This window comes from Phaseolus vulgaris, chromosome 2 (genome assembly GCF_000499845.2).
Source record: "Phaseolus vulgaris cultivar G19833 chromosome 2, P. vulgaris v2.0, whole genome shotgun sequence".
Lineage (NCBI taxonomy): Eukaryota > Viridiplantae > Streptophyta > Magnoliopsida > Fabales > Fabaceae > Phaseolus > Phaseolus vulgaris.
Genome location: NC_023758.2, coordinates 22981422 through 23053510, shown reverse-complemented (window position 1 = coordinate 23053510; position 72089 = coordinate 22981422). Strand labels below are relative to the sequence as shown.

At 35.1% G+C, this 72089-nt stretch overlaps 4 protein-coding genes across 8 annotated transcripts in view; all 4 read left to right on the top strand.

Annotated features, from left to right (window-relative positions):
- The first annotated feature begins 26616 nt into the window (after nt 1-26616).
- Nucleotides 26617-28521, top strand: LOC137810956 (thaumatin-like protein 1). The gene is made up of 3 exons (XM_068612475.1): nt 26617-27277; nt 27372-28032; nt 28159-28521. The coding sequence occupies exons 1-3, from the start codon at nt 27205-27207 to the stop codon at nt 28409-28411; spliced, it is 987 nt and encodes a 328-aa protein (XP_068468576.1). The 5' UTR covers nt 26617-27204; the 3' UTR covers nt 28412-28521.
- A 20810-nt stretch (nt 28522-49331) lies between these two features.
- Nucleotides 49332-50770, top strand: LOC137810955 (rhodanese-like domain-containing protein 17). 2 transcript variants are annotated; one of them, XM_068612473.1, is made up of 5 exons: nt 49332-49726; nt 49860-49939; nt 50072-50142; nt 50273-50326; nt 50498-50770. In XM_068612473.1, exons 1-5 carry the CDS (start codon nt 49578-49580, stop codon nt 50591-50593), a joined length of 450 nt encoding a protein of 149 aa, XP_068468574.1. In that variant the 5' UTR covers nt 49332-49577; the 3' UTR covers nt 50594-50770. The 2 variants fall into 2 exon arrangements, with proteins under 2 accessions (XP_068468574.1, XP_068468573.1); XM_068612472.1 differs by having other exon boundaries at nt 49344-49726; nt 50063-50142.
- A 685-nt stretch (nt 50771-51455) lies between these two features.
- LOC137810953 (MLO-like protein 4) lies at nt 51456-56050 on the top strand. 4 transcript variants are annotated; one of them, XM_068612469.1, is made up of 15 exons: nt 51456-51530; nt 51624-51763; nt 51844-51901; nt 52003-52220; nt 52311-52427; nt 52511-52571; nt 52692-52795; nt 53290-53364; nt 53731-53816; nt 54028-54077; nt 54616-54656; nt 54753-55037; nt 55257-55324; nt 55427-55487; nt 55645-56050. In XM_068612469.1, the coding sequence occupies exons 2-15, from the start codon at nt 51638-51640 to the stop codon at nt 55975-55977; spliced, it is 1683 nt and encodes a 560-aa protein (XP_068468570.1). In that variant the 5' UTR covers nt 51456-51530; nt 51624-51637; the 3' UTR covers nt 55978-56050. The 4 variants fall into 4 exon arrangements, with proteins under 4 accessions (XP_068468570.1, XP_068468571.1, XP_068468569.1 ...); XM_068612470.1 differs by lacking the exon at nt 51456-51530 and having other exon boundaries at nt 51533-51763; nt 54753-54923; nt 55002-55037; XM_068612468.1 differs by lacking the exon at nt 51456-51530 and having other exon boundaries at nt 51533-51763.
- A 10784-nt stretch (nt 56051-66834) lies between these two features.
- The window catches only part of LOC137810951 (26S proteasome non-ATPase regulatory subunit 4 homolog), a 6711-nt gene continuing 1456 nt past the window's right edge, over nt 66835-72089 (top strand). The window contains exons 1-7 of the mRNA XM_068612466.1: nt 66835-67048; nt 67160-67273; nt 67548-67653; nt 68382-68496; nt 68576-68785; nt 68885-69197; nt 71559-71682. Coding sequence (XP_068468567.1) covers nt 67037-67048; nt 67160-67273; nt 67548-67653; nt 68382-68496; nt 68576-68785; nt 68885-69197; nt 71559-71682 — 994 coding nt within the window. The 5' untranslated portion in view covers nt 66835-67036. The remainder of the gene's footprint in view (nt 67049-67159; nt 67274-67547; nt 67654-68381; nt 68497-68575; nt 68786-68884; nt 69198-71558; nt 71683-72089) is intronic.

The following is a 72089-nucleotide window of genomic DNA, read 5'->3' as shown; positions in this document are numbered from 1 at the left end:
CAAAATAATTAGTTGCAATAGTAACTAAATTAGAGACCATTTTAGAAACTAAAACAAAAATTGGTTTCTAAATTAGTTTCTATTATTTTCTATTATTGTTAAATAGTTTCTAAATTGGTATCTAATTAGCAACCAATGTTTTATCTACCAATTATTTAGTTTCTAAATTTAGTCTCTAAAACCTTGGTTGCTAATTAGAGACTAATTTAGAAACTATTTAACAATAATAGAAAATAATAGAAACTAATTTAAAAACCAATTTTTGTTTTAGTTTTCAAAATGGTCTCTAATTTAGTTACTATTGCAACTAATTATTTTGGTCTCTAAAAATTGGTTTCTATTTCATCATTTTCTTGTAGTGTATGTTTCCAAGGATAATTGATTACCATTTTATTATAATCGATTATGAACTCTTTTTCAAAGATAATATTTTGCTATAATGGATTATGAACTATTTTTTTAAAGATAATTCACTCTCTAATCTAAACAAAGTATTAATGTAGAAGGAATTTAAGGTTTATGTGATAACAAAATTTAGATATCAATCCATTTTTTTATGAAAATGTGTTTGGTTTTAAGATTTTTTCCCCTTCAATCAAAATCAACGTAGTGTAAAAAAAATTTAGATATTCTATTTTTCAAGAGAAATCCCATGAAATGATTTTGTTTTCATTATGAAAATGATTTTATTCGTTTTACTATATATGTTCTGTTTTGTTATTCATGAAGGATGGGCAAATTTTGTAATACGTGATGCTTATATTGGATTAATTTAGCATAACTCTGAACATATTTGATCGCTTAATGATTGAAACGACTTAACTCAATAATAAGATATTTTTTTATGATAAAAACATTTTTTATGATACACAATCTCTCCTCCGAAACATAATAATGTAAAAGTGTTTGAGAAATAAAAAAAAATAGTATTCAGTCATTCATTTGTCATAGGAAATGTCTGGAATTGATTGAATTAGTGAAAAGAACAATGAAATCCAATAATGAATGGCGGTTAAGATATTGGCTCCCCAATTTGCGCGTTACCTATAATTTCATAATCAAGCTATTTTTAAATTATTACTATATGATATGATATAATGAATATCTTTATGGGATCTGCATAACAAAGCGTTCCTTCAGTGTCAGCATCTATGTCTACTTTTCGCTCCCTTATGCTCACTTCAGTTTAACCATCGTTTTTTCAACTTTCAACACCACACATATGTATGATATCATGTACTGTTCTTTTCACTCTTTTCTTACTTTCATCTTTTTAGGAAACCACAATATGTCCAATCTTTTAACATCTTATGGAAAAGGCAAGACTAATTAAGGTTTTCAATAACAACTAAAAATATTCCAAATTTTGTTTAAAACTTACTTTAAAATAATTCTCAAATCAAACAAATTTATAATTCATACTGCAAATTTTAAAATTAGAATTTGTAGCATACGGTTATGAGAGAGTACTCCTCGGACATAGCCTCCACAAACATTTTTTAACAAAATGATTAACGTAATTATTATATAAAAATTCACTTTAAAGTGATCCAATATTATGACTATATAAATAGACACACTAATTAAAATAAATATACTTAATAAATAATATTTATTATATTTAACTATCTTGTAGTGAATACCGACTTAGGTATTAAAGTATATTTTACAATTACACCACCTACATCTACACCCACAAAAAATTGCACGACATCTTCAACTAAAATCAATAGCAGTTTAAACCTTTTTAACACTTTTGTAAATACATTGTAAGTTTTAAATATTAGAAACAAATAATTACATACTAGTTTTTCTGTTAAGAATTGCAGGAAACACAACAATACAAAATTTGCCTTGTGGCAACACATTTAACCAATCTGTAAGAACTTTACCATCTTCACTGTCAATGTCTTGTTGAAGTTATTAACGCTTGTGACGTTGGGGGAAGGTTCTTGTTCTATCTTGGTGTTTCTTTGGTCCGAGAAAGGCCCAACCAAACATTTTCAAACAGACCCTTTCCACGTTTGACTTATCCTTACAGTGCAGTTCCAAGAGGTGTAATCAAAATTTGACAGTGGTTATAAATGGATAAGATCATTAGCCAAATCATCAACTTTCCAAAAGCTCCTATGCTTTCAGTGTATGGGCTTTTTGCATTTAATTATGGGCTCAATGAAAAAAGTTGTTTTGCCACATCGACTTGGTCTCCGAAACAAGTTCTGAAACAAACAAGCAAGCCCACAATATGAGTAGTATATATCAACCCCACCACACATCCTCATTTTTATCCTAAGTAGTTGACAATGTTCTGTTCCAATTCCAACTACTCAGGGTTATCCCCATTCCCCAACTTGTTTCCTATGCATTTCATTTTCATATAAAAAAAAACTTACAAAAACAGCTTATTGCTGTACCTACGCCACTGCCTGAAATCTGTTTTCTTTCTCTCATGTTACACTGTTTTACCAACTCACATAGAATAATGTGCTACTTGCTATTATTAGTTGAGTCCGAAGTTTCTCACGACCACAATCTGTCAATATCTTATCACGATATACATCATCTTTCATGAATTATGCATCTCATATGCTAAGATTAATTGCACGTACCCCCAAGTAAAAAGCGTTCACAATGTTAATCTCAAACTCCTTTTTCTCTATAATAAGCTTTTGTCGTTCCCTTGCTTTATTGCAGGATTTTGCATATAAATGGAATTACTGTTGTTAAAGTTTATAATGCATGCACATTGATCTGTATTTATACCAGCAAAGCGTGCATCTACGTTTGATTCTTATGAAAACTTTGACTGATTCACTTTTTCATCAAATATAATCTGTTTGCCATATTTTAACTGGAAGAAATCATTTTATGTATGATTAATTTTTCTATACAAATGTGGCGTTAGTTGATAACTCAAAGGGGTGCTGGATTTTGCCATGCAGAAAATAAAAACGAAATCTGACTCCTAAAATATTATTTAAAATAAAAATTTATAATAAATTTTTAAAAAATGAGATACAAAAGAAACTTTTAAAGAATTGGTGATATCATGCATATTTTCCAAGGTTATAAAAGCAATTCGATGGATGCTACTTTTTCTATGTCTGATTGCTTTTTCATCCTTTATTTCCTTTGTTGGTTCTGCTTTTGTATATTGTTTGTTTTAATTTCTTTTTGCATAAATTAAAATATTTTCTAGTATACCTTTTTCTTACAGTTCCATTACATATATTCCTCTGGGTTTAGTCTGCATCCATCTTCAATGTTGGAGTTCTCTCTTCTCATAAATAAAAATATAGATATAAAGTAGAATCATTGTATTTTTCTTTTATGTAATTAATACTCTATTATTATACTTAATCACTTTCCCAACAAACATGCTGATCAGATGCTGATTCAAATCTTTATCACAGAATGAAGGGTGCATGCAAAGGGAAAAAGTTGAAAAGTAGAAAGAAATCTTATCCACACTTTACACCGCATGTAAGCGAATAAAAAACCAAATTGTTGATAACAGTTTCACCTTTAAAATATATTCAACTACAGAAAACCCAAGAAAAAGCACCTAAGTCATCTTATACTTATTTTCTTGATAAGCTTTATCAAGTTATCATGTTTATATTAGATTTTTTTTATTATTGATTATCATCTTTTAAAATAAAGCATCAACAGCGGAAAATAAAATACAAAAACTTCATTTGTTCACACGGGATATTATTAACTATTCCTCTTTCAGATGACTTTTAACTCAATCAATGTGGACCGCATTATGGCTAATAGTTTGATGGAAACCATTGTGTTTCCATTGTAGAGCTTATGAAGTAATGGACAACCACGAAGAACAGAAAAACAAGAACATGGTTTTATGTATGTTGACATGGGACAGTCACAATTATGCTTTAGATGGTAGCAGAAGAAGTTTGAATCCGGTGGATAAGCACTTTAACAATGTTGGTGGAGTATTTTAGTTATAGTTATAGTTACAAATCATGATCTAGCTAGGTCATGATTTCATTATATAGTGTTAGGTTACTCCTGTCTCAGTCATTATCCACGCGTTTTTCAAATTAACCACGTCAGTTTTGGCATTTTGCACACATCAACCCACTGAATTTCACGTGTTTATTGACTACTTTTATTTATTCTATGGTGCCGACTGCAGGTAAAATTTGGTGTTAGTGTTCTTAATTTGTCAAAGTTTGCTTTTTGTCGTTGAAAATCATACAAGGTTATTGCATAAGTGAAGTGGGTGTTTGAAAAATCAAAATTTAGAACCAAGCATTTTGTTTCAAGTGCATAACATGGCACTTTCACCAGCTAAGCTTCACGTGGCAGACCCATGAAGATGAGAAAACCAAAAGAATTGAATTGAAGATTTTGAGTTGGTGAAAGTGGTTAAGTTTGATGCACAAAGAAAACCTCAGCCAAACATATAATAAGGATATTGAAGTAAAGGTTTGGCAATGATAGAGTATGGACATGAGAAGACGTGAATGAAGCATCAAGCATGTGACATTGTTGCCCTTTAAACACAAATCCCATTCACTCACTTGTCTTGTCCACGTATGATATGTTTCATACAGAAAGGGACTCTCACATTTTCAAGTTCAGGTCACATGTCAAGTAGATAGACGAATTGGCCTCACCTCATCTGCAAACACCTTGCTTTTCTAATGCTTCTTACATTGCTTATTGCAAATCTCCCATATCTCTTTATGCATTTTTTACTTGCAAAATAAAATTAACTTGTTGGAGATCTTCAAACTAATTAAAGAAAATAACAGAAGGCAAAAAGTTGTAGAAACTGATTGAATGTAATTGCACGAAATTGCAAAACTTTTGAACTGATACATTCATTTTGATTTACTTCAATAATATATATAATAAAATTACAATTACTAGAAGTTATAAAATAGGAATACTAACAACCCTTTAAACTTACCACTAATGCAATGCTAATGGTAAATAATTTAAGACTAATAAAATTTGAATTAATAACCAACATCTTCCCTTAATTCTGATTTGGAACAACCTTCATGCCCAACAGATCTCTCTCTTAACTGGATGAAAGCATCGATCTTCAATGGCTTAGTGAAAATATATGCAATCTGATCTACAGTATTCCAATTTGATCATGCTCTTCCCAACTTGGTCTCGCAGGAAGTGATATCGAATATCAATGTGTTTATTTCTTTGATGAAAACCCGGATTCTTTGCAAGATTAATTGCAGAGACATTCTCAACATAGATCTTGATTGGAACATCTAGATTAAAACCAATTTGAGTCATGATATTTCTGAGCCAAACTTACTGTTGTTGCTATATACTCAACTTTACAAGTAGATAATGCAACAATTGACTGTTTCTTTGTTGACCACAAGCAAACCGTCTTTCCGATCATAAAACAATGACCATTTGTGCTCTTCCTCTCGTCTGAATCTCCACCCCAATTACTATCTGAGTATCCGACGATCTCAATCTTCTTAGATGAAGAGTAAAATAAACCAAAAGTTGTAGTACCTTTGATGTAGCACATAGTTCTCTTTACATCTTGTAAATAAACTTGTCGAGGTGACTCCATCTATCGACTGACCAATCCCACAACATAACATATGTCGGGTCTAGTACACGTGAGATATCTAAGGCTCCCAACAATCTGCTTAAAGTATGTTGCATCTACAGTTCGTCTATCACCTTCCTTCGTAAGCTTAATTCCAGTTTCAATTAGAGTCTTAACTAAGTTTGAATCCTCCATCTTAAACTTCTTTAAAAACTCAACAACAAATTTCCTCTAATGAATGAAGATTCTATCGTCTTCTTGGATGACTTCAATGCTAAAAAAGTAGGACATAAGACCGAGATCAGTCATCTCAAATTCCTTCATCATGATATGCTTGAAGTCACCAATCATTTTGAGATTACTTCGTGTAAAAATCACATCATCAACATAAAGACATAAAATTAACAAATCTCCATAATCATTAGTCTTTACATAAAGACCATTATCTGATGCACACTTTTTTGAATCCAGTGGCATGAAGAAATGAATCAATCCTTTTGTTCCAAGCTCTTGGTGCCTGTTTAAGACCATATAAAGCCTTAGTTAGTTTGTACACCTTCTTCTCTTTTCCAGATTGTATGAAACCCGACGACTGCTTTATATAAACATCTTCATCAAGTGGGTCGTTTAGAAACGCAAACTTAACGTCCATCTGGTGAATTTTCCATTGCCTTTGTGCAGCTAAAGTAATGATTAATGTCACTGTTTCCATTCGAGCTACAAGAGAAAATATTTCTTCATAATCATAGCCTTTTATTTGCTTGAATCCCTTTGCCACCAACCTTGCCTTGTATCTATCAATCTCAGCATTTGCTTTCATTTTAATCTTGTACACCCACTTCACATCAATTGCTTTGTGTCCTTTTGGAAGATCAGTGAGCTGCCATATTCTTCATTCATAGCCTCTTACCATTTGGGGTGTTGAATGACATCTGCAAGTCTCACGAGTTCTGAACCTGTAAGAAAAGCAAAGTGAACCAATTCTCCATTGTCATCAACTTCATCATCAAAATTTACTTCGTAATCTTGAAGGTGTACAAGTTGTCGTTGTTGCCTTCTTGGTCGCTTCATCATAGTTGCATTTGGAGCTGCAACTTCAGGTTGAATTATAGCTTCAAGTTGAACTTCAGGTGCTTCAAGAGTGACTCCATCTTCCACATCATCGTTCAAAATGTAAATATATTGTTTTTCGAATCCATTTCAACTGCTGCATTCCATTGTCATTCCTCATCTTCAGCAAATGTAACATCATGACTAACAATCACCTTCTTTGTCATTGGATTGTACAGTTTGTATCTCCCATGCTTATATCCAATGAAAATGGTCTTCATTACCTTATCATCCAACTTCGATCTTGTTGCCTTGGGGACATAAGCATAAGTAATTGACCCAAATACCTTCAAGTGTTGCACATTGGGTTTGAATCCGCTCCATGCCTCAATCAGAGTTGTGTTAGGAACACTCCGAGTGGCTAATTTGTTTATCAAATATAGCGCACATATTACGGCCTCAGCCCAAAAATAATTTGGTATACCTTTCGCTTTAAGCATGCTCCTCGTCATATCCATGATTGTTCTATTCTTTCTCTCGGCAACTCCATTGTGTTGAGGTGCGTAGGGACAAGTTATGTTATGCTGTAACCCAAGTTATTGACAGTGCCTCTTGAACTCATTAGACTTGTACTCACCCCCTCCATCACTACGCACCATCTTAATTAGTTTGTCACTCTGTCTTTCAACAAATGCTTTAAATATTTTAAAGCAGTGGAATACCTCATCCTTGCTTTTCAATAGTTAAATCAAGGTTTTCCTTGAAAAATCACCAATAAAGGTTAAAAAATACTTATTACCTTCAATTGATGATATGCTCATCGGGCCACAAATATCTGTATGAACAAGCTCCAAAGGAAATTTTGCACGCCAAGGCTCCTTAACAAATGGTATCCTGTGATTCTTTCCAAATATGCAAGCCTCACACAATTGATCAGGGTGATAATCCTTTTCGGCCAGCTGTCACATACTCAACAGATTACTTTTCATATCAGGTACATAGAAAACATCATAGATGTACCTGTGATAATCATTTTTCAATGTGATAAGAATTCGTCATTTTCCAGTCATCAGAACGAACTTGCCATCACCGAATTTCACTATTGTGTGAAATGAGTCATCCAAATCTGCAAACAACTCCTTCTGACCACACATATGATTCGTGCAACCTGTATCCAAATACCAAGTCTGATTGTTTGGAGTTTCATTTGATGTGGCTACCATTAGTACTGCATGATCCTCTTCATCTTGTTCGTGATTACTATCATCTTGAGCACAATTGGCAGCATGATTATCACCTTTTGATCTGCACTCATTTCCATAATGACTGCATTTATGGCAGTTATAACACTCCACATTTGATTTATTATACATGCCTCCTCGTCCTCCGCGACCACGTTCTCCGGTACCGCGACCTCCACGCCAAGAGTTATTTGAACTTGGATTGTGATTGGAACCAATGCTATTTTGCTCAGCGCCTCCATGATTCTGGCCACCACAACCTTTGCGGGAATAGCTACAACCACGTCCCCGTCCTCTGCCTCGTGAACTACCATTTTTATGATAGGAGCTACCAATTGAGGCTTGCGCTTGTAAATCCTGATCAATTGGTTTTTCAATCTTATTGTCATTCATTCGCTGCTCATGCGCTCGTAGGGAACTGGACAATAACCTTACTGTCATTGTTGAAATGTCATTGGCCTCTTCAATTGCGAAAACAACATGTTCAAATTTGGGAGTTAAAGACCTCAAAATTTTCTCCACCTTTGCCTGCTTCAAATGTATTTCACCATTGGTCTTCATCTGATTTGTCAAGGAAAGAACTATATTTATATAGACATCAATATTCTCTGTAGTTTCCATCTGCAGCAGTTCATATTGGCGTCTTAGGGTAGGGTAGAAGTCAACTCGGCCATGGACCTAGAGTCAAGGTAGTGGTGTTGGGCCTAATTTTCTAATGATGTGCTATGATTTAAATTCAAGTTGTATGTGCTTAATGATAAAATATAAAGAGATATTTTATAAAGATATAAGATAAAATATAAAGAGATATTTTATTTGTTTGCTGCACGTAAAATACCTGTTGATAGATGTTGTTAACCCTAAAAAGATAGGGAGGTGTATGTATAACAAAATGTGGCTTGCAGTTTAGCACCTAAAGGTCATTGGTGCATGTGGCTGGTGGTTTTCTGTTAGAGATATAAGATAATGTGCTTATTTTCAGTTAATATTTGTTTATCTCAAGTGCAATTGTTGCATGTGCAGTTATAAAAAAGGGGATGAAACCCTAGGTGAAGGTACGTTGTTTTTAGACGCTATTTTTACACACTACACTGAGAATTATTGTTGTTTTTGTGAGCCCTTACTGACTTGAGCGTCGGAGTGCAAACGACCGTAAGGGCGCCTTCTGTCTCTACAGGTAAAAGCATTCAACAACCAAGAGAAGTGCAGATTCCAGAGGAGACAGGCAGAGCTTGAACCAGTCGCCAGAGTCAACCGGCAGCCAAGTCACTGGCAAGAACATTTGGCGCCCACTGTGGGGCCCGATAAAACTAGGTCCCACCCACAATCGTGATCAGAGCTATCAGGCGATATGAGGAATACGAGACAAGAGACACGTGGACAACAAGCAACTAACAACGTTACCATGCAACAAATCATGGAGACCATAAGAGTCCTCTAATCGGTAAACGAAGAAGCCAAGGGTGACCGGTTGAGGCCATTCCTCGAGCGTGGAATGTGGCAAACCTCGAGTTGTACTTCAGCTAAGATATTCTTGCTTAATACTTTCTTTTTTAACAATGTGTGATAAATTTGTTCTTGGAAGATGATGCATTTAGCTTTGTTGATTTATTTGAATTGGCACATGATAAGTCGACCTAGCTCGGTATAAGTACGAGCATAGGCGCTCTGTGGGATTGATTAGTTTGTTGATTTGCGTAAGCACAACACAAGTAAGTCAACCTAGCTCGGTGTCAGTACGACCACTCGAGTATAGGCGCCCCGTGAGTAAATGATTACCTAGTGGCAGGTAAGACAGGGGGCATGTGTACCATGTATGAGAGCTTGTCATCTCGAACCAAGTGTTTGGGGGAGGTCATCTCGGTGTTTGGGCACAAGAGGTAAGTCTTGAGCTCGACTCAGATGTTGGTCAGCTCAGAAAAGGTAACAAAGATAAAATGAATTTTTATCTGTTGTGATATTATTCTGGAGATAAAACATAGAATATTTTATCTGTTGTGATATTATTCTGGAGATAAAAGATAAAGAAATATTTTATCTGTTGCGATATTATTCTGGAGATAAAAGATAAAGGAATATTTTATCTATTGCGATATTATTCTGGAGATAAAAGATAAAGGGATATTTTATCTGTTGTGATATTATTCTAAAGATAAAAAAGATATTTTATATGTTGTGATATTATATCTTATTTGTTGCGATATTATATTTTATCTATTGTGATATTATATTTTATTCGTTGTGATATTATTTTGGAGATAAAAGATAAAGGAATATTTTATCTGTTGCGATATTATTCTGGAGATAAAAGATAAAGAAATATTTTATCTGTTGTCATGTTATTCTGAAGAGGACGTGAATGATTAATTATCAGTTAAATATGTTGTGATATTGTTATCATGATCATGATCTCTCACAGTGGAGAAGTTGTTTTTGTCACTGGATATAGAGCGTAGTGGTGAAAAGGTACATGTTTAGGAAAGTTTTGGCAAGGAGAGACTTGGTATTTAAGCGCGTCCATTGGTGACCCACCTCTCTTTCCTGGGAACTTACCCGGTGTACTAGTTCACGATCTACAATGTGCAGAACTCAGGTGTCGAGAATGACAAATGATTATGTCCTACCGTAGCTCGACGGCAAAAGGAAGTACAACATCAAATTTTTATACTATGCAGGTTCATAGAAGTGTTGGGCGACGAAGCTCATCGACTGAAAATCCCAAAGAGGAAGAAGTAGACACGATTTTACAGGTCAGTACGTCAGAGAACTGGATCACCCCATACCAGTTGGAGAGCAAGTTATCCCCCAAGTGGACAGGACCGTACCGAGTAGTTGAAGTGTTGGGGAATGGTGCATACAGTGCAGTGCTATAAGGTGGCGCTCTTTTTCCCTTAAAGATGGTTTTTTAATGAGGCCATCTAACAAATGTTGCTTAATGTTGTTGTTGCTTATTGTTGTTTTACATATTGTTTAATTTGTGAGCAAGTGCATAAAAGAGCTATCTAGAGACGTAGGTAAGTCGCCTAAGCCGGTGTCACTCGGGTTGTAGGTGCTCTATAGGATGAGCCAGTGCATAAACGAGCTATCCAGAGACGTAGGTAAGTCGCCTAAACCGGTGTCACTTGAGTTGTAGGTGATCTACAAGATGAGCCAGTGCATCAACGAGCTATCCAGAGACGTAGGTAAGTCGCCTAAGCCGGTGTCACCCGGGCTGTAGGCGATGAACAAGTTACATAAAAGTGTTATCCAAAGACATAGGTAAGTCGCCTAAGCCGGTGTCACCCGGGCTGTAGGTGCTCTGCAGGATGAGCAAGTTGCGTAGATAAGCTATCCCGAGACGTAGGTAAGTCGCCTAAGTCGGTATCACCCGAGCTTTAGGTGTTTTGCAGGATAAGCAAGTGCATAAATTTGGCTAAGTGCAGGATATGTCGAGCTAACAATATGGTCGATGCCATGTGAGAACTAGACACTATGAGGGATGAGCAAGTTGTGCAGGTGCCCGTGATCACCCGAGTTAGGCGCTATGTGAGATGATTTCGAGTTGCATAGTTTAATTGTTCAGTGGTACGTTGGCAAGTGTCTTGCAAAAGTTGATGATGATGAGGGCACGTGATCAACCAGAAAGCTGAGTTAGTATATTGAAAGAATCACCATGCCCAGAAGGGCACAATTATCCGAACATGGGCCACATAGAGCAATACTTGGCGAGATCAAGGTAGGATGCCTCTAGATGCGCCACATTCGAGCATTAGCTTGTAGTGGCTATGGAAAACGGTTCAGTAAAGGCCAAAGCACTTGAAAGCCTCTTCGCTTAGCCAAGCTCAGCTCGAGCCTAGGGGGCTTGTGTACTGGGCAGGAGCTTGGTCCTCGGTCTTGGACTAGCTACTACTCGATTCTCGGGTAGGGTAGAGGTCAGCTCAGCCATGGACCTGGAGTCAAGGTAGCGGTGTTGGGCCTGTTTGGTTAATGGGCCTAATTTTCTAATGATGTGCTATGATTTAAATTCAAGTTGTATGTGCTTAAAGATAAATTATAAAGATATATTTTATAAAGATATAAGATAAAATATAAAGAGATATTTTATCTGTTTGTTGCACGGAAAATACCTGTTGATAGATGTTGTTAACCCTAAAAAGATAGGGAGGTGTATGTATAACAAAATATGGCTTGCACTTTAGCACCTAAAGGTCATTGGTGCATGTGGCAGGTGGTTTTCTGTTAGAGATATAAGATAATGTGTTTATTTCCAGTTAATATTTGCTTCTCGAGTGCAATTGTTGCATGTGCGGTTATAAAAAGGGGTTGGAACCCTAGGTGAGGGTACACTGTATTTAGACGCTGTTTTTACATATTACACTGAGAATTATTGTTGTTTTTGTGAGCCCTTACTGACTTGAGCGTCGGAGTGCAAACAGCCGTAAGGGCGCCCTCTGTCTCTACAGGTAAAAGCATTCAACAACCAAGAGTAGTGCAGATTCCAGAGGAGATAGGCGGAGCTTGAACCAGTCGCCAGAGTCAACCGACAGCCAAGTCACCGATAAGAACATAATATAAATGGAAAGAGATAATTTGACATCCATCAATTTTTCTACGCCCACTTAACAATTAATAATAGCATTATGTTAATAATTTTCTGATGGAAGCACAAGCCCAAGTGCGAGCCCAACAAATAAAAGATAAGGGCCAACTACTAGAGTTATGGCAAAGATTCAAGAGGACTAGGATACAACTACTGATGGCAGAGAAACCTTCTTATACGATGGAAGAGGCCGAAGCACAAGCCCACATGCAAGCCCACCAAAGGGTAGATTTGGGCCAACCACTAGAGTTATGGCCAAAAGGATCCAAGAAGGCATTCTTATACATGTTCAAAATGCCATAAACTCTAGTGTAGAGTAGACTTTAAATTCTTGTCAAAATTAGCATAGGAACTTTATTTGTAATTTTCTTGGAATTAAATGTGGGCACCTAAAACACCAACCTAGGTAAACTTAGAGTTTCTAAAAACCTTTAAATTTACCAAAGCCGGTCTAGAAAGCCCATGGGGGGGGGGTGAGCTTACAAACTAGACACACCCCTCCCCATGTGCTCATTTAGGCGCCACTTTTGGGAGGGAATTCATTTGAATTTCTCTCCACTTTCTTTTGAATTTTCAGCGAGGGTTTGGCTCATGTATTTGCAAGATTAATATACTTAGTGAATTGCTGCCAAATTGTGCCAATTTCACTTCTTGCCCAAAAGCTCTTAGGTTAGGCTATTGATCTTCAAATTTCCCCCTTACCAAGGAGAGTTGGCCTCACCACTCTCAATCCCTACCTAACATGCACCTTCAAGGTCACCATAGCTCCTAGGAGGACCTTGTTTCGCTTACACTCCATAAAGCTTCCACCAATCACCAACAATTCTACAAATCATGAAGGCACTTCTCCATCACTATATATGTTCAAAGATGCCATAAATCTAGTGTACAGTAGAATTTATTTTCTTGTCAAAATAGAATATAAATTTTACTTGTATTTTTCTTTAATTGTAATTAGGGATGGATTAGGCATATAAAAGACCAACCAAGGTTAAAATAGGGTTTCTAGAAAACTCCTAATTAACCTAGGCCGACCCATTAGACCTAAAAATGAGCACATGTTACCCCCCATGTCACACCTTCCATGTGAGCTCATTTTAGGCGCCAAATTCAAACCAATTTCATTTGAATTTTCCCACCATTTCTACTTATTCAAATCCGCCCTCTCATGCTATATAAAGAGGTGCTTGGTTCATGTATTTTCAAGATTAATGCATGAGTGAAATTGTTGCCAAAATATTGAGCCAATTCTCACTCTTGTCTTGCCTCTTTAGGATAGACACTTTAATCTTCAACTCCCCACCTAGCTCAAGTGATTAGGCCTTACCTATCACTCTCCATACTTAGCATGCACCTCCAGGGAAACCGCAAGCTCCATGTGAGCCTCCTTGCACGCCTCCTCCATTAAAGCTTCCGCCAATTATCTCCAAAATTCCATCAAAGAATTCGATCATGAAGACACAATCCATCATTTTCTATATCATTTAATTACAAAAATTACTTTTTTATAATATAATTTTTATCCAAAACTATCAAATCAAGAGTTTATACAACTATTACAAAAGTCAAAGTATATTTTTTCTTTTTTTTTTAAATGTAGATCACACGTGAAAAAATAAAAAAATTTCAGTTGTAACAGGATGTCTTTTCACTTTGCAGTTATCAAATTAACATTTTTCTAAATTTATTTTTTATATAACACTACTTTATAAAGCACTAAAATGTTCAAAATAAAAGTTTTAACATTAGCTACTAATTATTATTTTAAGATTTGATTTAAGGTGAGTGTCCTAGTCTAGGATTCTGTTTATGGTCCAAGACCACAACCATCCCGAACTGGGCCGTTGCACATGGGCTCCGTAGGTTTATCTCTTTACCAATTGTTATTAATTAGTTATTTGAAATTAATTTTAATTTATTAATTTAATTATATAATACTTGATTAAAATGTAAATCACTCCATATGTCTATGAACTATTTGATTCTTGGATTAGTTTGCTTTCAATTGATTATTTACCAGAATTTATTTTTTACTTGGATCCTTGCGTCCGAATTAAGTAGAAACACTAAACTTAAAATAAGTATAAATTTAAGGATTTAATTAGAAATATTCAGACAATCTAATTAAAAATGGTTAAGTTCGGACAATTAATTTAACGTTCATTAAATAATACATATTTTTTTTATTGCATTTTGATGTTCTAGATATAGATTATGTAACCCAAATGATGTTAAATAAGATACCTCAAATTTAAACTGGTTATTAAAGTTGTTGTCTAGTTAATTGATCAAGCAATCAATGAAAATGGGTTTCAAGGAAATGATGGTAAGATAAAGAGTGTTGTCTTTGTTAGTTTATCTTTTCTCTATAATATTTATAGAGATAAGAAAGAAAAAAAAACAGTTCCTTTCTAAACTAAAATAAATTTAAAGAACAGTTAAAAATATAATGATAATTTTTACAAATTCACTTATACACGAGTTAATTGTAATTAACGATAAATTAATTTCATTTTTCTTTCTTATTTTTATCTATTAGAGTTTAAATAAGAAGTTTTTCAGACATACTCATATAGTATAAGATATTTCTTAATTAAATTATGTATTGAAAACATGTTAGATCATATATGACGGTGAGGGAAAATTAAAATTTATATTTTACACTTTAGCAATCTATCCAGATAAATGCCTTCGTCCAATAAATCATAGATATGGACATAGTATATATGAACAATGAACAATGTGACTTGTGACTTGACAAAAAGAAGTATTATTTCGTATTTTTTATATTCAAAATATAATTTTTTATGATAAAATCCTTATAGATATAGAATTTTTCTTACAAGATGTTCAACACTGTTGTTGGAGATCCCACATCGACTAGAGATTAGAGCCTTTCATTGTATATAAGTGGGTGCAAACCTCAACCCTATGAGCCGGTTTTATGGGGTTGAGTTAGGCTTAAAGTCCACTTCGTAATATGGTATCAGAGCCATTTCGAGCCTATCCTAGCGAGTGTTTGTGTTGGGCCTATCGTGCCACCCGCTATCGGGCCGCTATCGGACCACCCATAATATATAGTCCCACGCATGAGGGGGTGTGTTGGAGATCCCACATCGACTAGAGATTAGAGCTTAAAGTTCACTTCTTAATATGTGTTGATTAATTGTTGTGAAATTGAACCTTACCATGAGTAAGTACCTCAGAAATATTGTTTTTATTATTGTACATAACCTTGCATTAACCTCTTAAATTATGTTTTATTTAACATAGAGTGATGATATATGTGATATATTTGGCAGTTCATTCTTGCAATCATAGGAAATAAGTAAAGTAAATTATTTTGTTTGTATATAGATACCGTTAAATAAAACATCATTTTTCATTTATGTTACATGTTCATTACAATACAAGCCTTTAAATGAGAGAAACCGTTACTTGAAGAAATTAACTAATGAGTCCATTAAATGTGTTAAAAAATGGGTAGAAGTTCCAAACTCATTAAATAACAAGATTTATGTGAGGGACTTATAAAAAGAGGTAAGATAATTTATATAAAATTATTTAATAGTGCATATGACAACTTAGTATAATACTAAGTATTCTTAAAACAACCGATGATATTTTTTTATCAGTAAGAAAAAATAAATAAATATGAACCATTTCAGGTGATTTAACCCTTTTACATATTAAAAAAGAAATTATTAACACCTCTCTAAAGAGAGACCTTGAAAGCTTACCAAAAGTTGCATACTCAACCAACAAATAGCAAACCAACAGGTGACGGCTAAAGACACCTTAGAAACAAAATAACACCACAAAGCCAACCTACTAAAACTAAATGCATGTAGACTCAAAGTCTCTTGATAAAAAACATACAAGTCAATGGATCAAGACACCAATTGGAAAAAGAAAAACATGCAGAAGTAACTTTAGTTGTAAATCAAGACCAAACTTTTAGTTGAACCAAAATTTTTTTTTCAGAATGATCAGTCACTCTACATTTAAAGATGTGCTTATTCTTATGCCTTTGAATCTCACCAATAACTTCAATTAAAACACTTCCCCAAATAACGTTTATATAGGCAGGGACATTGAACAATTTAAAATAAGAAATGTGAAACATAATCGTGATGATCTACCGACACCACCCCAAGCCAAGCATAACACTGGTTCCAAACTAACCAAGCAATTTTATAGTAAAAAAAACAAATGTCTTGTTGTCTCCTCTTCCTCTCCACAAAGACAATAAGATACTATCAACTACAACCCCTCATCTTTCCAAATTGTTCTTAGAAGCAATTGTATTAGTCAACACCCTCCAAGTTGTAAAGTGAGCTGAAGGCAAAACTTTAATCTTCCAACAAAGACGAACTTTCCCCTTCAAAAGAGCCCCTTAAAATACTGTAGGCCGAACTTACCGAGTATCCAATGGTCGTATCGTCCTTCCAAACCCAGCAATCTTCCTTACCGAAGACTAGACACGAGTCATGTACCACCTGTAGAAGCTGAAGTTCTTGAATCTTTTCCCAATCAAACAAGTCCTTTCTCCAAAATAGATCCCTCTTCCAATAACCATTAAGCCACTCCCCAAAAGAACCCAATTTGGCATCTTTGTTATTACTCAAAGAGAACAATCTCAGGAATTTGCTCTTCAGATCTTCATTACCCACCCAAACATCATCCCAGGACAAGATTTTCTTCCTGTTTTCGACTGCCCACTCAAAGCATTCCTCAAAATCCCCTTTAGATCTCTCCACCAGAGAGAATCCTTGTTGTAATTCCTATTCTCTTTCAGGCTTCTCCAACCTCCATATTTATATTCAAGAACCTATTTCCATAAACTGCCCTTGTCTGAGCTCAAGCGCCAAATCCAGTTCCCCAGGATAGCCACATTGAATAACAATAGACCCATAGTACCAAGAACACCAGCTTCCCATGGCTCACAAACATTTTTCCAAGAAATCCAAGCAATCTTCCTCCCTTTTGAAACCCCAACCCCAAAGAAAATTTCTTTGTAATTTCACGATTTCCTTCAACACCAAAGATGACATCTTATACAAAGAAACATAGAACAACAGTATATACGAAAGAACAAACTTAATCAAACAAATCCTCACCACCATCGAAATAAATTTACCTTTCCACCTATCTAGTTTGCTTTTAATTCTTTCTATCACTCCAATCCATAACACACCTCTTTTTTGACATCCTCGCACAAGCATCCCCAAATACTTAAAAGTAGTATTCATTGCACTACAGTTGATAATTGCAGGAAAACGTTGAATCACTGATTGATCAACTTCCACACCACCAATTCTACTCTTCAGGAAATTAACCTTAAGGTCAGAGGATAACTCAAAGCAATTCAAAATTACCTTAATGTTAAACACGCTTTTAGTGTTGGCATTGATTAATCCATAAACAAATAGATATTTTAATAATATAAGGCACCTGTATTATATTCCTATTTAATATCACAAACAAATATATATAATTGATGTGTAGTAAAAAGAAAAAAAATTTAAAAGATTGCATAAAATTTGTTGATATATAAGATTATGTGACTTTTTAAACAGATGAAATGTCACTTAGCAATGAAATTATTTAAATGGAAGGAATTGCTTAGTTACAAAATTTAAAAGATGTCAAACAAGTTGAAAAAAAATTGAACAAGCAAAATATTTTAACACATGAAAAGTGATAACTAGAAGATGATTTGAAGTCTCTAGTTTTAAAAAGTATCAAATTAATGATAAATATTTATTAATTTTGTGACATGTTCCTGCCGGTTGACTTGGTCGCCGGTAGACTTCTGTAGGCGAGCTCAGACTTTGTCTGCCTCGTGGTGTAATTCGTGTTTTCCTTAATGTCTGGATGTTGTTCCTGTTAAGACAGAGGACGCCCTAATGGTCGATCGCACTCCGACGGTCAAGTCAGTATAAGGCTTATAATAAATAAGAAGTATCTAATTTAATACTTAGTAAAGTGTTAGCCAAGCATTAGAAACAACGTACCGTAACCAGGGATCTTAAGTTCCTTTTATAGAGTGTCGCTAGGTTACCTCTTGCGGTAACAACTTTTGTTACGAGAATCTTATCTCGAGTAAGGACATATTCAATGGGAGAAGATCCCGCTTCAGTGTGTGTAATATTAACAGCACAGCTACGCAAAATCTTATCTCCTAGAAGTGTATCAAATCTTATCTTCTAGAAGTTTATCAAATCTTAACAAAATAACCACCTGGATACCCACTTGGGTATCGTTCCCCAGGGTCAAATCTGTTTTCAAGTACATTTACATGCTTTGTGTATCATAGTACCATGCATATGTTATTATGTGTCAGCATGCAAATACTCTATCTAGCCCTAACGCACTTTGGGCTTAAGCTGATAAAATACCTTTTACTTTTTATAGACCCAAATAAACTACATGCACCCATAAGCCCATTTAACACACTTTTGCTGACCTACCAGGCCTTATACGAAATATTATATCAATGCACGAATGAGAGATAATATGAACATACCTGAGCCCAAACATGTAGCCCCTTGTTCTCGACCCAGCAGCCGAGCTGGTCTGCTTGTTGGAGGCGCCGATGTCCGATCTCCGAGAACTGAGCTTTACGCGCTCTGGTCCATTACATGACACAATTGTATTAATTAATAATAATGGTTATTCTTTGAATTTTGTATTTCTCTGTTTTTAATTTATATGTTTTGTTTAGTAATTATTGATAATGACATTTTACTGTAAACAAAGGATAGGGATAGCAAAGTTAGAGATATATTGTCATCAAGAAATACAACATCTTCTGCCTAGGCCTTACACTCATACCATCTCCACTATCATCTCTTATGGGTTAATCCTTAAATATATTGATTAAGCGTGATACAAGTTTTGAAAACTTAATTTCAATAATATTTAAATATATTTTTTATGTGTCTAATATAATTTTATCTCACTTAGAATTTGATATTATTAGTGAAAGTTTATATACACATCTTTCTCTCTTAACCTTTTAAGTTATTTTTTTAAAATAAAATCATGACAAAGTTTCATACTTCAAAACGAAAAATATCTTAAATATAGTTATTGATTCTAATAATATTATTCCAATAAATTTGAAATGAAAATATTAACACGTATGTGGAGATTTAAAGTTTCGACTAAAATAAATTAACTGTAAAAAAACATTCAAAAATAAAATAAAAATTAGTGACTAGCTATATTAATTTAAGAAATCCAAAGAAATGAACTTCTCAATATAAAAATGTCACAATAAAAGAAAAATTAGAATGTTGCTTTGAAAACTCTTTTGAGATATCAAATCTATTTTATTTTTATTGTATGTTAGACACATTAAATTTTTTCTAAATCAAAATAACAAACGTAACAAATTTTACAATGGTTTATTTATATAGATAAAAAAGTATATTTTGTTGGTTATTAATTAAGATTTTATTAACCTTAAATGTTGATTATTAATTCTGATTTTATTACCCTTAAACTATTTACCGTTATTATTGCATTAATGGTCAGTTTACAGGGTTGTTACTATTCCTATTATATAGCTTCCAATAATTGTAATTTTATTATATATATTATTGAAGTAAATCAAAATGAATGTATCAATTCAGCAGTTTTGCAATTTCGTGCAATTACATTCAATCAGTTTCTACAACCTTTTGTCTTTCGTTATTTCCTTCAATTAGTTTCTACAACTGGTATTAGAGTCAGTCTGTTATCATGAACTCTACCCAATTATCAGTCTCTATCCTTGATGAAAAAAATTACAATCGGTGGTGTGCGCAGATGAGGGTTTTTTTTTATTATCATGAGTTTTGGGATGTTGTTGAGAGTGGAGTGTCTGCATTAACTAATAATGCAACTAAGGCGTAACGAGTAGCGCATCGTGACCAGAAGAAGAAGGACAAGAAGGCTTTGTATCTCATCCATCAAGGGATGAATGGCGAGACGTTTGAGCAGATAGAAGGAACAAGAACTGCAAGTGAGGCTTGGATCATTTTATCAACCAATTATAAAGGTGATGACAAGATCAAGAGGGTGCGTCTTCAAACCCTAAGACGCCAATATGAACTGTTGCAGATGGAAACTACAGAGACTATTGATGTCTATATAAATAAAAATTTTGCCTTGACAAATCATATGAAGACCAATGGTGAAACACATTTGGAGTAGGCAAAGGTGGAAAAGATTTTGAGATCTTTAACTCCCAGATTTGAACATGTTGTTGCCGCAATTGAAGAGGCCAATGACATTTCAAAAATGAAAATACGGTTACTGTCTAGTTCCCTACGAGCTCATGAGTAGCGGATGAATGACAATAAGATTGGAAAACCAATTGAATAGGCTTTACAAGCACAAGCCTTGATTGGTAGCTCCTATCATAAACACTGTAGTTCACGAGGCAGAGGACGAGGACGTGGTGGTAGCTATTCCAGCAAAGGTCGTGGTGGCCAGAATCATGTAGGCGTTGAGCAAAACAACATTGGTTCCAATCACAATCCAAATTCAAATACCTTTTGGTGTGGAGGATGTGGTCGCGGAGGAAGAGGAGGCATGTATAATAAATCCAATGTGGAGTGTTATAACTGCCATAAATGCGGCCATTATGCAAATGAGTGTAGATCAAAAGGTCAGAATCATGCTGCCAATTATGCTCAAGAAGACAGTAATCATGAACAAGATGAAGAGGATCATGCAGTACTAATGGCAGCCACATAAAATGAAACTCCAAACAATCATACTTGGTATTTGGATACAAGTTGCACGAATCATATGTGTGGTCAGAAGGAGCTGTTTGCAGATTTGGATGACTCATTTCGCACAAAAGTGAAATTCGGTGATGGCAGGTTCGTTCCGATGACTGGAAAATGGCGAATTCTTATCACATTGAAGAATGGTGATCAAAGGTACATCTATGATGTTTTCTATGTACCTGATATGAAAAGTAATCTGTTGAGTATGGGACAACTGACCGAAAAGGGTTACATGATGCACATAGTTGAAAATAAATTCCTAATTTTTGATAAAAAAAAAGAAGGTAATTTGATTCTTAAAACCTTTTTATAAAAAAACCGCATGTTTCCAATAGATTTTCATATGGGTGATTTCAAGTGCTAGAATGCAATAGTGAATAATGAATCGTGGTTGTGGCATTTACGCTTTGGGCACTTAAATTTTCAAATTTTGGAAAATCTCTCCAAACGAAATTTAGTAAAAGGTTTACCCCGTATTCATCACCCTGATCAGTTGTGTGAGGCTTGCATTTTTTTAAAGAATCACAGGATACCATTTGTTAAGGAGCCTTGGCGTGCGAAATTTCCTTTGGAGCTTGTTCGTACAGATGTTTTTGGCCCAATGAACATATCATCAATTGGAGGTAATAAGTATTTTTTAACCTTTATTGATGACTTTTCAAGGAACACCTAGATTTATCTATTGAAAAGCAAGGATGAGCTATTCCACTGCTTTAAAATATTTAAAGCATTTGTTGAAAGACAGAGTGACAGACTAATTAAGATGGTGCGTAGTGAGGGAGGGGGTGAGTATAAGTGATACGACCCAAATACACAAGAAGATGACCATGGATGCCAACTTTGAAGGGTCATCTCAACAAGCAAAGGAAGACCTCATTAATAGGAGGAATGGACAAGATCCAAAGCATTTAAAGTTCTTCCTATTAGTCTTCTTAAATGTAAGGCCCAAGCCCAACCCATGAGCACATCATCAACCATGCCTCAGAGGATTACTAAGAGCAGGGCACAACCATCAATTAATGTCTCTTTTTGTAATTGTTTTAGAGTAGGTTTTTAAATAGAACATAAAAGGTAGGTGTGGATAGAAGTGTAGGGCTTATGAGAAGAAGAAACAAAGTCATGTCTTCCATGTGACTTGGTTTAGGTGCCATTTTCAAATGGCTTTCATTTGAAATTTCCCACCTTAAATCTGGCCTTCTAAACACTATAAATAGAGGTGCTTGGCTCATGTAAAAGGACATTGAAATTGAAGTAAATTTACTATACACAATTTGTGTGAGAATAGTGAGAATTGTTTCTCCTAGCTTAGTCTTATCTTGTGAGTGTTTGGGAGTTCTCAAGTGGCGGCAACCTCACTTATCTTGGAGCCTATTCACCTTCCAAGTGGCGTGAACCTTCTTCCCTAGCTTCAACCACATAAGTTTTCCTATCCTTCATCTTCCAATTCCATTTCCATTCTATGTCAATTTCTAAATATGTCTTGTTCATTTGTTCTTGATTCCAATAAGTTGTTTTGCTTTGTTTAGTGATTCTAATCAGTTCATATGCTTTCTTTGATGATTCTAATCGGTCCAATTGTCTTTAATTGTGTTTCTATTTGGTTCATGTGAATTTCATTGTGTTTTTTATTCCACACCATTAATTGTCATTCATATTCACTTATACTTGTGTTTTTCCTTTGGTCTTTGGAAATGAACCTTCACATCTACTTAACACTTGTTAAGTTAATGTCCAGTGGGGATTTTCCTTAGACTTCTCACCTTAATTGCTTAAGAATTACTGATCCTAATTCTAAAAAGTGTCACCTAATGAATCAACCTAAAATCAACTCACATCAACAAGTCTAATGAGTTTAAGAGGCACTGTGAAGAACTTGGGTTGCAGAATAACATAACTTGTCCCTACACACCTCAACACAACGAAGTTGTCGAGAGAAAGAATAGAACAATCATGGACATGGCGAGGAGCATGCTTAAAGCGAAAGGTATGACAAATTATTTTTAGGTTGAGGTCGTAACATGTGCGGTATATTTTATAAATAGATCACCCACTCGGAGTGTTCCTAACACAACTCTAATTGAGGCATGGAGCGGATTCAAACGCAATGTGCAACACTTGAAGGTATTTAGGTCAATTACTTATGTTCATGTTCCCAAGGCAGCAAGATCGAAGTTGGATGATAAGGCAGTGAAGACCATTTTCATTAGATATAAGTATGGGGGATACAAACTGTATAATCCAATAACAAAGAAGGTGATTGTCAGTCGTGATGTTACATTTGCCGAATATGATGAATGACAATGGAATGCAGTAGCTAAAATGGATTCAAAAAAATGATATATTTACATTTTGAACGATGTGGAAGATGGAGTCACTCTTGAAGCACTTGAAGTTCAACCTGAAGCTGTAATTCAACCTGAAGTTGTAATTCAACCTGAAGTTGCAACTATGATGGAGCGACCAAGAAGGCAGCAACGACAACTTTTACACCTTTAAGATTACGAAGTAAATATTGATGATGAAGTTGATGACAATGGAGATTTGGTTCACTTTGCTTTTCTTGCAGATTCAGAACCCGTGAGACTTGCAGATGTCATTCAACACCCCCAAATGGCAAGAGGCTATGAATGAAGAATTGATGGCGATTGAGAAAAACAATACATGGTAGCTCACTAATCTTCCAAAAGGACACAAAGCAATTGATGTGAAGTGGGTGTACAATATTAAAATGAAAGCAAATGGTAAGATTGATAGATACAAGGCAAGGTTGGTGGCAAAGAGATTCGAGCAAAGAGAAGGCTATGATTACGAAGAAATATTTTCTCCTGTAGCTTGAATGGAAACAATGAGATTAATCATTGCTTTAGCTGCACAAAGGCAATGGAAAATTCACCAAATGGGCGTCAAGTCTGCATTTCTAAACGACCCACTTGATAAAGAGGTTTATGTAAAGCAGCCGTCAGGTTTCATACAATCTGGCAAAGAGGAAAAGGTGTACAGACTAAGTAAGGCTTTATATGGTCTTAAACAGACACCAAGAGCTTGGAAAAAAAAGGATTGATTCATATCTTTATGCCACTGGATTCAAAAAATGTGCATCAGATCATGGTCTTTATGTAAAGACTAATGATTATCGAGATTTGCTAATTTTATGTCTTTATGTTGATGATGTGATTTTTATAAGAAGTAATCTCAAAATGATTGGTGAATTCAAGCATATTATGATGAAGAAATTTGATACGATTGATCTTGGTCTTATATCCTACTTTTTGGGCATTGAAGTCATCCAAGGAGACGATGGAATCTTCATTCATCAGAGGAAATTTATTGCTGAGTTTTTAAAGAAGTTTAAGATGGAGGATTCAAACTCAGTTAAGACTTCAATTGAAACTAGAATTAAGCTCACGAAGGAAGGTGGTGGGCGAATTATAGATGCAACATATTTTAAGCAGATTGTTAGGAGCCTTAGATATCTCACGTGTACTAGATCCGACATATGTTATGATGTGGGATTGGTCAATCGATACATGGAGTCACATCAACAAGTTCATTTACAAGTTGTAAAGAGAATTATGCGCTACATCAAAGGTACTACAACTTTTGGTCTATTTTACTCTTCATCTAAGAAGATTGAGATCATCGGATACTCAGGCAGTGATTGGGGTGGAGATTTAGACGAGAGGAAGAGCACAAGTGGTCATTGTTTTATGATCGGAAAGACTGTTTGCTTGTGGTCATCAAAGAAACAGTCAATTGTTGCATTATCTACTTGTGAAGCTGAATATGTAGCAGCAACAAGTGCTTGTCAATCAGTTTGGCTCAGCAATATCATGACTCAAATTGGTTTTAATCTAGATGTTCCAATCAAGATTTATGTTGACAATGTCTCTGCAATTAATCTTGCAAAGAATCCGGTTTTTCATCAAAGAAGTAAACACATTGATATTCGATATCACTTCCTCTGATATCAAGTTGGGAAGAACATGATCAAATTGGAATACCGTAGATCAAAAGATCAGATTACAGATATTCTCGCTAAGCCATTGAAGATTGATGCTTTCATCAAGTTAGAGATATATTGGGCATGAAGGTGGTTCCAAATCAGGGAGGATGTTGGTTATTAATTCAGATTTTATTAGCCTTAAATGTTGGTTTAATTATGATTTTATTACCTTTAAACTATTTAGCGTTATTATTGCACTAATGGTCAGATTACAAAGTTGTTAGTATTCCTATTTTATAGCTTCCAGTAATTGTAAATTTTATTATATATATTATTGAAGTAAATCAAAATAAATGAATGTATCAGTTCAGCAGTTTTGCAATTTTTGTATAATTACGTTCAATCAGTTTCTACAACCTTTTGTCTTCCATTATTTCCTTCAATTAGTTTCTATATATCTTGTGTAAGCGGAATAAATTCACAATTACATACACCTTCTACCACACTATCACAATAGACTAAAATGAAGAAAAAAAAATCCAATAACATATAAAAGGTAAATAAAAACGAAAAATACACAAAGAATTAATGTGAAGTGTTGATTAAAAAGTGAGTACTTCACATGAGAGTAAAAAAGATGTGAACCAACATAAGATAAGTATAACGCTATCTGACTATATGAATAGGTATTTTTGTTTTAAATTATAAGAATGAAGAGAATTTTATACCTTCTTCTTATCCTCATCCTGAACACCTTCTTCACTCTTCTATTCTACCAGGATCCTGCTGGTGCATGACATCATCATACTTCAAATTCGGAAACTAAGTATAGTACAAAATAAGAGTGCGGTGTGGTTGTCGGCACTAAATTTGGCTAGGTTGTTTGGATATAAAGTTTTGGTACACCTGTAACATCATCCTCGTGGCTATAAAATTAATAAATTTATTATGTTTGTTTAATTATGATTAAATTATACTATAAAACGTTATGTTTCATAAAGATTTTTGTATCATTAGTTGATAAGAAATATTTCAATTATAATTTTAAAATGTAATTATATTTTTTAAATTATATATTATAATATACTATTAGATTATATTATAAATATAGTTACTGTTATTATATGTAATTAATTAGTGATTCATCACCTTCAATTTAAATATAGAATCACACATATAAAGGTATCACTTGTGCTATATTCTTTTATCAGCAAAATAATTGTGTTATATCTTATAATTAAAATGATTTTGAACTAATTAATGATACAATTTTGTTATACTAATGACGTGGTAATATTCTTATAAGAAAACATTCTCTCGTCCATTTCAAATATCTTTATAAGATAAGTCGAATTTAGGAACAGAGAAAAATAAAATTGCATGATCATGATCAACAGAGGCTACAAATGAAATTAAGCCTTTATATTCACATAAAAGTAACAGGGTCTGATTTATAAAATGGTATAGTATAAGGTAAGGGTTGGTTTTACTTGCACGGGTGAAAAATGTGGATGTGGCAATCAAGAGAGCCATGAGTATTAAGACACATCACCCAGCTGCAACAGAAGAAAAATCACTTCGCTGCACATTTTTTGACCGACACTACCAATATTTTCTTTCTCTTTTCTTTTTTGTTTCCGCTGCACTCACTAACAAAAAACCAAAAAATAAAACAGTGGCGGGTGGAAACTTGGGTTTCACCTCTCTCTCCCCTGCTCTGTCTCTTTCACTCACTCGTCCAGTTACAGTAAACAAAAGCGTGGCTGTGACACTCTTTAGCTTATACCTTCTTTATAAATAACGATGCAGAGTTTAGCATTCAGATTCCCCTAATTCTTCTTCTCATCTCTTCACTCTTTTTCTTCCTAGAAAGAGAGTGAGTGTTACGCTTGTAATTATATGTATGTTATTAGTACCAGCACTTCATAAAGCAGAGATTCTGCTTCAATTCTCATCATCCCCATTCTTTATCCCTTGTTATCATAAACAACACATATCATATCATACTACCAAACTCTATTTTTCCATAACCCACACACTAACAAAAAATGGCTCTGCTCTCACACACCCCACACCCTTATGAAGTGCTCTTCGCCATCGCAATCTTCCTCGTATTCAGAGGTAAATTTAAAATCTTTTACGAAATTAATAAAATGGGTGTTGGAGAATCCATACATGGAATAACTAAACTGTACCACCATGTTTTCAAATGCAGGGGTTTCAGGGGCAACCTTTACTTTCGTCAACAAGTGCGATTACACGGTGTGGCCAGGGATTTTAGGGACACCGGAACTCGCAAGCACGGGCTTTGAACTCGCGAAGGGGGGCTCCAGAAGCTTCCAGGCTCCGACCGGTTGGTCCGGTAGATTCTGGGGCAGAACCGGTTGCCAGTTCGACAATTCCGGCCGCGGGACGTGCTCCACCGCCGACTGCGGTTCCGGAGAGGTCAACTGCAACGGCGCCGGAGCCACCCCGCCGGCGACTCTCGCGGAGTTCACGCTCGGGACCGGTTCCATGGACTATTACGACGTGAGCCTCGTCGACGGCTATAATCTGCCGATGATAGTGGCTCCGAGAGGCGGGTCGGGGTCCTGCGCCGCCACGGGGTGCGGCGAGGATCTCAATCGGCGTTGCCCATCGGAACTAAGGGTGGAGGGCGGCGACGCGTGTCAGAGCGCGTGCAGCGCGTTTGGGAAACCGGAGTATTGCTGCAACGGTGCGTTTGGTAACCCTTCCACGTGCAAGCCTTCCACGTACTCGCAAATTTTCAAGTCCGCATGTCCCAAAGCCTATAGTTACGCGTACGATGATGCCACTAGCACGTTCACGTGTTCCGGCGCCGACTACACAATCACATTTTGTCCCTCTTCTCCTAGGTAAACAAAGTAACAAACAACCTTAGTTTGGCTTAGTCGTATGTTTTATGTTTCTTACTTGTTAATTTTGAATTCATGGAAGAGTAAGATGGTCGGTGATTGAGATTCGTTTTGGTGTTTTTGCAGTTTGAAGTCTTCAACGGATTCGAGTCCAAAGGACACAGATTCTGGGTCTGGGTCTGGGTCTGGGTCTGGGAGTGTAACGGGGACAGGTTCATCGGTGGAACAATCTGAATTGGCTTCTACGTCGTGGTTAGCCGACATGGCAACGGCTACAGGGGCCTCGACGCGAGTACGGCCATTTGTCACTTCAAAGGTGACTTTTTGGGTGTTTGTTGTTTTCATTCTTTCTCTTTCGGTGGGTCCTTCTCTCTCCTAGTGACGTCGCAGCAGTCTCCTTCTCTATCTCGCCACACACAGAGTACTATGGTGATGGCTAAATTCTCTATATGTGTAAATTGAAAAGTAATGATATGAGCCTTTCAATCATTTGTTTAATCTTTAACCTTTGGAATTGGAGGGTAGGGTATAGAGGGAATTAATGATCAAAATGGGAACAAATAGCATCCATAGTGGGTTTTGAGGCCCATCATCAACTTTAAATAAGAACACCACCAAAATTTAACCAACCATATCCTATCACCCCAAATAAATAAATCTATAAATAGAGAAGAGCAAACAAAATTGGCTCACTTATTTTTTCCAAATGCCACTACACCTGCATTTGCTTCTCACAATTAAGAGATCAATATTGTATAATTTATACACATTAGCAAGAGACTCTATTCCCAAATTATAGATCAAACAAAAAGCAATAGGTATCCCACAAGGGAGCTTTGCAAAGAATAAAATCAAAATGGGTGACTTTAATTGGAAAATAACTTTCAATCAGTGCCAAAGGTGATCCAGACACTTTCGTTATTCGTTTTTTTGCCTTTTAAATATTTTTCATACTGTGTATTCTACCTATTCTTATTTGTGTGTATATAACAATCTTTTTAATACATTGTCGAGGACAACCACTAAATAATAGCTCATAAAAATATTTATTAATTAAAATTAATATAAACGTTATTGTATTATATTTTTCTCAATGTACTAATTTTAACATGCAATAAACATGTGGATATATAGCCACAACTCTGCTGTGTTTCAGTTAATCGATAATAATTAACATGTAATTACTAATACAAAAAAATTATACTATAAAGTGTCAATTATATCACTTGTTAATGTGATATTGTATTAAAAACAGTACTTATTACATGTATGTTGAACTTTGATGGATTAATTTTTTTAAAATTAAAAATAAACTTTGATAAACTGAGAGATTCATAACTGTATAGGAGGAGTAAATATTGTTTATATAAATAAATTAAAAGTAATATTAAAATTTTAAAAAAGTTACACTATATTTAATATTGTAAATCTTTGGTTTCTTTTAATTTTTATCCTTCATTCATATAGAACACTTTAAAAAAAACTATTTTTGAAACATAGAAGACATAAAAAAACTAAAAGTTGACGTCCTTTAATTGAAAAAGCAAAATCGAATAAGAAATTTGATCTGAACTTTACAAAAACACCAAATATTCTTTCTTGATCAGAATATATTTTGACCGAAAATGTATTTAAAATAAAAAATAATATTCGAGAAACAAATGCACAAGGGTTTAACCTTCGCCACATTATATTATCATATCATATCATGTTTATATAAACAAGAGACACCAGTTTACATTTCTTGGACTTCTTTCTTTCTTTATATTAAAAGAAATACTACAATAGTTTCCTTCAGGTTTCATAAAATTAGACAACATAATTTTTTTAACTTTATTCTTCTATATTAAGAAAATGATTTTTATGGAAAAAATATTAATAAATAGATAACGAAAAAATTAAATAAATTGTACACCGTTAATAGTCGAGATCATTATCGAACGAAGAAACATATAATTCAATATTAAAAACCATTTAAAGATAAATGATATGTACCAAATCTTTTTTAATAATAAAATTAATTCGGTAAGTTATGTTAAATCAAATCTATTACCACTCGGATTATATTTGATCTTTTAAATATATTATTAAAAACAAGATAAGAAATACTTATTTAATATAATTTATCGTTTTCAATATTATATATCGAACATTAAAATACATTTTGCAATTATCCTTTCCATCTAACTAAACAGAAAACCATAACCTATCAAGAACTGACTATTAAAGATCGAAGACGTATAAAAAATTTATATTTATAAGTGTCAATTACATGAGATCGAGATCTCGACCTCGACATGTAAGAACAATTTGACATTCTTAAATTACATAAATTTGATAAAAAAAAAATATTAATCTTTATGATAGTCATTTGAAAAAAATAATTGTATTTGTACAATCTATGAAAAAATAGCAGAAAAATGACAAGAGGGTGAGAATTAAAAGAAAGTACAAAATTCAATTATTTGAATTTAAACCGATGGAAGATATTTGGGAAGATATTTGTGGGAATCTGAAAAGGATAATGGTTACAACTTTGGGATGAATGTTGCGTTATCGTCCACAAAAAGCTTAAACTATCTATCATGATTTAATTGGCAGAGAGGAATATATCATAAACAGCTAAGATATTAACTTGTATTTTCGAACCCTTTTTCAAGTGTCATGAAGTTACATGCGTTCTTTCTTTTCATTGTGATTTCTATAAAAAAGAAAGAACATGAAAAGGATAGAGAAAGTGAGAAAAAATGAATTGAAAGTTTAATATGTCAATTCCAGATCGATGGGGGCTTTTATGCATCATGGAATAGGGTGTTCATACAAAAACATTTGATTGGGTGGGGAAGGTGTCACACATTTAATTGGGTTAGTTGAAGCTTTAAAACTTTTTTTAGTTGTTTATTATAATTTATTAAAACATATTAAGTAAAATTATTCCCATCATTTTGTGTGTTGCAATTTTACTTAAGGATGATAAAATATTAGAATAAATTTAATTATTGTATTGGTCGCGATATCAAATGAGCTTCTTTCAGTCTCGGTGTCCAGTTGCCCAAGTCATATAACACAAAAGAATAGAATAAATAAATGAGCAACAACAGTTATGATAGCATTGAATGAGTCAAATAACATCTCGAAATATACGAGAAATATCTCCAATAAAACAGACTATCTTCAACAAAACAGATAAAACTAACTAACTTAAAGATACATGTTCCTAGTATTATGGGATCACTACGCGCCAGTTAATAACTGATATTCGGCCCATCAGAGTGAGGGTCCATGAACCAATACTATAAATAGAGCTCTCTATTGAGGAATAAGGTACATTTTTACATTCTACTAGAATACACCTAAATCAGAACACTGACTTGAGCGTCGGAGTGCAATTCCCAAGTACCCACACCCCCCGTTCGATCGAGCATCAGCATCAAAGGAAGGGGGCTTGAAAGAATTTGGAGATCATCGACACGTCAGCAATTGTACATCCAATCACAGGTACTATATGGGCCCCTCAGCCTATACAGGTACAATTGGTGCCCACCGTGGGGCCGATGTAGTATTCAATTTTCAGCGGCAAGTAACAACCAGCAACGATGGTGTCAACAGGAATAATGCTAACAACAACCATATGACGGATGAGCAGATAGTTATGATCCAAACCCTCCAAGCACAAATGGAGGAGTTACGATAAAAAGGCATTGCGTATCAATTACGCAATAAGGAGGATCAGCGTCGATACATGGAGGAGATGTCCCTTTTGGAGGAGCAAAATAAATATTTACAGCAACGACTTGATGGACATGAACGGGAGGACAATTCCGAGCACCGCCGACCGCCCCTCAAACCCATCCAGCCCCTAAGACCCATCAAACTCACCAAAGTTCTAGAAACATTCCACTTCCGGATGACGAGGAAGATCCCAGAGAACATCCATTCAAGGACGACATAATGCACACACCACTCCCTCCAAAGTGAAAAGGATTAACTATCAAACTCTATGATGGTTCCACCAACACAAAGCACCTGAACGTCTTCAAAACACAGATGACCTTGTACACAACCAACAAGGTAGTATGGTGTAAGGTCTTTCCAACTTCCCTCCAAGAAGGACTGCTCGGTTGGTTCACTGGACTCCCTCCCAACTCTGTGGGAAACTTCAAAGTCCTGACAACGAAGTTCATTACACAATATGCAACAAGTTGACCGCATCATACCTCATCCATGTCTCTCCTTAATGTGAAACAAGAAAAAAGAGAATCCTTGAGAGAATTTATGGATAGATTCAACGAAGTTTGCATGGGTATCGGAAACTTGATGCCCGAGATAGCCATGCATCACCTCATCTCGGCAATCCGACCAAGTCGATTCACTAAAAGCTTAATCAAGAGATCGGCCAAAAAGATGGACACCAACACATATCGATCTCCTCAAAGGGATCGGTATCCACCCAAAGAGTAAAAGTGTTTAGAATCTATCTGCAAGCAATAAAAGTTAGCGATAATAATAATAATGATAAAAGGGGGTTGAGATAGTTGTTCAGAAAATAGAAAAGAGATTAAAATAGCAATTAAAAAGCGGTTCATCCCAAGTTCTTCCACTATTGAATCCTTCACAGGTTCTCTAAAGATTAATCATTTCTCAATCCTCCAATAGAGTTAAACCAGATTGAACATGCGCCAATCTTATTCAATTGAAACTCACTAGTAAAGCATGCGTCTACTGGTTTAATCAATACTCACTTTGTTCCATGCGTATACTCCATGGGAATGTTTATCTCCTCTCTCTTTAATCATGCGCCCAAGAAAATTAATTAGAACAATGTGAACTAACTAAGAAACCATAAGGGAATACTGCACGAGGTACGCACAATAGTGCAAGCAGTGTCAGCAACATGATAACTGGCACAAGGTGCCACCAGAAGAACTCGGGTCGATTTACAGCCCCTGGTCATTTCATACCTGGGGAATCGATATCCTGGTACCCTTTCCCTTGGCGATACGACAGATGAAGTACCTCGTGGTCTCCATAGAGTACTTCACAAAGTGGATAGAGGTTGAGCCCGTGGCGCAAATCACGACCCACAAGATCCAGCACTTCATGTGGAAGAACATAGTGTGCCGCTTCAAGGTATCGAAGCGTTTGGTGTCTGATAATGGCACACAGTTTGCAAGCCAATAGTTGGGCAAGTTATGCACAAAAGTTGGAATAAAGCAGGTGTTCGCATCAGTCGAGCACCCCTAGACGAATGGGCAGGTCGAGTTTGCCAACTGAGTACTGCTCAGAGGTCTGAAGAGAAGGCTCGAGAAGGCCAAAGGAACTTGGGCAGAGGAGGTTCCTAGAATTGTGTGGGCTTACCACACCACTCCCCAGTCCACCACCAGAGAGACACCCTTAAGCTTGGTGTATGGGTCGGACGCGATGATTCCCGTGGAGATCCAGGAGAGCTCGCCACGCTTCCAGAACTTTCTGGCGGAAGAGTCCAACAAAGAGAGAAAGGTGAACCTAGACCTACTGGATGAAGTCAAAGAGGAAGCAAGAATTACAGTTGAAGCTTTAATGAGAAGGGTGGAGTACTAGCACAACTCAAAGTTGAAGCCTCGCCAGTTCCAGGTCGCTGACCTAGTGATGTGGAAGGCCCACCCATACCAACTAGAGAACAAGTTGTCCCCCAAGTGGACTGGTCCATTCAGAGTGATAGAGGCCCTTGTGAACGAGACATATAGGCTTGAGACGTTGGAGGGAGGCACGATTCCTCGTAAATGGAACGCGACCAACCTCAAGTTTTACTTCAGTTGAACTTTAGCATTACACATAGTTATTAGGGGACACTATTTTTCCCTTATAAGAGTTTTTTAATGAGGTCACCCAATAAATTTCGATTGAAGAATATTCTTGAGTTTCCTGTACAATGCAATTACAAACCGTTCACTTGCGTTAGAAGTCTCGGCAGAGTGAACGGTAGGTTCGCAAAGAACACCTCCCCCTCGAGTGAGAGCACTAAGGCTGAACAAAGTGGTTCACTAGTGAAATCCTCCTTCGCCTTTGAGCGAAGATGAGGTCAGTTACGAACCGTTTGCTTGGGTCAGAAGTCTCAAGTGTGGGAAGGGTAGGTCCGCAGAGAACACCTCTCCTTCGAGTGAGAACACCAAGAATGAACAAGTATGGTTCACCAGTGAAATCCTCCTTTGCCTTTGAGCGAAGATGAGGTCAGTTACGAACCGTTCGCTTGGGTTAGAGTCTCGAGAGTGGGAAGGGTAGGTTCGCAGAGAACACCTCCCCCTTGAGTGAGAACACCAAGAACGAACAAGTATGGTTCACCAGTGAAATCCTCTTTTTCCTTTGAGCGGAGATGAGGTTAGTTATAAGTTGTTCCCTTGGGTTAGAGGTTTTGAGAGTGGGAAAGGTAGGTTCGCAGAGAACACCTTACCCTCGAGTGAGAATGCCAACGTTGAACAGTGTTGTCCACAGTTAAATCCTCCCCTAACTTTAAGCAAGGGCGAGGTCAGTTCAGAACCTTCCCCATGGGTTAGAAGTCTCAAGGGTGGGTCGGATGGTTTGTAGAGAACGCCTCCCTCCTCCTTTGAGTGAGAACACTAGGGGAAAGAGGTAAGGTTCGCTAGTTAAATCCTCCCTTGACTTTACACAGCAGGGACAATGTCAATTATGAGTTCCTCCTCGGGCTAGTAGACTCGAGATTGGGCAGGTTGGTTCGCAGAGGACACCCCCCTCTCTCGAGTGAGAGCGTCGTAATGGAGACAGTGTGGTCCAAAAGGTGAATTCTCCCCAAACCCATGGTGGACAGATAGGGGACAGACACGGATTTCTCCTTGGACTAAGAAACCCGAAGTGGGATAGCGCGGAGTGCGTCTCCCTCCTGAGCAAAAATGTCAGCGCGACGACAACACGGCTCGCCAACGACATCAGTAAAGTGTCTCCTTATTCAGTAAGATAGGAGTGAGGTCAGTTAGGAGGTCCCTCTCTTTTATGCCTTATGAAGCAGGTTCGGAGAGCGAATACCAGAAGTTCCAACACCTTTGGGTATGGGGGTGAGTTCAGTTACAGTTTCATATGCACGTCTTTGTTGCCTAAAGAGGAGAATAAGGTAGGGCGGGGGTGATTAGGCGTGCTACCTAGACTATGCATGATCGTCAGAAGTGTTGTTAGCAAATGGTTAGTGCAAGGCACGATATTGAATGATCAAAGACGAAGAATGTAAGTTAAAGCAAGATAAAGACGTGGAATTCAACAGGTTAAGATCGAGAAAGCAGTTAAAATAGTTAAAGGCAACAACAATTCATAAATATAAAGAAGTTGTTCATCAGGGGACCAAATACAAGTTAAGAAGGAGGGGCCCTAGGCACAACCTGCCCATCTACGACATGATTCAACATCGCAAAGGTTGAGGTGTCCATCTCAGGATGCACACATGCAACTTGAGCAAGGGCATCCTCGAACCCTACATCATAGGCGTCGGCCTCGTCTTCGATGAGTTCTGCCTCGGTTTTCTTGAAGGCTTTAGCTTGCTGGGTAAGTTCAGCCTCCACCCGGCCAAGCTGCACCTCTTGATTAGTGGCCCTCTCTTAAAGTTTGGCCATTTTGGCCTTGGTTACTTCTGCCTCCTCTTCCATGTCCACCACCCTAGTGCGCAGAGGCAAGACTCTCGACTCAAGATCGATATACTCTTGACCTTTGTCGAAGAGCCGCTTCTTAACGTCCATCTCAGACTAGCGGAGACTGCTTAGTTCTTGCTCCAAAGCAGTTTCACGAGTAGCGAAGGCCTGAGCCAGTTGGGCCAATTCATCATTCTTCCTTTCCTTCGCCAAGGCCAAATCTTCCTTTGCCTTTGCCTCCACCAGAGCCAGCAACTCCTAAATCCTCACCTTGACCTTGCTCGTGAGGGCGTTGGAATGGACAAGGAATTAACCTAGGCTATGACCCATGTGCTCCCTTATCATATCCTCGTCCAAACCCTCATCCACCCCTTTCTCTTGGAAGCTTTTGAGGGCATACTGGAGAACGGAAGGCAGTTCGGGAGCTGGGGGCACTCGGTCATCCCCAGGTGCGCTTTCCCCACCTCCCTCAAGCGCGAGAAGTCCGCGGGGGGAGGAAGCACTTAGGGGATGATCCCTGAATGATGCAGGGCGACCGATGGTAGTAGAGTGGAAGGTCTTTGCTACAACCACCCTTCATCTCTTGATGACGGGCCCCTCCGCAAAGTCCTCGTTTTTAGAGTCAATCTCCATGACCCATTTGTTCTTCTCAAGGAGGGTTGGAGCAGGCGAGGGGGACTACAGCAATGGGAGCAGAAGGGGCTGGAGCAGGCGCGGCTTAGGCAGTGTCGAAGGGGGAAGAAGGAGCTGAGGCACCCGCACCACCAAGTGCCCCTTGACGGCGGGCAAGTGCATAAGCCAGCCTTGCCATCTTCTCTTCGTTCAGTACCATGCCTACACCAAGATAAGAAGACATGAGAAGGTAGTAGTCATCAGAATGCAAGAGGTCAATAAATACATAAGCATGAAGAAGCAGTATAACAGAACGATAACAGGTAAACACAGTAGAAGTAAAGGAGGAAGCAAAGACAAACCAATATAGCCCTTGAGGTCCGACGAGTTGAACTCGTGCTTGATCAATTGGGCAGTGTTGAACACTTCCCCTAGGTTGGCGAGAACCTGGCACACTTTGCAGTCAGGAGGGGCCAATTCCTCAAGGGTCTTGGGTTTCTTAAGCTTCAACTTCCCCACCCAGTAAAGGGGAAACCCATCCAGTAGGGTGGGGTCGTGATCGGTGCAGCACACCCTAAAGAACTTCCCTTTGAAGCCCTTATAGGATTGTTGGAAGAGCGTGAGGAGGACTCTCCCTACCACACCGCTAAAGCTCACCCACAGGTTCTTCCCGGGGCTCTTGGCCTCGAAGAAATGAAGGAAGACGTCGAGGGAGGGAGGGTGCCCGAAGTAGTTGCACAGTATGGCAAATGCTCTCATGAAGGTCCAGCTGTTGGGATGCAGCTGGACGGGGGCCATGTTAATCTCTAAGCAAGGCCCTCTCGAAGCCGGTGAGTGGGAGATGCAGTTTGATCCGTTTAAAAATGGTGGAGTAGAGGAAGAAGAAGGGTTCTCCTTCGTTGATGCGATCGTCAGCACATACTAGTTCGCCCTTAGCGCAAGGGCAAACCGAGACGTAGGCGTCGCTTTCTCTCCCAAAGACGCGCCCTTTACAATCAAGCTCGTCGTCCTGGTATTTCCTTACATCCTCGCTGAAGGTGAGAGTGGAGGTCTCAGCGAGGAGTTTAGTGGAAGCCCAAGGGTATAGGGCCTTGTAGTTTACGCTGGGGAGAGGATTGGAGGTGGTTTTCGTTCGAGGCATCTCGAAGAAAGCTAAAAAGCAAGAAAAGAAAGGAAGAAAATGAGGGTTCAGGAGAAGGTGATGGCGTAACTGAATAAAACCAGAAAGACAGAAGACTCAAAGAAGAAACCCAGAAAAACAGAGGAAAAAACAGAGAAAACCTAAAATGCAGGAATTTAAACAGTCCCAGACAGTCATCAAGCAGCGGAATCGAAAAATGAGAGTGATCAATGGATAAAAATCATACCTTTTGATTGATGAAAGTCGAAAGTTTTGGTTTTTGGAGAAGGAGAAGTGAGAGCGCTCGAAGGAAGAAGATGAAGCATGCAAAGGAGTTTCAAAAAGTGATGGAACAGTGATCGAAGCGCGCATTTTTGAATGCTTAACGTAAACAAAGAAGCGCAAGCGACGTTAAGTCTTTGTCGTTGATCAAGACACGTGTGCGCAGGTTAAAACGGGCACAAAGAAGTGTCACTTCGCTGCATTGTTCGCGTCCCGTCACACAGAGCCACGTAGGTCGCTAGAGACGAGGACTTAGTCTCTTCACTGAATAAGTTAACAGCTCGAGACTGGAGGGCTTGTGTACCGACCAGTCCTCGGACGTCGTTGACTGCTAGTAGACGTGGGGCCACGTAAGTTGGGTCTCACGAGCGGCATGAGCCAGTGCCTTGCAGACGGCACGCCCAGGATGTCGAGGAGTGGTCAGGGGTCACGTAAGCTGGGTCCCACAAGCGGTACGTCCAGAGTGCCTCGCAGACGGTACGCCTAGAGTGTCGAGGAGTGCTCAGGCGTCAGTCATCAGAATGTGTTGACGTGTCATCAAACATCGGCGAGTCAAACAGTGGAGCTGGGCCACGAGAGGTAAATCTCAGACAACACACTAGTTACCAGTAGGGAGAAGCCTAGATCACGAGGGGCCCATGCGTGTGGTGTGAATAGCGCATTCAAGCGTAGCACAAGTAAAGAGCCACTCGAAGAGCTAAGGCCCATAAGGGTTACGTTCCAGGGGTAGATTGCATGCATAGCACGTGAAAAGCTAGGGCACTCCCAGGACGAATGACCCCAGAGATTAGGTGCACAAGTTGGTATTCAGGTGGTCATTCCGTCGGAGGTTGCACTCCAGTGAGGGAGCCTTACACGCTAGATTGTCCTAAGAGTGGGTGATAGTGGCGCTAAGGCACACCCTCAGAAACCCTAATACGGGTAGCGGAAACAACGGAACCCTAGAGTATATAAAGGGAAGTGACAAACCTAATAAGGTACGCAACATTTACGCGAATACACACACAGATTATACAGGCTTGACGGCTAAATGTTTTTTGGTGTTTCCTAGCCCCCAGTATTAGAAACTACGTTAAAATCATTTAAAGAGGTTCAAATATTTCCTCGAAAGATGGCTCTGGCTCAACCCGGAGTTGACAACATTCTCCTCACCTTTAGCTTCCTCCATGGTGGTATCGACATTCCCACCAATCTGCACCAACTTCCCATCAACAACATCTTTGTCCAAATCATAACGAGGGTCTACGACAGGTACATCGTGATAAAAGGCCGCTTGTCGAAGACCTTGTTGAAAACATTCTTCACTTATGCGTAGCATAAAGGAGTGACACCTCTTTACCTCGGCGGATAATGCCTTCTCCCTCTCTTCAGCTTCGACCCTTTCCTTGACGAGCTTGACCTTTTCCGTCTCAATCGTCGCCATCTCAACATTTAAGGCTTCCTGGGCCCTCTCGGCTGCAATATTATCTTGGCGCATTTTTTCTTTGAAAGCTTCCATCGCCTCTAATGTTGCCTTCAATGAGCTAATTGACTCGGCCAACTCGTTCTTCGGCTTAGTCGCCACTGTAGTTGTGGCTCTTTCTAACTCCTCTCCAAGAGTCTGACCGACCACCAACACCAGATTTTGCAACTCCATTAACTCTGAGATCAAATTACTTGGGGAAAGGCCGCCAACACACTTTCATCCTTTGGAGACATGCTAATTTGTATGCCCTGCGACACTTGAAGGAGTGGATTCAACATTGAGGGTTGCCGAGAGGATGACCTTGCCTCTGCATTTGGTTAGATCGTCTTTGCCGGACGACCCCTCTTTCAATTTATTGGAGGAGCGTTGGTGCTCGGGGGGATAATATTAACCGGAACGACCGAGTTACCCTCCCAATCGCCTCGAAACTACTTATTTTTCTGTTAGTCGTTTGGCGTCTCAAACTGGTCATGAAGTTTCCCAAAGTTAGGTCCATCTAGGTTATGATATCTGCAAGACACAAATGAATTAAACAACATCAACATAATGAATACAACCATACGCATAAGAAATCTACATACCAGTAAAGTACATCCACTTCTTGGACGACCTGTATAATGCTATCAACTCTCGCGTAGGTAACTTATACGGAAGCTGGTAAAAAACAACAAGAACTACCTGATTCAGTATTGACATTGACGACCTCGGCCAGGTGACAACTTGGATAGGATTTCAAGTCCAATGGAAAGGAAATTTTGTTCGCCCTCCATATTATAAAAATAATCTCGATCGTTCAGCTCCACAAATATTTTGAAGTATTTTGCTTTAAAATTTTTGTACGAGGTAGTAAAAGGTGAAAAATGAATACTCCTCGATTGATTCGACAAAGACAACCAACTCACAGGAGAACTTGGCCAGAAATTATAATAAAACAAAAATGATTGACGTGTAGGAATAATCTTAAAGATATCTCAAAGAATCCAAAACGCCCAAAGAGTCGCCCATGAGTTAGGGTGTAGTTGGATCAACACCACATTGAGGATCCGAAGGACCCCCATGGTAAAGTCATCAAAGGGAAGCATAATATTTAAGTCCGAGAAAAAATTATTATAGACAAAAAAGAAATTGTGGGGTGCATTTTCCCGACCATGGAAAACTCGGTCAGTGTAGCTGCAAATGTCAGCCAACAGCACATTCGAAGGTGAGTCGAGTTTTAAGAAAGCAACTTTAGATAAAAATTTATCTAGATTATTGGAATCCCTGAAGCAAGTAGGGATAGCCAAGACGCGTGGATCAACCCACTCGTAACTCGGACCGTCCGATCTAGAATCGTTCGATCCACTAGCGTCTCTCGCACTACCAAATGCAATGCCAGTATAATTCGATGACTCTATATTTACAACACTATTAGAGGAATCAGAAGTTGTTGATCACAAAAAAAAAAGAGGAATCAGAAGTGGAAGACCACTAACCTAAATGATAGACGAAGAATGAAAGCAAGTTGGCAAACTCGACACTCGGAGCACACGACTTAAGCTCTATAGTGGCAAAGAAAGTGTAAACCCTATTATGTTCAAATGCAGTCCTATTTATAGAAATCAAATAGGAGAGAGGTTGTTCTATCATCCGTTCGAAACCGTCAAATCCATATTCATCCAACGGCTCCCATCATAACCATACAAAACGACACAAAATCATAACTGTTAGATACATCTGATTGAATAGTGTTTGTTAAAATGGCGGTGCTTTTCTCTAAAAAGCAAACGTCACATCTCTGCCAAGCATTTAATGCTCATAGGCGGTCATATCTCACCTCGGGAACCCCAACAATCATCTTTGGCTCTTTAGAAATTGATGTGAGTTGATTTTAGGATTGTTCATTTGATTAGTGACACTTTACTTAGATTTAGATTTTAGGACAAATATAGGCGAGAAGCCTAAGAAAAATTCCCACTGGACATTAACTTAACAAGTGTTAAGTAGATGTGAAGTGATGAGAGTTGAATTGGCATAAGACAAGGTACAATACAATAAGAAGGCTTAAGGACAGTTCAATGGAGGACATTGTCTTCCAAATGAAGAGTCAAACTCATAAGAATGATGAGTGCCATATCCTTATACACAAATATAGGGCAGAAATGGAAAGGAAAGCAAGATCAACACATGAACACAAGTAGAAACACAATATATAACAATTAAACTAATTAAAAACAGCAACTAACACATATAAACCGATTGAAAGGAGAATTAAGTGCTGGAAATAAAAGGAAACACAAGAGAAACAAGAACAAACGGTGGAAATTAAGAACAACACCTAAAAAGACAAACTACCGATTTGAATTGCTAGAAACATGGAAATGGAGATGGAAGGAAGAAGGAACTTAATTGGATGGACACACCACTTGGATGGTGAAAGTTCCAAGATGAGTGCTAGTTGCCGCCACTTGAAGCCCTCCAAAGCTCACAAGATAAGACTTAGTGAAGGAGATCAAATCTCTCTCAATTTGAGTAGAGTTTCCTTTCTTCAATTTCTAAATTTTGAATTTACATGAGCATTGCCTCTCTATTTAAAGTAGAAGAGGGCCGAAAATGAAAAGGCAAAATTCAAACTAAATTATTCAAATTTGGCGCCAAAAACAAGTCACAAAGAAAGTTATTAGGTGTTGACCATAGGTCAATGTCGCACCATTATATGTGTTTCTAGAAGGTAGGGTTTCTTTCTACCCTAATGGACTTCTTATGGCCCATTCTTATGTCTTCACCTCCTAATATTGCTATATGGACCCACTCTTGTTTATTCTTTACTATTTGGACCCCTCATGTGAGCCCAACTTATTTACAAAATATTCTAAACAATTAAGAAAACTAGCAGGAAGAACTTTAGGTGCTTCGGTCCTTGTCCATTCCTCCTACTGATGGAGTCTTCATTTGATTGTTGAGATGACCATTCATAGTTGGTATCCTTGGTCATCTTCTTGTGGACTTGGTTTTGGGGTCTTTGTGGGTTTGCATCAGAAATTCATTTCTTTAAGCTTGGAGGGCAAGTGTACCGGTAAGTTTCAAACGAGCCTGTCTCAGTCTTGGTGATTGGTCACCCGAGTCAAATAACGTAAAAGAATAGAATAAATAAACGAGCAACAACAATTATGATAACGTTGAATGAGTGAAATAACATCCTGAAATATACGGGAAATATCTCCAACATAACAGATAAAACTGACTAACTGAAAGATACATGTTCCTAGTATTAAGGGATCATTACGCGTCAGTTAATAACTGATATTTGATCCATCAGAGTGAGGGTCCATGAACCAATACTATAAATAGAGCTCTATGTTGAGGAATGAGGTCCGTTTTTATCTTGCGCTAAAATACACCTAAATCAGAACACTGAATTAAGCGTCAAAGTACAATTCGCAAGTACCCCGCCCGACCGAACATCAACATTGAAGGAGTGAGACTTAAGATAATTTAAATATGATTATACATCCCACCGACACATTAACAATTATAATCCAATAACAAATAATAATATACACTAAAACTATACAGGTACAATTATACCTAAAGTTTTGTTTTTTTTCACACAATATCTTAATTTTTTTAATGCTTAAACAATTATTGTTATTGGGATGCAGGAGATCATACTTTTTCTTTAAATAATTGAAACAATTGGTATGATGTTGAAAGGTATTAGTATAATATTTCTAAAACAATTAAAAAGTTTTGTATACAATTCCAAAAGAAAAAGAGTACTTGACAAATTTGATTATTATAGTCTCAAAATTTTTGATCATTTAGTCATTGAAACACGTGCCTTTTTGAGCTAAAAAAAACATTTAAACCTAATTTATATTTGTTGTTTTTATTTTCTACAATAATGGCCTCCATTTAATGCGTAACTTTCCATGTACACTCTGACATAACACACATGCATATTTGGATAAAAAAATTATACTAGCATAAGAAGAATATATTTATAATATGATTAAATATGTCTATAATAATGGGTATCAATATTTAATTTAATAAAAATGATGTATAGAGAACTGTATTTTTCTTAATTTAAAGTTACATTATCACGAAAAAGAAAGATTTGAATTAATAGAAAATAATGAGAAAATATAATTATTTATATTTACTTTTTATGAAATTCTCTTTCGTACATGTTTCTTACACTGATGGTGTTTTACTAAAATGCTCTTAATTCATTTATAATGTTGTACGAAGATAACGTTGTCTTTCTTTTTCTAAGATAATTTTATAATCATTATTCTCTCTCCACGCGTTAATTAGTTAATTATTTAGGTGAGTAAATTGTTGGTATAATCAATTTCAATACTTTTTTGAGGGACATCTTTTAGAAAAAAAAATACAATTCTTAATTAATTTAGAATAATATATTTTCACAATCATTATTTTATATACAACTAATTATAACAATTTATGTATATACACACATACGAACAAGAAAAATTTTAGGTTTTATATTATTGTATTATTATAATAAAATTATTAAATATTTGTATATAAAATACGGATGTGAAATATTATTACTCGAAAACACATGTAAAAAATTATGTAAATTAATTCCCATAAAGTGACTCATATGACTTAGAGTTTGGGCTTTGGACCCAAATATGATTTAATAATAATAATAGAATTAAATGGTACATTGGTTAACATGAAAAATATATATATCTGATGATATACCTAATGAAAACCTACATCTGATGAAATTTGGAATTAAGGTCAATTTGCAAATAATAGTTGTCTCACTGTTAACCATCACGAAAGTGTGTGACAAGAACGAAATTGCTACAAGATAGATTGGGACAAAGGAGATGTTCAAGTAGGATCACTCATAGATTAAGGTAAGTGTTTATTCCTTTTTGATTGTGTGAGAATCATGATATGATAAAATCTGTATGTGAACATTATTGTATGTGTTCAATTGTACGTTTATTCATGTTTTCATTTACAACACATTCCTCACATTGACATTGACTTCCACTGAATCAGACAACAATATATCTAAGAAAAAGGAAAACACTTTTTTACATAAGAGTGTTTAAGTTAGAATAAGGTTGGTTTAGTTTTAAGAACTTATTTAAATTGAAGTTTGAAGTATCTGAAACTTTTTTTTCCAGAAAAAAAATCGAAGTATATTGTATTATAAGATAAGATCATTATAATTTTTTAAAAGTATTTAATGTAACTAAACTCATGATATGAATTATATATTTATTGTATATTGGAAAGAACTAAAAGCGTATTATACACTAAGGACAATTTTAAAGGGTCTAGTGTGAGGTCTACAACTGCATCATCCCATGCTAGAAAAGTAAATCGAAGGGTTTTGTTATCGCATTCAACATGAGATGGTTGAAAAGCTTTTGCTTTTTAGGATCTCTGTAGGCACATTTCAGACACCAGTTGTTATCCAAAAATGAAATAAAGTTACAGAGATGACAAAACTTGGGGGATCCAAATTTTCACTCCCTTCTGATCATACGAGATTCCATTTCAAGTTTTCAAGAACAGAGTTGTTGTGAATGCTACTGATCCTATCACCAAATAGAATCTTTTGGCCTTTGAGATAAAAACCCACATGACTAGTAACACAAAGAAAAAAAGCAAATCATCTTTTGGCCCCAAAGAGATGATGAAGATGACTTATGTCCATTTCACTCAGTGGTTGTTTTCTTTCTAATTTCAACTTTTTCCCAAATGTTTCTTCACGCCAAAGGCAAATGCCAAGTAGTTCTTTAGAAAGAGTGCATAAAAATAGGTATAGAACGTGAACAAATATTTGATACATATACTATCTTCAACCAACCAAGATTACAACTGAAAAAAGTAATTTTTTATGAAATAAAACAATTTTAAATTAATCAAAATTTCAGTCGTAAACTAGTGTTTTTGAATTTTAGATGTTACTTTAAAAATTATAAATAGAAAGACATGTTTTTATTAGTTAACAATTACTACAACTGAAATTTTTTATTAATGTAATTTTAAAAATTTTCCATTTCATAAAAAAATTATTTATCTTTTTGCAATTTTAAGTTTAGGCATAGCTAAATATTATATGAGATAAGAAAAAAGTTTTAGGTTATCTGCCAATTGCCAGCAGAATCTCTTTCCGGTTAGCCAAATTTATGATTGTCTACTTTCCGGTTCTTTTTTGGTGTAAGAAGAGTTTATTTTCAGCCCCATAGTTCGTAACTGACATAGGCTTGTGATAGTTAATAATTTGGTTTACCATGGAACTTTTACATGTTCCATATGGAAAATCAAGTTCTTGAAGTAATACCTAGCACATGCTGTGTGTATAAAAAAACCTTTTATATTGGCATGAATATTTTTTAAAACCTAGGAAATAACAAAGTGAATCCCATTGTTGTAACGTACAGTAGAAAAAAGCATGCACACCAATCTAAATTCTAGCTAAACCCCTCGTTTAGCTTCTATTGCTTTATCTAAACTCATGGACATTTGTTACTTTGAAGTTTCAAGATAAACAAACTTTTTTCTTTCTAAGTTTTGATTGTAGAAACCAATAGCAAATCGAAAACCGTAACGTCAACAAATATCTACTATTCCCTCACCATTCTACATAACGGAGACAACTATATTCAAAGCAATATAAAAGAACTTTTACTTTCCTTTTTTTCTTTCTTGGATGCAATGATGAAGTGGATTAAAAAGGATTGGTGTTTTTAAATCCTGGTGTACCACTTTCATTTGGAGTCAAATTTATTCGATTAAGGTGAACCCTAAAATATATGCAAATTCATTTGGCAACTTTTGTATGATGTAACACCAGAACAGTACTTCGTATTTGTCGGGTTTGTGGTTTGCCTCTGTCTGCACTTTCCTATGGAAATACATACGTTATGTTATGTGTGGTCTAGTAAGAGTCTACAAACAAAGGAAATATTCCCCATGCATGCATAGTATATATTCAAAAAGAAAATATAAGGGTAAATATAAGGGTAATTCTCATGGTTTTTGACTAGGGTAATTCTCATGGTTTTTTACTAGGGTTATTTTTTTTGTTTTTTACTAAAATGGGGTTCGGTTAAAAAAAATTACAAATTTAGGCAAGTCATGTCAATTCGGCACGACTTCATATGCACAAATTGTGTGCTAACTTGGCACGACTTTTACCAGTCATAATTTATTTATTTTTAATTTTATTGTTTATATATTAGGTAGTAAGTTATGTAATGTTAAAAATTAATTTGATACATAATTTTCTAAGAGTATTAGTTTTAAGGAACAAAAAATTGGATAATCGTGTATGGATCATGGTTGAATTGAATGAATAAATACATAGAGGATCATATGCACAAGTTGATACGACTTCAGTATGACATGGCAAAATCGTGTTTAATTATGACGATTTGTGCATATGAAGTCGTGCCAAATTGACACGACTTGTTTAAATTTGTAATTTTTTTTAAACGGACCTCATTTTGATAAAAAAAAATAAAAAATAACATCATAGCCAAAAACTCTAATTCTGATTTATTAAGGGCCATTTTCTAAAATTGGCAACAGTTCTGAAGTTCGTTATTTGTTCTTATATTACAATTTTCAGTGCTCGGTTACATTGACGTGAAAGGCAATTCCTTTCAACCTAATGTTATAGAAAACACGAGCCCAATTGAAATAATATTTAAATGTCAATTGCATTATACACCCCCATAATTTGAAGGAAAACTCTTCCTGCACCATACCAATTTATTAAACCCACACCTTATCACCTTTTAAAATTTCCAAAATTATTTCCTATTCAGGATTTTTAAATTCAGAATTTAAAATATACAATTCGAAAATCAAATCATTTTGGACAAATAATTTCAAAATGCAAAAAATATATTTCGAAAAAAGAAAATCCATAACATAAAATGTGGAAATATATTCTGGAAAAAAGTTTCTAGATATCATAAATGTGTTCCGAAAATCTAAATCCAAAAATGTATTTCAAAAAATTGATTCCAAGAATATTTTTTTTATCCGCATCCCCATTTCATTTAAGGTTAGTTTTGTCATTTTACATAAACATTTTCTGAAAAATCAAGTGAAGGTTCAAATTGATATGCTAGGGGAAGAATTTTCCTAATTTGAAACCACACTCTCTCGTATATGTTGAAAATTTAAATTTATCCTTTAAAAGTTATTTCGAATTATACATCTCATAATACATCATTTAATATTTTTTTAATTTTTATTATTCTTTGTAATCGATTAATACAAAATAAATAAAAAATTAGTCAAATATAAATTGTTAATATAAAATTCACATAAAGGAAATCTATAACACATTTACCATAAATAACGAGAGTATTTCATATTATTAATGATTATACGTTGTCATATAATATATTTTTTAATTTTAAAATGCAAAATTTAAAAGCATGTGAAAATTATCTAAGAATTATGATTGTGTCGTCTGGCTCATACCAATACGTCGGCGTCTAGTGTAGACAACCTCATCATTCATGATGAGATTGACTAATTAATTGCAATGTACTTTGGGTCCAACATATGCTTAAGTGTCTTCTAATACATGTCCACAATCAATCATGCATTGTATGATGTCGACAACCTTCTTGTATATATTTTATACTCATTAAACTAACATTAGACACTTAAAATATTAATACTTAAAATATTAATACAAATAACCATGCTAAAATAAAAGATACAAAAGAAGAGAAATTACTCACTGGACAAATATACTTTTTTGTAAGACTGATTGTATCTTGTTATCATTTGAATAATGTGGATAACAATGTGACAATACAAATAGTCTATCTTCGTTTATCCAAAAAAATATATATGATTGGTTCTTAATGTTGGTCCAATAGAACTCTCACACACATAAATAAATGAAGGGGTGCTCCGACAATTGAGGAAAAGAAAGGTGGAATATAAATGAAAGTACGTGGTATATAAATTGACTCGAGGGTATTTTGGTTATTTTATAACTTCCCTGGATGCACTTTCAAATCAAGGGGTTGCAGAATGAAACACCCTATTTTAAAGTTTCCAATAGTACAGCTGGTAGCCCAATTTAATTTTACTATAGTTTCAAGGTAAATTCTTCCTACACTCAATCTTTTTGAACCTACACCAACACAGTTTTAAGTTTCCAAAAATGTTCTTTATTCTGAAAATAAAAATCCAGAATCGAAAATAATACATTCCAAAAAAAATAGATCCAAAAGAGATTACTGTGTTTCGGAAATAAAAATCTGAAAACAAAAATCAAAATCTAATTACAAATAAAAAAATTCAAAATTAAAAACAATACATTCTAAAAGAAAAAATTATTGTGTTCCGAAAATAAAAATCCAGAAAAAAAAATCAAAAGCACATTTCGGATAAAAAAATACACAATACAAAAAAATTATTATGAAAAAAAAATTCAAAAACATATTCCAGGCGTGTGGAATGTATTTTTATATGTACGAGTTGCTGGAAGAAACAGCCGAAAGGTCGTTGTGTCTGGACCTGAATGGAAGGATGCGGGCTTAAACAGGATGGACAATAGGAAGTGAGCTTTCCATTTTTATTACTTATTTCATTATTAACTTTTTATTTGTACTTTTATATTTTTATTTTTTGGATATTTTCATATTTTAATTTTTGTATTTTTATCTCTATTGCATGAGATTCTCTTCTTACTTGAATGCCTCTATTGTGAAACTCGTGGAAACTATCGATTTTAAGAATAATCTGTTTCACTTTACTTTGAAAGTTGGAGTTAGAAGTCAAACTAACCTATTAAAATTGTAGACAGTTCCATTATTTTTAGTTGAATTTAGATGATGGGGTCGTGGACAATTTCTAAATATATTTTTTTTTAAAAGTACACGAAATTTTTATAAATTTGCTATAAAAATATATTAATATATCATTAAAAAGCAATAACATCAAGTTAATAATATTAGTTAAAATATATTTGTGAAATAAAAAATATAACATTCTACAATATTTATTTAATATGTAACCGAATTTAATTTGATTTTCATGTAATTTAAAAAATATATAAATCTGATACTTGAATTGGTAAAAACCAGGAATCATCAATGTGGTTCATATTAGATACGGTTGTGTAAAAAATCTAATTAATTTAATTCACTGAATTTATCCAAGTGTTATATAAAGAACAATTTCATAATGGGTGAAATTTGGCGACGCCACGCCCACAGAAGCGAAACCAAAACAGCTGCTGCAGTGCAGCATCCAAGCACCAGCAGCATAGTATGTTTCCTCGTATCTTAATTCAACGGCGTTGTTTTGTTTTTCCCGGGAAGTTTGATTTCAAAGGGTTAAACCATGCAACAGAGCACCCTGATACAGAGATTTGATCACTCAAATCCACGTGCTAAGTACACATAAATAACGTGTTTGTGCTCAGCTTTTATACAACTTGAATATGGCATTTTCGGTGGCCCAGTTACCTCGTTGGTCGGTTTTTCTTCTTTTGCTTCTTGTCTTTTGTAGCTCAGGAGCAAAGGTTGTCACCATTGATGTGCGCGCAGCCAAGGATCTTATCGAGACCGGTTCCATTTATCTTGATGTTAGGTAACACATGTAATACGTAGTATGTTTTAAAGAGTTTTATTGTTTTCCTTTTTGTAATTGTTTTTTTCAGTGTTTGATAATGTATGTTTCTTTCTTTAAAAAAATGTTAAATCTTTTGGTAAACAATATATAGGACGGTGGAAGAATTCTTGAAAGGGCATGTGGATGCAGTTAATATCGTTAACATTCCATACATGTTGAATACATCTAAGGGTAAGAAACTTTTTAACCCCTAATAATAACTAAGATCAGTTTGGGATGCGTATGTATGTATCTTTATTTATCAGTCAGTTAGGTTACAGTTTTTCTACGATTAACAACTTTGTGATTTTGAAGGGAGGGCAGGCAAGGTAATGAATCCAGATTTTCTGAAAGAGGTTTCCTTGGCTTGTAACAAAGAAGATCATCTCATTGTGGTAACTATCCTTTTTTCTTGCTCCTTTTTATTCATTTTAATTTGCATTCAAAACACAATCTTCAAATTCAACTGGTTAATGCTAGTTAAAGCCAACATCTGTTTATATTTTGTATGAATCTGCATTTCAGGGTTGTCAAACTGGGGGGAGATCTTTGTATGCAACTGCTGCTCTTCTGTCTGATGTAAGTTGGTTCATGTCAACATCAGTATACTTATTCATCTCAATTTAGTTTTGAATAAAATATATAGTTGTGGCTGTAAAAATCTGAACATCACTTTAGCTATATTTTTCCTTTATTTACTTCATTAATGGCTGATGATACTAACTTGTATTGGTTTGATTTGAATTTCAGGGTTTTAAGAATGTGAAGGACATGGGAGGTGGTTATGCGGAATGGAGTCAAAACAAGTTTGCAGTGAAGATACCATTAGCCAAAGAGGAGCTATAATATGCAATAGATAGGAGCTTAATTCTTTCTTCTAAATGTACAACTTCATAAAGTTCATTAGTCTTTTTCTTGTGTGTATATAAGATGGACCTATGATCTGATATTGTCTTGGTATTTTACTTGAAAAAAACTAAATTGGTTTCATATCAAGGTCGTTGAACCGATTTATTTGGTGTCTACAAATGTTGTCCTTTGTTTTAACTTTGACTTGCTAGATTTTTTCAGTTTTCTTGATAACAGATTTTTTTCTTGAATACAATGTTATATATCGGTTCAGAACTAATGCAAAATAAGGGCAGATACGTGTATCTGTTTTCCTTCCCAGAACAAGTGTGAAGTATCATTACCTCAATTTACTAGTAAACAAACTCTACTAATATTATAACGTTTCTAGCAAGAAAAAAGATCCATGAAGTTCGAGTAATTTGGTAAAATAATTTGGCACTATTTGGAGTTGGAATGACATGATCGACATAGTTGAGGAGATCAATAATTCAATATTAAAATTCACACCAACCGGTACTACGTGATGGAAAGCAAGGGCAAGATTTAGTGACATCGGGTCAATGGACCTAATTGTTCCTCAATGAATATGAAAATAATAAATACGTTGTTCAGCTTTAAATGCACGTAGATATGTATGATTTGATGATGCATTATTGGTGAACAAGTGATAAGTGACCATAACGTTGTGTTTTTGTTCAACTGTGGTCTTGCGACAGATCCCACTTGAAGTAACTGGTTAACCGAACCTGACATGGTTAGGAGATCAGTTAATGGGACCACTATTCTCAACCAGTTCGTGGCAGCACATGCATGTGCATATTAATTTTCTGAGGACATAGTCTCAACATTTTGCCTCAAAAAAGCCACCACCAACTCTATCTCCGTATTAATGGCCCAAACTATGTAATGCGTTGAAGAGACAATACACACTGTAGGGCTGTTTGTTCTTTTCTGATGGTTTTTTCTTTTCATTATAAGCCCCATTGAAGGACATAATTTTCATGACAGTGCGTGTTGTTTTTAGGACGAATACCAGACATGGGGAAAGAAAATGGCGAAGGAAGATCCTTAGCTGAAACCCCCACCTATGCAGTGGCAACTGTGATCGCTGTCCTTGTTTCTCTTAGTTTCTTGTTTCAGGGCACGTTAAAAAAGCTGGTAAAGGTACGTACGTTTATGATTGGTTTTCTCTTCTTCCAATATCTCACATTTATAGGTTCCTTATATATTGAATAATGTCACAGTGGTTGGACAGAACCAAGAGAAAATCTCTGCTTTCTGCTCTGGAAAAGATCAAAGAAGGTAAGGATTTGCAACCCCAAACGGTTTCATTAGTGTTTTTCTTCTGTTATATATAGTAGTGGAACTTACTATTATAAGTTTTTTGAATGATTTTTAAGCAGAATTGATGCTTTTTGGGCTTCTATCATTGTTGATGGGTCATTGGATTATTTTTGTGGCAAAGATTTGCGTTAAGTCTTCGGTATTAAGCAGCAGATTTTTTCCGTGCGCATTGGAAAAGAATTCTGTGAAAGATGTTGTCTGGTTGAGTTCAGAATATTCAAATAGAACAGTTGTTAAAGGGCAAGTGAATAATGGTTTGAGAAATTATTGCCCTGAGGTAGTTGTCCTATCCCTTCCAGTGACGTTTCAATTGTAAATTTGCTAAGCTTATACCACTTTCACTGAAAACTAACCGATTTCTTTGCAGGGTCGCGAATCATTGGCCTCTTATGAAAGTCTTGAGCAGCTTCATCGCTTTGTGTTTGTTCTTGGGATAACCCATGTTACCTATAGCTTTCTTGCTGTTGCCCTGGCCTTGATCAAGGTTAAAATAGTCATGAACAAACCTTCTTCCTATTCTAATTTTGTTGGCTAAGCACTGATTATCTTATTTTAGAGTATATTCAGATATATAGCTGGAGAACATGGGAAAACGAAGCAAAGACTATTGCTGTACAAAGCATTCAAGGTTCTGACTTCTAAGCATCTGATAATTGCAAATTTGCAATGAGACGAGAATTATTTTGCAACACATAAGCTTGATATACTTACCATAATAATCCCTTTTGATCAAATTGTCTTAGTTTAGATACTTCACAAAGTACATCAAGCATAAGATTGAGGCGGCTTAATACATTCATCTTTCACCATACATCCCATCCTTGGAGTCATCACAAAATTCTTGTTTGGCTGGTACTCTATACAGTCATTTTGTTCTGTCTTATTACTCTCATTAGGCAATAAGATATTTTGAAAATGTAAGAAGTTTTGCATCTGCAAGAAATTTTGAATCTACTCGTGCTTTAATACTACATTTTGTTCTTATTTCATTGTTTGAACTAAAAGTTGATGGAATGGATCGATTTCATTAATTATATCTTAATTCCAAAAGGAAAAAATCGGTCCAACTATACTTCTGTTTTAGGTCAAACTATAGTTTGTCAACTATAGTACCTGCTCAATTAAAATTTCTTTCTGCCGAACATGTTCAGTAATGATTGTTTCCAATAAGAGAAGTGTGTCAATGTGCTGCTTGTTTGCTAGTTGCCATAATTTGTCTCCTGCATTACTTTTCAGAAGCAGCATGCCAGCAAAATGAAATGTGTTTTTTCTTCTTGTATAGGTTTTTGACACTTTCAGTAGCAATTTCCTTGGCTTCTTAGAATACTGATGAACCTGTATTGCAGCTATGCTTCAGCCGCCAATTTTGGAGTTCCATTCATCGAGCTGATTACATGGCATTGCGCTTAGGCTTCATTACTGTGAGTAAATTTTTTGTTACAGCATAACAGTATCTTCGATCAAATAAAAAAGTTTAGATAAGCCATAAGTCCATAGTTTTGAATTCAATGAATAACAACACCAAGTTGATGGAGAAAATTAATTGCGATATTGATTTTTTTTTTCCTTTAGTACGTGTTATAGGTTGCTTTACAATCACATAAAACAAAGAAAGGAAAGTTAATTAGTCATGCATGACTCATGAGTGAACCGGTATTACCTTTTTTCCCCTTTTTTTTTTCTCATTGTGCAAAAAAAAAAGGTGGGAAATGAATAACTGAAGATGACATTTTAAGTTTACTAGCTAATATTTTCTTCCTTTTCTTCTTTCTTATGGTGTTCTATAGAACCATGATCTTCCCACAACATACGATTTCCACAACTATATGCTTCGAAGCATGGATGAAGAATTTCGTGACATAGTTGGTGTTAGGTACTGCTTCTTTATTCAGATGAATTTAGTGGCTTATTTTTTTTTTATCTTATTAAATTTTCTACTGTCATACTAATTAGATTTTTAGGAGGAATAGCTTAATATAGGATTTTTTTTCTATGATTAGCTATATTTTGTAAAAAATTTCTTTGTGTTCTATGTTGTTCTGGTTCGTGAAACAAATTTGACAATTTCTGGACTTGTTTTGCAGTGTACTTCTCTGGGTATATGCAATCTGCTGTATTTTCCTAAATTTTCACGGTAAGCTTTAGCTTAAAAGTATGTTGCTCAGATAACTTGGTGAATTCAGCTAACGGATACTCAAAATGTCTGAAACAGTACCAATTCGATAAATCATATTGTATAGACGATAGAACTTTAGTTGATGGCGTGAACAACCCTTCTGAGCGAAAATGTAAGAGTAGATGTTCTTTTATTGTGAGAAAGAGTGACATGCAGAAATCATAAGCAACATAATTTTTTTTTGTCTATTTGGGTAAACATTTTTCTTCCTTGAATTAGGACAAAAAACTCAGTAAGAGAGAGCTATCACCAGAAATCATATCGTTAATAACTACTACTCTATAAAGATGTTCGTGCAATTACATGATAATTTGGTGATAACTGATAACATTTGCCATATTGCAGGGTCTTGTGACGATGAAAAGTATTACTTTATTTTAGACTGTTAAGCATGTTTATGGTCTTGCTTAACATTGGCATAGTCTTATGTTTTTGAAATATTATGCTAGTTTTTTGGTGACCTAGTTCGAAACTAAACTTCATAATCTTCATTCAGGTAGCAACTTTTACTTTTGGCTTTCCTTCGTTCCAGCAGTTGTAAGTCCTGAAATTGTTTGCTAAGGCTTTTCCTCTTACCATATACTAGTAGTTAGATTTCACTAATTATTTTTGTTTTATTGTCTTGCATTCTAGTTGATCCTCATTATTGGTACTAAATTGCATCGAGTGGTAGTAAAGTTGGCTGTTGAAATAATAAATCGTTGCCCAGATATGAAACCTAACCAATTTAACTTAAGAGATGAGCTCTTTTGGTTTGGAAAGCCCAGGTTCCTATTACGGTTAATTCAATTGATTTCCTTCTTGGTAAGTATTATTGTTCTTCCATTTAGCTTTTTCATTGCTGATACACTTAATTTCCTTATTCCTGTTGTTATCTTTCAGAATGCATTTGAAATGGCTACATTCCTATGGTCTCTGGTGAGAAACTAACATTGTTTTCATATTGCAATACATAGTTATGGCCTCTATGTAGTAGATAGTGTACCATAAGTATGTTAGTTCTCCAACACCTTTCCATGCTGCCACATCTCGGTTTGTAGCTTTATGGACTAACCATATTGCCATAGTTTTTTCTTTGGTTTGGCAAAAATGGTATACTTGCATAATCTTTAATTCTTGCCTTTATTTTGGGTTCAGTGGGAAATTAAAGATCCTTCTTGCTTCATGAACAACCGAACCTTTATTGTGATTCGCTTGTCATTCGGGTATGCTTTGCTTTTTATCATTGTTCTTACTCTTTTCACAGATTAAATTGAAACACAAATTCACCAAAATTAGTATGCACTTTTGCTCTTTGGTTGCCACAGGGTCATCTCCCAAGTCTGGTGCAGCTTTATAACGTTCCCTCTCTACGTTATCATCACACAGGTCAAGTTCTTGCTCTTTTTGTTGGAGTTAAAAAAAATCGTTTTGTAGCCTGCACTGCTGAACCTTACATTTAATCATGCTGAGAAATGCTATCAAAACACTCTTGGGGTAGTGTATTAATACTCTTTTCAATAAATACTTTGTTACGTGAATGCAGATGGGCTCAAGGTTCAAAAAGACCGTGGTCTCTGAAAATGTGAGAAAATCACTCTCTAAATGGCAGAGAAGAGTGAAGGGGAGACAAAGCTATTCTTCTGCACTCCTTACTGCAACATCACCAACATCAATTAGTTCTTTTATCTATGGAAACGATCGTGCCTCAATCAGTGAGGAAGGAAGCTCCTCAGGGACTAAAGATATTTGTCTCTCTTATCTTGATCATGAGTCAAGGACTCAAGCAAATGCATCATTTCCAAGTTATGAAAATGATCATAATGATCAGGATTCTCATGATATAATCCATCATTCATCTCCCCCTCCACTGTCTTGAGATTGCTTTCCTTTTGCTGTGGAAAGTGTGATCAATTAAATTGAAATACTTTATATCATCCTTTCATGTTTTATTTTAGTGCACCACAAACCTACCATATCTACCTCACATTCTTTAATTCTTTCCCTTATTAAAGCATAACAAAATGACACAGAGTCATGACATGACAAGAAACTTTAAAGTACAAAAACAGCCATGCAACAATAATTGTAATCAAGAAGAAGAGGGTAATTTAAAATTTGTAACATTAAACAAGGTTACATATTGTAAATAAGAGAGATTAAAATTTTGCAAAAACTAAATATTGATAGCCCGGTTGTGAAATTTTAAATGCCTTTTTCAAGTGTGTTTTCTTAATTTGGAGAAATAATCACTCGTTTTTATTAGTTTTTGAGACCTACTACAAGAAAAATCAATTTTAGCTTCCAACAAAGAGTGAAGTCTACTCAAGTTGGCCACAAAAATAAATGTCAAACATTGTGTTCACAATGGAGACATTTAACTCACACTAAAAATTATTAAAATAATAATAAGTTAGCGTTAGCATCTAGAATGAGGACAAAAAGTAGATATAATGAAAAAGTGACAAAATAATTTGTGTCTAGAATGTGGATACAAAGTGGATGCAAGTTAAAAATTATTAAAATAATAATAAGTTAGCGTTTAGAATGTGGACACAAAGTAGATGCAATCAAAAAATAAGTTGCATGATGATACTATGTCGAGAATGTGGACACAAAGTGGATACAAGTTAATATTTTATTAAATGTAGCGAAGGTCTAGGCGACACTAATATTTGTTTCTCAGGTAGTGTCTCCAATGACGACAATTTACTCTCATTTGTTATCTCATGTAGTGTTCTCAATGGCGACGCTAAGTTTAATTATTGTTGAAGATCCCACATCGACTAGATATTAGGACATTTTATAGTATATAAGTGGGTGTAAACTTCACCTTATAAGCTAATTTTATAAGGTTGAGTTAGGCTTAAAGTTCACTTCTTAATATGGTATCAGAGTCATTTTAAGCCTATCCTAACGATTGTTTGTTGGGCTTATCAGGCCACATGCTATTGGTTTGTTATCGAACCAGCCATAATATATAGTCTCACATCGACAATATATAAGTAGGTGAAAAGACTTAAAGTCCACTTCTTAATAATTATTTAATTTTATAGCCATTTTAGTGTCCCCTAAACCTACGTTATAGTTAAATAATGTATTTTTTCTTTATGTAGGCTTAGCCAACATTACCTTGTAAATTTGTGTCCCATTGGAGGTCGTCTCTAATGCATAGCCACCAAAATATTAGCTTCCATTTCTATTGGGACGCTAAGTCCACACTAGTCCCATATAGAGTCTCTTTTTTACTCTTTGTGTCTCTCTTTTGGGGACTCTATTATCATTATTTCTTGTAACGTTAGAACAATAAAATATTATTTCTTCAAAACCTACTTCAGTTAAGAATCATTACATGAAAATCGATAGAGGGAGTTTAAATAAAAAATTATTCTAAAATAATTTTCAGATCAATCATATTTTGAAGATGAAATGCAAAATAATGTTTTCTTGCTTTAGTGAATAGCATATTTGTTTCTTTATTTGTTGAACCAAATTTCATTATAATCCCATAAATAAAATACACAATTATTATTTGAAATGATAAATCAATATACATATGTGGCATCCCACTAGTTTAGTCTAACTTAAGGCATTATTATTTAATTACCTTTTAAGTTGTACTTCAATAACAAAATTTAAAAGGATCTTAAACATCACTACAAGAAAATCATGAAATAGAAACCAAATTTTAAAGACCAAAATAATTAGTTGCAATAGTAACTAAATTAGAGACTATTTTAGAAACTAAAAAAAAATAGTTTCTAAATTAGTTTTTATTATTGTTAAATAGTTTCTAAATTGGTATCTAATTAGCAACCAATGTTTTTGCTAACAAAATTTAGAAACTAAATAATTGATAGTTAAAACCTTGGTTGCTAATTAGACATCAATTTAGAAACTATTTAACAATAATATAAACTAATTTAGAAACCAATTTGTTTTTTAGTTTTTAAAATGGTCTCTAATTTAGTTACTATTGCAACTAATTATTTATTTTGGTCTCTAGAAATTGGTTTCTATTTCATGATTTTCTTGTAGTGAATTAAAATTTAGATTATTGAATTATTTTTTATTTTGAATATTTTTAGATAAATAACTCATTTTTAAATTTTAAATTCTTAATTTGAAAAGGATAATTTAATTTTTACTATAACATTTTTTTTTTCAATATTTAATATCTTAAAAACACTTAATGATTAAAAAATATAAGATTTAATACATTTTAAATTAATATTGTTAAAAAATAAAGAGTGAGTAAAGAAAGAGAAGAAAGATATTAAGATGGAGTAAAGGATAATCACGGAAGAAGAAAGAAATGAAAAGAACCATGGAAGAAATAAAGAAAAAGATAGAAAAAAAGGAGAGAAGTAAGTTTTCATATTTTATTTTATATATATATATATATATATATTTAAAAATAAAGATGGAAAGAACAATTTTCCCTCCTCTTACCTCTATGGTTTTTTTTCCTTGTATTCATTCCCTTTTATTTTCATTCATTTGTATCTCAAAATTTTCTAATATATTTTGATGCTATTCTGTAATAAATAATTCAATTCACTCCAGTATTTGGTCACAATTTTACAATAAACTATTAACTCAAGTAAACCGCGTATATTTTATGAACGATGAGAAAAATAATTTTATTTACATATTATTACATGGGTAATCAAAATAAGTGTAATAATAAAATTTTAAAAAATTAAATCATTTTTTTCTTCCACGCCCTATTATTAATGTGGTCTCCATGTTTATGACATGTTTCTTCTTTTTATTAATGACTTATTAAGTGATATTTCAAGACCACTCTTAAATCTACCATTTTAAATCACTGTTTCTCCATTCTTTTCTTCTTTCCTTTGTTTATGATATAGGTGGATCTTCCAGAATCTAATGTGATTCTTGACCAATTTTAAAATATTGAACTTATATATTTTTTTCTTATTCTAATTCTTTAACAAAATCAACTAGTATGTTTGCTTGTTGTTGTGCTGTATTCTTCTTACAAATCTAGGTGTGGTGGATGAATTATTTTCAATATAAATGTCTTCAAGACCTTTGTTTGCATCCTTAAATAAATTAATTAGGAATTTCAATAATCTTTTTTTCTTGAAAAATTATCAATATGTCACTGTATAATATTCCCATAAAATTATAAAGTTGACCATCACATTTAGAAATCTTTAAGTTCAAATTTATATCAAGAATAAATATATCACAAACATCATAACAACTAGACACTTGGTAGACATAAGCTCATTGACTTTTATGTTTTTTTTAGTAAGGTAATTGATCTTCCTAAGCTCATATTGAATTTTTTTTTTAAATATTCCTTGTATATACATGATGGTGCCCAAGTTTGGATCTATACTAAAAATATAAAATTTGTGCTAGATTCATAATCTTTCATTCTTTCTGCCTCCAATTGACTATTAACAACCTTTTCAAACTTAACCATGAATTCTTGAAGGGTTATTATTGAATGCACAAAAGAATAAAAACACATTAATACTTTTAGAATAAGATAAAGGCAAAGTAATGCTTCTTGAAGGAAGACGATGAGCAGTGATCATGCAATTGTGAACGACACAGTGTGAAAGAGAAGGGGTATGAAAACCCTATCATAGTGATAAAATGCACAACAACGAATAAGTAACAAAGAGAATATAATTATTGATTCATTAATTTGAGAGTACAGAGTATAGTCCATGGAGCGGTACAAAAAGGTATGGGCTGCTTATTTACAAAAAATAATAGTTTAGAATAAAAACAGTAACTAGAATAAAAACAAACAATAACTAAAATAAAAATAGGAACTAAAATAGAAAAGACAATAACTAAAACAAAACATGTTATCAAATACTTTCACTTCTTTGAGTAGCATTCATCCCAACAAAAAAAAAGAGTACTTCTATTGTCAATAGATCTCATCCTTTTCTTATGTATATACCTTTGAAGTCATTCATATCCTTCCAAGTTATACTCAATTATTCCATGACTTCATTCTTGTTCAAATATTTGAATACCACGTGAGTCTCAAATGCATCTCTTAAAGTCACACTTGAAAATATACCTTTTATGATATGTATGAATTAACTGTAAAAAAATTACTCCACCAATAATTTACAAAATAAAAATTCATTTAGAGTGACTTTAGAAGTAAATGTATTTAAATAAAAATACAAGTGAAAATTAAATTTCTAAAACTATTTAAAATGGTTCAGTCTTTACAAAGTTTGCTAATCTTCTAAGAAAGTCTAACGTGACGTGACGTCCACTTTTTCGTTTTTATTGAAGTTTTACTTTTTCTTTGCTCACTCTTCTTCCTCACTGCTTTCGTATCGGTGACCGACTCACCTTTGCTTCTACTTCTCACTCCGTTGGTGGTCTTCTTACCTAACGTCCGTCGTCGTCGCTCTTCTCACCTCACATCGGTCCCGTCGGTATTATTATTTTCCTAATATTTTATTTTCTTCTCCATTTCCCCACCTTTCGTCTTCACATATCTTCATGAAAGTTTTTTATACGATTTCTTAACATTTTCTTTAATTCCAGTCAAAGAATTCAGAATTTTAAAAAGATTTTGACATTTTCTTTAGAAATATTTGATGCTTATGTCATCACATTAATAATGTTTCAATATTTTTTTTTTGTAATGCATGGTATAGGCTCAACAGGGAGCGTGATAAGCAGAGAGAGAATAATGGGTTACAAGGATATAAAGAAAAAGTTTATATATTTTAAAAACTTTCATTCAAGAAAGTAGTTTTTGTCGTCAATCATTGGTATTCTTTTCGTCTTCTTTCTTTATATTTTTTTTTTCTTTGTGTTTTATATTTTTTTTCTTTTGGTTTAATTTAATCTTTATGCAGGAATAGAAAGTAATTTTATCACAATTAAGACATGTATTAAACATTACTCTTTTTAACCACGCCTTCTTATTCAAGAATTGGAAGAAGAAGTTGACGTTGTAGAGAATCGAAGTTGACGTTGTAGAGAATCAGTCAAACGATGTTGGGAAGGATCCAATGGACGTGGGCTGAGAATGTGGATTAAGCGTACTCTTCATGTTAAAGTTTTTTTGAAATAGTGTATTATGTAAATAAAACTTATGGAAAAGACATGAAAGAAAGAGTTGTTTTCCGACTTCCGTTGGAGCCTGGTTTCTCTTCCTTCTCGCACAATGTGACGGTCTATCTCAATGTGTTTTGTATATTCATGAAATGCTGGGTTTGTTGCTATATGTAATGCCGCTGGATTGTCACAGAAAAGTTGAGCTGGCAAGTTACATGGCACCTTTAAATCCTGCAATAGATCGCAATCAAACTATCTCCAAACAAGTATTGGCCATCGTACGGTATTCTACTTCCGTTGATGATCTTGATATGTTTGTCTATTTTTTTTTTACTTCCATGAGATAATAGAAGAACCAAGAAAAATGCAATACCAGTTGTCTGACAACCTCCCCAGTCTGAGTCGCAATAAGTTGTCAATGTCAGATTGTTCTCGGATGAAAATAGCAATCCTTGTATCCTTTGATGTACTTTAGGACTTGAATTGCGGCATCCCAATGAGGTTCTGTGGAGTCTATATATATTGACTTAGGGTCCAAACCGAAAATGCTATGTCAGGCCAAGTAACCGTGAGGTATATTATTCGTCCCACAAGTCGCCCATATTTGACTGAATCCTTTAATAACTCTCCATCGTCTGGTGTGAGTTTTAGGTAGCTCCATTGGAAATTTGTCTGGACGAGCACCTGTGAGTCCCGTATCCTACAAAATATCAAGCACGTATTTTCTTTGGGACATGTAAATACCAGCTTTGGAACGGGAAAATTGAATCTCTAGAAAATATTTTAAGTCTCCAAGATCTTTAATGCGAAATTGTTGTAATAGACAGTCTTTAACACGCTGAATTTCTGTCAAATCATTATCTGTCAAAAAATATCATCCACATAAATCAAAAGGCAATAAATATTGAGTTATTTTGTCTTGTGAATAGAGAGTAGTCTGTCTTGGACGGTTGAAATCCTACAGATTTGTTGAGTCGGCATACAATGTTTTCCCCTGTCGATGATGCGCGGGTGGCAAATACATGTAAATAATTTCAGGCAATGTGCCATGTAAGAAGACATTTTGCACATCTAGCTGGTGAGTAAACCAATTTCTGGTTGTTGCAATGGTGAGGAGACACCTCAAAGTTGTTAATTTTGTTGTTGGTGAAAAAGTTTCAGAATAGTCGATGATGGAAGAGGCCCCAACACCAATCCATTGAAAGGCCACCAAAATGTCAAATTGAGGCAACCACTAAAGTTATGGTCAAAGAGAGGTCAAGAGGACACATTCTACATGTCATAAACTCAGTAGAGTAGTTTTTACATTTTTGTCAAAAGTAGCATAATTTAATTCTTTTGTATTTTTGTTGAAACATGCAAAGTGGTACCTAAAATGCTAACCTAAGTTTAATTAGAGTTTCCTACTCCTAATTAAACTTAGGTCCAGCCCACATTTTGCCTAAGTGGAGCGTCAGGTTCTAGAACTCCTAGCACATGGAAGAATTCTAGAACCTACCTCACATATGTTGAATTTAGGAGCCACCTTCCCATGTGCCAACATTTGAATTTCCCTCCAATTCTCTTTTCATATTCAGCCCACTCTTGCTATATATAGAGGAGCTTGGGTCATGTAAATGCAAGATTAATACATGAGTAAATTGCTGCCAAAATTGTGCCAATATCACTTTTTGCCCAAAACCTCCTAGGTTAGCCTCTTAATCTTCCTAAACCGTCACCTTCCAAGTAGAGTTGGCCTCACCACTCTTAAATCCTACCTCTCATGCACCTTCAAGGTCATCACCACTCTTAGGAGGACCTTGTTCCATCTCCAATCCATGAAGCTTCCACAAATCATTTACAAAACCAAAAAGAGGAGGACACAAATCCATCAGTTGACACCTTCAATCTGAGTGTACCCTTTTGCGACAAGGCGCGCCTTATATCTGTTGACGCTGCCATCTGGGTTGTACTTTATTTTATAGACCCATTTGCATCTGATGGGTTTCTGCCCAACGGTTAACGGTGTCAAGGTCCACGTTTAGCTGCAAGGTGGAAAACTCTTCGCCCATTGCTTTTTGCCAATTTGGATCAAGGATAGCTTGAGCATAAGTGTGAGGTTCTTTGGTGGTTGTGATTTGCATCTGATGGGTTTCTGCCCAACGGTTAATGGTGTCAAGGTCCACGTTTAGCTGCAAGGTGGAAAACTCTTCGCCCATTGCTTTTTGCCAATTTGGATCAAGGATAGCTTGAGCATAAGTGTGAGGTTCTTTGGTGGTTGTGATGTTAGCAAGATATGCACTATGTGTAGAAGAAATTGTGAATTAGAAAGAAAATGATGCATAGGATACCTGGTTCCATTCGGTCGGTCTTGGGCAGTGGTCAAATGATTGGCTTGGGATCCCGTTACGTAGTCTTGAAGCCAAGAAGGTGGGGTTGATGTGCGACTGGATCGTCGAACAGGAAGGTCAGTTGGAGAAGGTTTGGTAATGGGTGTTAGACTTCTTGGCGTGGGAGAAGAAGGTTGGTCTGCTGGAGGTTCAGATGCATTATGATGAGTAGGAGAAGAAGGTTGGTTTGATGGAGGTTCAGGTGCATTGTGATGAGTAGGAGGAGAAGGTTGATCGAGTGAATGTTGGACAGGAGTGGGTAAGTCAATGTCAATAGTGGGCAAAATACCTTGTAATGGAGGTGAGGATTGTGTATGTGACTATTGGCAGAATGAGAAAACACTTTCATGGAAGATGACATCCCGACTTGTAAAAAAGTACATGCATCTATATCAAATAATTTGTATGCTTTTTTATTGAGAGGATAACCAATGAAGATGCACTGTCGAGTGCGCGAATCAAATTTTTGCTTAGGTGAAACAACAGTTGCATAACACAGGCAACCAAAAGTTTTTAAGTGAGAAAGTGAAGGTGGGCGATTATATAACATCTCAAAAGGTGATTTATTTTTTAGTAAAGGTGTTGACAAGCGATTAATGATATATGTGGCAGTTAAAACGCATTCCCCCAAAATTCTAATGGTAAATGGGATTGAAATAGGAGGGCTCGTGCTGTGTTTAAAATGTGTCTATGTTTGCGTTCTACTACTCCATTTTGTTGATGAGTGTACACACAAGTGCGTTAACATTCAATACCTTTTTTGAAAAAAAAATTACGCATAGAAATAAATTCCAATCTGTTGTAAACGCGGATGGTTTTAATAGATGCCTGAAATTGATTTTGTGAAAAAGTAATGAATGATTCTGAGAGATGTTGGGTTTCAGACTTGTAAATAACCAAGTACATCTAGTATAGTCATTGTGAGAAAAAAAGTTTTTCAAAATGAGTTGGGGTTTTATGAGGACCCCAAATGTCACAATGCAAGATTAAATGGAGAATGAGATTTTATTGTTCTTAAAGAAAAGGGTAGCCTTATCTGTTTAGCTCTGGGACAAATACTACCATTATTATGAATGAGAATGAGATGTTTACTGATAGGGATAGGTAGTAAGGAAGATGCAAGTTGTAGACACGCCGAAGAAGGATGTCTGAGGCGTTTGTGCCACAAATCAGGGTTGGTCAATATTTGAGATGCGTGGGCTTGGTTTGGAAGAGGGGACATGTAGTATAAGCCTGCCCCGAGCCAATCATCCTCCTCGTAGCCAAGTCCTGCAAAACGCAACCATGTGGAGTAAAAACGACACAATAATTTAGTCAATTGGTTATCTTAAGATTTAAATTAAGAGAAGGAACACAAAGAATCTTTGAGAGTGATTTTATCATTGGATTTAATTGTGCCCGTAGATGAGATGGGTGCAGTTGAGCCGGTTGGCAGATTAACATTTGGAATAAATAATGATGAAGTGTATGTGAAAAATTGTGAATAAGATGCAATGTGATCGGTTACTCTGCTATCCAAAATCCATGGTTTCATAAAAGCAGAATTAGAAGAGGAGTTATGGGCAAGCAGACCTGTAGAGCTAACAAACGTGTCATTTTTACCGTTATTGTTGAACGAGTAAATAGCCTTTGCCAATTGCTGAATTTGCTCGGCACTGAAGCCTTGTACGAGGTTTCTATCAAACTCGTTATTGATGCCTTCTTTGTCAGACATATCTTTTATTTAGGAGATAAAAATGGAGAGATTGTCGGGGCATCAAAATAGGTGCTCTGATACCATGTAAGAAAATGATAAAAAATGGTAAGAAAAAGAGATGTTTCTTATTCTCTTATGTTCTATGTTCTTATGTGTATAGTTACATCTATAGAAAATATATAAGGAGTTTCTCTCTCCAAATTACAATCTAATTAGGTAGGATACTAATCATGAGATTCTATCCTTATTAAATTAATTATATATAATTGGGTACAATATCTTACAATATTACATACAATAATTACATATAATTTGATAATTATTATTTTCTTAATAAGCAAACACAATGACACGTTTCTGAAAATATTTTCGCAATAAGTTTCTAAATATTGATCTATTAGGATAGATGTAAAAGAACTTTTGGACTCATTTTACAATAAAGCACTACCAAACAAAATTGATTGATAATGAATATTCAATCCAATAAATGAGAAAAATGGCATATTATACTTTGTTTTATATGTAGAAGTTGTTGAATTAGTATGCATTACCTCTTCAAATGAATTTCTTTACCTTGTTATGAATAAAATGGTACGAAATTGAGAATAATTTTTAGAAAAATTTAAATATATGTCTGTTCATGTTCTAAATTCTTACTTTTATTTTTTCTTCAAATAAGTTTTGCTTTTACAATTGTAAATGTGTGTATATATAATGTTATTTATATATGTTATTTTTTTATTAACAAGGAAAAGACAATAGAGAGAATAAATTTGCAATACATGTTATTGATGATGCACACATTTATATGAAATGTTATTTTTTTCATGAAAGAGAAACTAAATACACCTCATTATTGTTATTTGTTAATTAATCTGATAATTTAAAATTAAATAAAAGACTTAAATTAAGAGTAATTAATTTTAGTTACTCTTACAGTAAATGGATCCCATCGAGAGTAGTTTTTTAAGATAAATGATCATTTTAGTTTTTGGAAGACAATTTGTTTTTAAATAATAAATATAATTTAATCACATGTAAAAAATATAAATGGTTCTTAAAATTTATAATTTATATTAAATTAGTCTTTGAAAAATTAGTGCGAAATAAGTGTAAATATTACAATTTAATGATCCTAGAAATTAACAAACACTTGTAATTTTTATATATTCAAAGAATAAATATGAATTTTCAAAAGGGCCATGCCCTTCTTATTTTTTTAATAAAAGTAAAAAAAATTAGCTGGAAATACTTGTGTATGAATAATAGGGCACTTTGTTTCTTTTGCGGTTTTACTTCTTATATGTTCTGGAAAATTTGCTTTGAAAATTCTATTTTATAAGACATCTCAGAAAGTTTATTATGGAAGGTTCATTCTCAAAAACATCTTATACGTTTATTTTGAAAATCCTATCATAAAAAATTCGCTATGAAATGCATTTGATATGATCTGATAGGGTTCTATTTTAAAAATTATATACTGAAAATATTTTTTTGAAAATTCTAAAAAAACTTGTTTGGAAAGATTAGATTTTCAGAACAAAATAATCAGAAGTCACATTTATAAAGGGTGAAATGATCATTTAAAAGATGATGGAGTTGCAATTAGAAATTGTTGGGTGCAGGAAGTAGAAACCTTCTTTTTGCTATCAGTAACAGTTGTAATAAATTAAGAAAGGCCTCCAACAAGTTCCGTCCCCCTTTGTATTACGGTGCACCAGATTATTGGTTTCAGAGAATTAGGCCGGTTTGGTTTCACAGCAAAGTTCTTTCACTCTTTAGCTTCTGAATCTTCAACAATGGTGCTCGAGGTAATTCCCGATTTCCCCTCTCGCTTTGATTTCACCAACTCTAGCATACCAATTTTTAGACTTTTGGTTGATGTTACGGTACATGTTTCGTTGAGTTTCTTTCTTCATCAGGCGACCATGATCTGTATCGACAATTCTGAATGGATGCGTAACGGGGATTATACTCCTTCTCGATTTCAAGCTCAAGCAGACGCTGTCAATCTCATTTGCGGGGCAAAAACCCAGGTTAGGTTATGCCAAACCGTACAGTATTCTGCTTTTACATTTCCCCCCTCTCTCTTTTATATTTGTTATCGTTTCATTAATTTATTTAGTTTTGGAAAATTAGTTAGAATTGGATAAGACTCGGAAATCGGAATGTTATAGCTGGCTAGAGATAGGTGAACTAAGCGTTTTTTGTTGATGTTGTGATTCAGATTAGGTTTCAAATTCGAGGTTCAACTAATTGTGTAGGTTCACTTGTGCTGACGAATTGTCTTGATTTTAATAATACATTCAGTCTAATCCAGAAAATACAGTGGGAGTTCTCACAATGGCAGGGAAAGGCGTTCGAGTTTTGGTCACCCCTACCAGTGATCTGGGAAAGATCTTAGCCTGCATGCATGGTCAGTACTTCATACATTTTTGTTCCTTTTACTATTGTTTTGTTGCTCTAGATTGTTATATGGATCATGCCCTGTTGGTAAATCTAACCTCCTTATGAATTGGCTATAATTCTTTTATAGTTTTGTTAGCATGTGCGCTTAGAAAACTACTTTGGTTAAAACAGTAAGAGTAGTAACTAAAATGACTAGTACAAACATCAAATATCATGGAAATCCAAAAATCATTCTGTACTTTCTCTACAGAAAAATTGTGTGTGACGGAAATGTTTTTTAATGTTTGTTCCATAAAAATATTGACAAAACACATTAAAATTATAATTTGAGGATTGTTGCATAAATACCTGTAATTTCTTCATGATTTAATGCTGATGCACTTGTATTTTTTTAAGTCACCCGTTAATATATAGAAGGAGATAGTAGGTTTGTCAAACTTCAGAGTCTACCCAAACTCAGAACTTCCATGAACGTAGACTCAAGTACTCAACTTGTAAACTCGTAAGAGTATGCAATGCAAAATCTAATAATTAAAACACTATCAGAATATCCAAACAAAAATTAACAGTATATTAATTGTAGCTATTCAACAAAGTTGGCAGGGAACGGATTCTGCTTGCTTACTAATACGATATTAATAATCAAACATTTCTGCTGCATATTTCTCTACCATAGCGTGTCCTGGTGGATTCTGCTTTTTTTGAAAAATGATTTCATTTTCCCCCCTCATTTAGGACTAGAAACAGGTGGTGAGATGAACCTAGCTGCTGGCATTCAGGTGGCACAACTGGCTCTTAAGCATCGGCAAAATAAAAAGCAACAGCAGAGAATTATTGTCTTTGCTGGAAGGTATGTGTATCTAAGTTTTTTCCTTATTGAAGTTGTATTCTTTGTAGTTATCTGTCTTCTTTATCTCAATGTTTTTCAGTCCTATCAAGCATGAAAAGAAGATGTTGGAGATGATAGGGAGAAAGTTGAAAAAGAATAGTGTTGCACTTGATATTGTTAATTTTGGTGAAGAAGACGAGGGGAAGTCAGAGAAGCTTGAAGCACTCCTTGCAGCTGTTAACAATAATGATACAAGCCATATCGTACATGTTCCATCTGGTCCAAATGCTCTTTCTGATGTACTTATAAGGTTTGTGGGATCAATTTCATCTTTTACTTTTCTTTTTTAGTTCAATTTAATTTTTTTTGTCGAACTTAAAGATATTCATATTATGTCGTTTTGTGGCAGTACACCTATTTTTACCGGTGATGGGGAAGGTGGAAGTGGTTTTGCTGCAGCTGCTGCTGCAGCAGCAGCTGGTGGTGTATCTGGATTTGAATTTGGTGTGGATCCAAACTTGGATCCAGAATTGGCTCTTGCTCTAAGAGTTTCAATGGAAGAAGAGAGAGCCAGGCAGGAAGCAGCTGCAAAGAAGGCTGCAGAGGATGCGGCCAAGCAAGAGAAGGGAGGTGAGCAGCAAGCCAGCTCTCAAGATGCAACAATGAGTGAGCGTGCCAGTGCATCAACATCTGAAGCTGAGAATAAGACAAGTGTTTTGATGGTTGGTGTTTCTGTTGCATTTATTTATTGCTGTAATTGCATGCTTTCCTTCTTGCTCAACTGGAATATAATAATTTACTGCATATAATTGTTAGTTCTTGGTGCACTTGGTTGGGCTACTTGTAGTAATTGTTGAGTGATTAAATTGCCAAGTCATATTATAATCTAGACTTTAAACTTCTCTAGGAAGATAGTGATTCCAGGAGAGCCTTCGAATTTCAGTGAAGGTGTGTAACTGAAACTTCTGAAACCTATTTTTAAATAATATTTCCACATTGCTGTTGTGGAAGCACTTAACTGATTGTAATCTTTTGTTTACTGATGCTATTGGTCAAAATAGAACCATCTCCACTCCATCATAGATCCCATCTATTGGACAATCTACCTCTGTAGTGAATCACCATTGCTATTCTGTTTACCATTCGTATAGCTACATCTCCTTTATTTCTGAGTAGTTAATCGTGACTATTTCTGGATGGGCTGGCCATTGCAATGCATTGTGTTTGTGATGTCGTAGCTTTAAGTCATTAATTACCACTGTTTCATCAAGCAGGTAAGAACCTCAGTTTTCTTCCTGTTATTTCGGAGAATATTTTGAAAAAGTGATTATTTCTTTACATTTCGGTAAACCAAACAGGCTACAGTGTTTAGGTGATGTATGTTACTGGGAGTGCTTCAACATTCCTGGGAAAATGACATGGCAATACTAATTTCCCATGTTTGGTAGAAGAGAATAAATGTTTTCTGATAAGCTTTCTAGAAATGTTAATTCTTCAAATGTAGGAATATAGTTCTCACATCTTCATTGGTGGGGGCAAAAACACTTTTCCATATTATTTAATTATAAGCTTACTAAATTGTCCCATGGTACTTGGCCATAACTATATTACTTCCAAGGTAGTCGAATGATGACCTAACATTTTATAAATTTTGTCTATAATTAAAAATTCCTGGTACCAAACATCACCATAGGGTTCTTTATTCATCTACATCTGTCCAGCACCACTCTTAGGGTTTGACCTCATGACTCTGTTGATCTAATCCCCCTTTTGGGAAAGCCATCATCTTCACTTTCCCGTCCATTGCCCCTGTCTGTTACTGAGCATCCCCTTCTGCTCCGCCTCTGCTATATTTTAGCAGGTCCTGTCTCCTGTGATTCTTCTCAGCTTTCTGTTTTCTTACGTCTGTGGCCTATATTAAAAGTCTAGGGATTTAGGCAGGGGGGAAACTTGAATAATAGCTGTAGAGTATATTATTGATCTATTGTTTGTAATTAGATAACTGTGTGTTACAAAAGGCAAAGCACTACACCTATTTGAAGTAGTATTAGATTCCTAATCAAATCATATAAGGAAAGGAAACAAATCAAGAAAATAATGAAGTATGGACGACACTATTCCTAAGAGATGGGAGATCTACTAAAGACACTCTAAATTATTCTAACATACATTCAAGATGTTTCAAGATAAGCTATGATTTTCTACCAAATTCATCTGTCTGTTTTATTATTTTGTGTTGTTTAGTCACAGCCGTATGTTATGGTGACTAACTATGTATGTATATTAAGTTACTATGACTTATAAATTATTAATGATGACGATGAAGTATAAAATCTCTGGTGGTATTTTTTATTTAAAATTTTCTGAGCATTTATGTGCAAGAAAGTGTAACATAATCTTTGGTTAGCAGCCATCCTGCTATAGTGTTTTTGTATGTACCACTCTGCACCCTTTTCCAAGATTGAGAGTTATGGTTTACTCATGTTCATACACTAGCCCAGATAGGAATGTTAAAAATTCACTTATGAAACAAATCAAATCATGAAACAAACTGTACCAATCTATGAATAACCAAAATTATTATGCAATATACTGAACCAGTTTAGATGATAAAAAGCATCATATTCTTCAATAAAAAAATTGTTTCTTCCTACTTGCTTTGTTTTTTTTAAAAGGTGGACTTTAAGTCTAATTCAAGCTCAAAAAATTGGTTTATAAGATAAGATTTATGCCTACTTGTATACTATAATTTGATCATGATTTTTGGTTGACGTAGGATCTCCAATAGTTTCAAACTAGTTCTCATGTTTTATTTTGATTAAGTTACTAGCACCTCCCAAAGTTTTCTTGAATTACATTGACCCCCCAGTATTTTAAAATTCTACACAAACCTCCCCTTTGTTTAAAAAAAAATACATTTTCACCCTTTTTATTACATTACACTTTCACACCCTAATAAAGTCATTGTAATCATGAAAAAAAGTAGGGGATGTAAGTGTAATTTTGGGAAAATCTTAGGGGTATGAAAATACCCTACTACATCAGTATTTTTGTTATCTGTGTTGACCTTGTAATGGAAACAGGACGATGAGAATGCCCTTCTACAGCAGGCACTTGCAATGTCAATGGACGATCCTGCCATTAGCCATGATGTAAAAGATACAGATATGTCAGAAGCATCTGCAAGTGATCCCGAGTTGGCTCTAGGTGAGTTTTTATGTTTATACAATCTTCATGTAAGAAACACAGATATAGGCATGGATACTCTGCAAGACAGTAAAATTTAAGTGTCCCATAGGGCATTGAAGTGTTGCATGATGACTGTTATTTGTCCAGCATGGAAACACAGACACAATTCCTTTTTAACGTGTCCAACATTTTGTGGATCATAGTTCTTTCTTCCATTAAACACGGATAATTGTTTTACAAATCATGAAGCATGCAGATAAATGCCTTATTTATATATCTTGATGATTGAACTAGTTATCAAATATCTTGGTGCTGAGAAGATTTGATCACGTGTTTGCACTTTGATCTAGGAGATAGGTTTTATTCCATTTTGGTGAAAAGATAGATTCCAATGCATAGTGTTTGTTTTGTCTGCATTTACATAT

Excerpts from the sequence above, each read along its gene's own strand:
- LOC137810953 (XM_068612469.1), top strand. The coding sequence starts at position 51,638 with ATGGGGAAAGAAAATGGCGAAGGAAGATCCTTAGCTGAAACCCCCACC. Across the intron at positions 52,796-53,289 it reads ACAAAATTCTTGTTTGGCTG|CTATGCTTCAGCCGCCAATT; the intron begins GTACTCTATACA and ends CCTGTATTGCAG. Across the intron at positions 55,488-55,644 it reads TCTACGTTATCATCACACAG|ATGGGCTCAAGGTTCAAAAA; the intron begins GTCAAGTTCTTG and ends ACGTGAATGCAG.
- LOC137810956 (XM_068612475.1), top strand. The coding sequence starts at position 27,205 with ATGGCTCTGCTCTCACACACCCCACACCCTTATGAAGTGCTCTTCGCC. Across the intron at positions 27,278-27,371 it reads AATCTTCCTCGTATTCAGAG|GGGTTTCAGGGGCAACCTTT; the intron begins GTAAATTTAAAA and ends TTTCAAATGCAG. Across the intron at positions 28,033-28,158 it reads TTTTGTCCCTCTTCTCCTAG|TTTGAAGTCTTCAACGGATT; the intron begins GTAAACAAAGTA and ends GTGTTTTTGCAG.
- LOC137810955 (XM_068612472.1), top strand. The coding sequence starts at position 49,578 with ATGGCATTTTCGGTGGCCCAGTTACCTCGTTGGTCGGTTTTTCTTCTT. Across the intron at positions 50,143-50,272 it reads AAGAAGATCATCTCATTGTG|GGTTGTCAAACTGGGGGGAG; the intron begins GTAACTATCCTT and ends TCTGCATTTCAG. Across the intron at positions 50,327-50,497 it reads CTGCTGCTCTTCTGTCTGAT|GGTTTTAAGAATGTGAAGGA; the intron begins GTAAGTTGGTTC and ends TTTGAATTTCAG.